The sequence below is a fragment of the Phaethon aethereus genome (genome assembly GCF_964289735.1).
Source record: "Phaethon aethereus genome assembly, chromosome: 11".
NCBI lineage: Eukaryota > Metazoa > Chordata > Aves > Phaethontiformes > Phaethontidae > Phaethon > Phaethon aethereus.
Genome location: NC_138587.1, coordinates 13,871,614 through 13,942,424, shown reverse-complemented (window position 1 = coordinate 13,942,424; position 70,811 = coordinate 13,871,614). Strand labels below are relative to the sequence as shown.

Here is a 70,811-nt window from a genome sequence, read left to right as displayed (position 1 = left end):
GTCTGGCTGGCAGGTTGCCCCTGCTTTTGCCATCGTGCCCCTCTCCCAAGTGATGTGCAAACCCCAAACCTGATGAGCCCGTTGGGCTTTTGCTCTGTGCTTGTTCAGTAGGCAAGTGATTGAGGGCTTTTGCTTTTGAGTTACTCCAGCAGCCAAGCTTGCTCACCAGCCTGGAAATGTAGGAATTCACATTTTTTAAATGTGTGTTTGTGTGTGTAGAAGTGGAAATTCAAGGTCATCTATCAGAATATATATTTTTTTGAAAAAACCTCTGCCACTCAGCTCTTGCCTGGGCTGTGCAGCTGGGCTATCCCACAGAAGCAGCTATCTGAGGAGCCAAGAGATGCAGTAGTTAAAAGATTTCTTCCCTTGTATCTCGCCTCGGAACGGCTGCCTCTGGCACCACCGGAGGAAGTCACCCAGCGTTTTGTTCTCATAAACTGCCCCTTTGATCAGCTGCGATTTTAGCGGATCAAACAGCTCTGAGGACGTAACTACAAATCCCGGGACACGCTATGACGGGCAGGGAAGCGGTGTCTCCAGCATGACTTGGCAAAGCCCTGGCCATCACAGACGGGAAACAGCCCCCCACCCTGACCCAGCCCCAAACCCCCAGTGCGCACCTCCAGATCACCGTAACAGCTGGAGCCAAGGGTTTGGCTGGAGCAAAACTCCTGGGGTATGGCTGGGTGGCGAGGGTCCTGCCCTGCCAGCGCACCAGACCGCAGGGCTGGGGCTGTGCCGCCAAACCCTGGGCACGCGGGTGTTTCCTGCACCATCCTAGCCGGTTGTTCCATGGCTGCTTCCTTTTGCCCAGCTCCTTCCCCTCATTTGGGACCTCACGGGGCTCCCCTGCCTGCTGTCTGGGGCAATCCCCATCCCCGAGCAGTGGAGCAGCCTGCTCAGAAGTGTCCAACCCCACCCTGGATGGGGACACTGGATGAAAGCCAGCCAGGAGCCTCAGCAAATCATCCATGTTCATCCTCCTGGGCACACAGAGACGGGCTTGGGTGGAAAATGAGATCCTCTAGAGATCAGGCTGTACCATAACACTGTGTGTTTGACATTTTGTCCACTTACAAAAAGCAAGGGACAGGACCTGAGCACACGGTTCCTCAGGAAGGGCATGAGGGGTCCCCTCTGTCTGGTCTCCCAGTAAAATGCTTAGATACACACCAGCCCACCATAGTCCTTATGTCTTAAAAGCACATTGGTCTGGGAGCAGCTGCCCTACAAAGCCAGCTTTCCAACTCTTTTGTGCCACAAAACTGCAGCCCCATGTAGAGTCTCTGCTGGTTAATACGAGGTTGAGCGCATGTTGTGCTCTTTCCCTCTGTGGTAGCACTAATGGGCCCTTTTCTCTACCAGCTCAGCTCTTTGCACACACCTTTTCAGGGGACTCAGAAAGGCCAGAAAATCTGTGGGACTGGCACAACCTGAGCTTTCATGACTGATGTGCATAAGAAAAACTTCTGTGAGACAGTCGGGGCTCCTGTGTCCCAAAAAAAGGGAGCAGAAGGGCTGCTGGTGGACTACATGAGACCAGCCATGGGGGGGCAGAGCACAGTCAACCTCCATTCAGCCACCATCCCTGCCATCAAAGGGACACTAGCCTCCATGATCTGCTTGGCCCACACATCCAATTCTCAGCTACCTTTTGCCAGCTCTCAGGCTGACCAATGCCCATGGCTGCCAGCTCACAGCTAGCATGCTAACCTGGCTGGATTTGGTGCTTTTCTTAAATCCCCAGCTGCTGGAGCCAGGGGACCTTTGGTTTGGTTGTGATCCCCCCAACCCCCCCAAAAGCAAGCATTTTTTGGCCCTTGGGATTACAGAAGAAAAACACTCTGCTGTACCAAAAAGTGCCAGGCAGATGAAAACAGCATCCAAAACATTAATTTTTGTCAAATTTCTTGACTGCTGGTCATTCACAACAAGCACATGGAGCAGGGACCGGTTGAACCCCCACTGGTGGATGCTTGGGTTGGGAAAGGAAGCGGGACGCTACCCTTGGATAAAACCCTACACAAGATAAAAGCATACAATGTACGAGCCAGGGATGGTGCTTGACCAGGCTGGGTGAGAGCTAGAGGACGAGACCACTCCATGGTAGAGCTCGCCATGGAGAAGGGTGACCAGAGATGCCGGGCAGGGAGGCTGCCTGCCCTGGGGCTGCTCGCCGCTATGGGCCAGGGATGAGCCCTCGCAGGCCCTTTGCCTCTCTGGCATGGACCAGCCTTAAGCGTATTTCCACACAGCTGGAGGGAAACCCCAGCTGCAGTCCTGAAAAATAACAAATAATAAAAGTGGCTGTGAGCAGCAGCAGGGCTGGCAGGAAACATTCCCAGTAGCAGCTGCTTCCTGAGTGCGACATTTATTTGATCCCCTGGCACCATCTGGGCCATGCCCTACTCTTTGTTTTCATTAAGAGTTTAGAAAAACAATTCAGCTTTGACTAATTGGTCTTTAAGGTCCCAGGCTCACCCCTTCTCCTCCCCCCACATTTCCTCTCCCAGCCCCTCACTCTCCATCTGTGCCCTCCATCCCCTCCGGCCAGCCCTAGGCTCTCCCCTTCCACCCATGCCACACAACCCCCTTTGTGCCCATGCTTCCAGAGCTACCCGGTGTCCCCCAGTGCCAGACGAGACACAACTTCACGTGCTGCCCACCATGAGCATCCTCCTTTGCCTGCACAGGCAGCACTGCCACAAACACAGCAACACGTGCCACAACGTGCCAGGTGAGCCCCAAAACGTCCCGCTGCAGCTATGTGCTGGCTTAGAGCCCTGGCCCCTTGGCAAGGAAGACAAGGCAGACCACGGACAGGTCAGCGGCACCATCCAGGACTGCCACGCTGTGCGTGGACACCTCCCAAATCCTGCGGGCTGGGAGCTGCCGGTGCCCTGCCCAGACCCCTCGCAGTCCTCTTTCCACCTCCAACACGAGCACGTTGACCTGGGGGAAGCAGCCCTACGACCCAGCCCAGAGAGGGAGCCTGTTTTGTTGAACACGTATTTTCCACCCTGGAATAATCAGAGAGAAAAATGTCAAGCCTTGATGTGAAATCCTTGCCATGCCAGGAGGGGGGTTGTCATTGCACAGGACTTGCATGTTCCCCACTCGCCCCCTCAACCTCTTTCCTCACCTGATGGCTTTAGCAGGATTCGCAGGGAGGACGAGGAACCAGAGGAATTCCGGCCCTCTAATTACACTTGCTGGGAGGAATTTGCTTCTGCAATATCCCTGCTGAGTTAACCTAACAAGCATGGAGACGAGCCTTTCTTATTTAATTAGCAGCTCCACCGTGAAGTCCCCTCCACAGCACGCACACGCCGGCTCCCCCCTCCCTGAGTGCCGTGCCGGTATTTGTTCCCTCTCCCCTCACCCTTTGCCCTTTGCAATCCTCTGCGAAAGCTCAAAGCACTTTTACGCCTTCCTACTCCCACTTTCCGGTCCTAAAAAGTGTGCTTGGGTTGAGGCAGCGGCTCCGTTTCCTTGCTCCTTCCTAACAAGCGCTTCCTGCTCCTTGCTGCCCGCGATTATGTGGGGCTCACGAAGCGCTGGGATTTCCTTCCCTGGAAACACGGCCGGCTCCGCTGGGCGCTCCTCTCCTCGGAGGGCTGGGTAACTCATTACTCCAGCCCTGCAATCGCGGCCGGGAAAGCAGCCGTGCGGGAAACCGCAGCCGCCAGCCGCGCTCCCGCTTCCTACGGCGGCAGGTTGGCAGCGGGCTGACCCCTCCGTAGTGGGTGATCGGCCGGAGGAAAGCTGGCAGTGGGGTGTTGGGGTTTGTTTTTTTTTTTTAAGCAAGTGGGGCTTGCTGCTGGACTGAGGCGGCAGGGACACGGGGACTGCGCTCCCGCAGGCGTGCTGCAAGCCCCTTCGGAGCCATTGAAGCCTGAGGGCTGGGCTGCGCTCGAGGGGCTTGGTGAAGCTCGCAGACAGAGCTTGGCTTTCAAACAGGGACCAGTCTGCTTCCAGGTGTGCTGTGAGAGGTAGCCAAGGCAGCAGAGAGATTGCTGGTGGGCCAGGCTTAAGCTGGCAGGCTCACGCTTCCCACACCTGCACTGCCAAGGAAAAAATACTGGGGAGTTGTGAGCTGAACCAGACTGATCCTCCCCATGGCAGAGCTGCACGGGAAGGACCCTGCAGCAAAGCGACTTGCTCTGTTCACCAGGGTAGACAGACGCGTCCCAGAATGAGAGACAACAGAAAAATAAGTTTCCTGGGCCTAGAAAATACGTGGCACTGGCCTCGAAATGTTGGTTAGGAATGTGAGACTTTCCCCGCCGTGAACCGCGGGGCTTCGGTTGCTCTGATTTACACCCCTAAGCCACACTGGCACGTCTTGGCTTCAAATGGGAACGCCGGGACCAAAAAGAAAGACTTTCTATCCAAAAAGTTGCTCAGCGGGGCTTTTCTCACCACCTGTACCCAACCGCTTTTCCCCTTTGCCAGCTATGCCAGCCCAGCTCGGAAGCGGGGGCTCCTGCGGCCATCCCACTGCTCACCTGCCACTGACAACGCTCAGCGCCATGGAGAACGGCTGGATGGATGGGGAGGAAGCCTCGCCCACACACTGCAAGCCAGGAGAGGGCACCAGGGCAGCAACGCCGCGACCACGGGCCGCGGTGGCGGAGCAGCGTTCCGTGCACGGCTGCGCGATGCCGGAGGAAATGCAGCCAGGACGCAAGCGCTGGATGGGCGCTCTGGTGCGAGCGTAAGCTCGGGCGTGAGTAACTGGCAGAGGACTGCACTGAGCTGGTGGGCTGCGGGAGGAGAACAAAGCTGAAAGCCCTCTTGGAGACGCACTGTTTTGCCTTTCTGGAGCCTGGGCTTCTTTAATCAGCACCTTGATCAATTGAACAGACTGTGGGCATAAGCGAGAGGGGATCGCAGAGATCGAGGAGGAAAGCAAAGGGAAGCACAATAATGATTAATCAGTTGAGGTCTTACAGGCTAAAACACAAGCACCTTAAAGGAAAGAACCCAAAGCATAGGTGTGGAAGAGGTTTTGGGAGAAGGGCCCAAGGTCTCGTCTCCCTGCCTGGATTGCAGTCAGCAGGATAGGCAGGAGGAAACCCCAGCCGGAGGGGGCATGGGAACAAGCCCCGCTCTCAGCTGTAGCCCTGCTGGTGGATGCAGGTAGAGGAGAGGAAGTCATGCCGTCCCTTAGGGACGGGTCCATTGCCAACTGCTCTTGGATTTCTCTAGGGCCAAACCCCAGGAGGTGCAGAGCAGAGGTGCACGGGGAGACAGGACCCCTGCGGGCAGCGTGGGTGCATGGCATGGAGGAGATGAGCTGGGACAAGCCTGCGGTGGGAGAGGAGCAATGGGGCACTGCCACGGGGAGATGGGGCTCCATCTGGAGCTCATTACCATGGGGCACTGCTCATTTCCATACTGAGGTCACCTAAAACACACGTGTGTTGCCTCCTGTTGCAATTAGCTGTTGTCTCATGTCGGCATAACCGTCTCCCTGGTGGGATGCGATCCCCACCAGAGGTACCGCAGCTCGGACCTGTGCCTGGAGCATCCTCAGCACAGCTGCGGGGCTGCATCCCGCCCCACGCTGAGGTCCGAAGCCACCGCGCACCGCTTTGCTCTCACACCCGGGAGCAGGGGCCCTGCAGCCCCGGGGCCGCATCCAGCCCAGCGGCAGGCGCTGCTCGGGGTGGAGACGCTCCCGGCACGCCGCAGGAAGCATGACTCTGGTTTCCAGCGCACAGGAATGCCGGGCGGTGCGGCAGCCAGCTTCCTGCTGCCTGCTGCACATTTCCTGCCCCATCCCTGCTCCCCGCCACGGCCCCGGCCTTACTGGAAACCCTGAGTGCTGCCCAACACCCCCAGCCCAGCAACCAGCACCGTCCAGGTGGCAAAGGACTGGTGTGAGCCGTGGCCTCGCTCTCCCCCTTGGCCCCTGTGCTGCTGCTGGAGCGTAGGGCTTGTTTTCTTTCCATAGGGATATGAAAGGGAATGGGACAGTGAAGGCAGAGGAGAGGAATGACACAAGCCCTGGCAGTGGGAGATGCAGTCGGCATTCGAGGCCATGAGGAGTGCAAGTCAACCCATCCTGCTTGGTGCCTGGTCTTTTGGGGCAGGCAGTCTCCATGGAGGTCATCTAGCACACTCCCACCCGATTTGCAGCAGCATCAGCCAAGCAGAGGGTTCATCCCTGCAGGGTTTGGGCTCCCAGAGACATGCCTGGTGGGAGCAAAGATCTTCGTTCCTCTTGCCTTCCAGCCCACCCTCCCTACCATCACCCAGGCCCCGAACCCAGATTTGCTCCCAGGGGACTGGCTTGGTCCCCTCCCTGCCCATCGTATGTCCATCCCAGCCTGGATCAGCAGTTTCTTGGTCTTCAACTTCCACCTCCTCTTGTGCAGGTTTCTCTCCCAACCCTGATCACCGTCCCTGGGAATGCTGTGACCTTCTCGGGACCCACGTTAGCCCCAAAGCTGCTTAGAAACATCACAGATCAAATCTCACCACTTCCAGCCCAGCTCGCCTCACACCACCTGGTCTCACCTTGACCCCATCTCTGCAGCAGAGACATCTCCCTGCAGCTTCCCCTCTTTGCAGCTCAAGCCTCATCCCCAATATCAGTCCTCTCCCAGCAGGGCAGCCCCAAACCTCCTTGCCCTTTTCTCCTTTCACCCCATCCTGAGGATGGGTAAGCTCATCCCAGCCACCTTCTGGGCATCCTCAGCCCTTCCTTGACGCCACAAGCAGGAGTCAACTGCATGCTTACACCCCACCGTGGACCTCACCTGACAGCTAATGGTCTTCCCCAGGCCCGACAGCAGCCACCCAGCTCTGCCACAGAACACCAGGGATGCTGGTCCCCAGCCAAACACCAAATCAGTGTCACTTAAAATGCACCTCAGCTGGCTGGGCAGGAGCGTCTCATGCTGTACTAGGCAACCACCTAATCTCCCCAGAGACAGTCCTTCAAGGTTGTTCCTGTTCAGGCACTGATAAAAATCTGACCAAGATGTTTTCAACAGTAAGCCAGGAGTGATTACAAAGCAACCGTCCCCTACCCTCCAGCTGGGAAAGCTCAGCCTGGAGTTTTCTTTAGATGTTTTTTGAAATTATTTTTTAAATTTTAGTCTTTGGTGCCAGCATGACCTGTTGATGAGGGAGTCACAAACCTGGCTCCCTGGGACTGGGAGGAGGGAGAGGGATGGACCGGAGGAGAGGCAGAGCTTTGCTCTCCTCCCACCAGCCACGTGCTGTGGTGGCACTCGGGCAGCAGTGGGACAGGAGCAGGGACTGGACTTGGACTCATCTCCAGCAAAGCCAGGCAACCTCTTTGCCTTTGGGAAGGTGGCAGAGCTCTGCCCACACTAATGCCCAGGGAGCAGGGTGGGGAAAGAGGGAACGGCAAACCAAAATGAAGTGGTGGCTCCTGAGGTGGGTTTTCACCTCCGGCTCCCTTTGGGTGCACGCGTGGGGCCGGTCCAGTTACACTCGCGTTTCAGGCAGTGAGTAACCCCAGTGTAGACACAGGTATCGGGCACCGCGGCAGCACCTGCAGCAGCTCTGCCGTGTAGAGGTGCCAGCACCTGCATCTGTCGTGGCCCATCTTTCTTCACCAGGCCCTCACATCAACGGTGTTGGCCACAGCCCCACGCCCGAGTGCTGTGCCCAAAGGACCTGCACGCGGCGTCGTGCTCATCCCTACCTGCTCCTTCTCGCCGCTGGCAGGACAAGAGTGCAGCAGTGGGCTGGCTCCCCAGAGGGGTGGGGAGTCCCATCCTTGGAGGTTTGCAGCGCTTGACTGAACAAAGCCAGAGCTGAGCTGATCCAATGCCAGCAGCAGTCCCACTCTGTCAGTCTGGAGCTCTCCAGGAGCTGCTTCCAGCCATCTCCAGGACTGACCCTCCTCTCCTGTGGCCACACCAGCTGAAGCGATGTCTGCCCTGGAGCTGCAGGCAGAGCTGCTTGTGTGATGGATCCCAGATTCACCTTGGTGAAAATCTCCAGGCTTGACAAGGACCTGCACTGCAATAAAATGAGTTAAGCAACCCCAGAGAGCCTCGGCGCCCTTGGCTGGGGAGGTATAACACAAACCCATCAGTACAGAGACGGGCACGGCCGTCAGGGCAGGCAGCACCCAGCAGTAGCCGCATGTCCACGCTGGACACCTCACGCTGTCCAGGGCCAGGGCGGCCACGCACCCACACAGCCCTTGCTGTGGCATCAGCCCGTGACAGCTCTGCGGTACCAACACCCAGCACTGCTTCTGCAGCTCAGGGGATTTATGTATGCAGTTACCTATTAATTAAAAAAAACACCACCAACAACAAAAAATCCTATCACAGATAAAGTATTTGGCGTGAGGGTGGAGGAAACAACATTTTTGGCTGGAGAACTCAAATACCTTCCCTTTATAGTGCTGTCAACCCACAGCACAAATGTGTCAGTGCATGAAAACCATTCCGTGAAATTCATCAGGTTCATTAGCCAAAGCCATTAAGAGTGAAAATTGACCAAAACACCCTGGAAAGTAAATCACATTTAAAAAAAAAAAAAGTCATGGATAAATGTGAGTGTGACAGCAAGATCCCAAGGAGAACAGAAACTAGCCCGGCACCAGGACACGAAGTCCTCCCCAAGCAGCTCTGTCACTGCTACTGTGAGTTTGGCTCAGCCTCAGGGTTGGACAGAGCAGATGCCATGACTGTGGTCTGGCTAAATAAAGGATTTAATTTGCACTTCAACTGGCAGAGAAGGTATCACTAGCTGATCTTGGGGAGCAACAGGTACTTTAAAAAACAGCCTTTTTTAAACCTTGGAGCCACAGGGAAATTACAAACCAGTCACTTGACGATCAGAGGAAAATTAAAAGTCCAACTTCAGTGACAACAAAAATAACACAAAGTCACGATGTGCAATAAACAGCACGGGGACCAGAAGGCTCTTTAAACAGGTTTTTTAATCTCCTCTCCCCTCTGCTCATAATATTGCCTTTATTATTTTCTGATGCAGAGCCTGATTCTCCCAAGAGCAGCGGATGCCGACAGCAGGGTAATGGAGCAGCAGCAATTTCTCCCGGGCGGACCTCAGGGATTTAATATGCCTGGAGGGAGAGAGATGGACAAGAGGTGGCTTGGGAGGAGAGGCTGTGCTGGGCCAGGAGGTGCCATGCAATAAGGTACAATAAAGCCACGGTGATAGAGAGCCTGCCACGCTGAGCAGGGTCATCAGTGATGGGTGAGCGATGGCTGCTCATCCATCAGTGATGGATGGCTCCCACATGGCTGTGTCCCTTCCCAGTGCTCTGCGGCATCTGCCACAGCCATTGGGGTTGCTGGGGAAGGTGCCCCAAGGAGAGAGATGAATAGAGGTCGTGAGACCCATGTCCTGTGGCCCTTTGCCCAAGTCTGCCCATGGTTGAAGATTGCCAGTCCATCCTCACAGCCCTTAAGGTTCTTGCCAATCCAGGAGACCCAGGTTGTTGCCCAGGTGTCTCCTTGCAACCAAGGCCCCACTTATTTAGGAGGGTGACTGGTGAGAGCCCCAGAGAAGAGAGATGAAGGATGGGAGGGGGATGCCACATCACCAGCCCAGCTGTTGCCTCCAGGAGCCTCTCTGCGCATGGGAAGGTAGAGTCCTGCTCCCAGTTTGGTGTTGCTCATCCAAAGCATTCCCTTTCCGTTCAGAAAAGCCAGCCAGCTGCATAGGAACAGCATGGATGCCCTTGTTCCCTCAAACACCTGCAATACCCTTCCCTCCTCTGGCTTCGAGTCTCTACAGCATCCTCTGACCTGCACAACATCCTCCTCCTGCAAGGGAGATACCTGGGGTCTCCAGCTGCCACAGCCCCTTCTCACACGTGCTTGCTGATGTCAGATGTCATGGCACAGGTTGTCCCACGCTAGGACAGTCTGAGCACACTGCAGTGGCTGCCACAGGGGACAGCCTCGGCCATGGAGCCTGCGGGAAGGTCTCTGCTGGGTTAAGAAAAAGGAAACGTGTTGAGATCTGAACAGCGGCTTTCACGCTCCCATCCCATGTCCGGCCTCTCAGAGCTACTATAACCATCGTCTCTGCCATGTTTCCCTGCTGAGCTTTGCATGGCCATTCACAATCACACAGATTTTGACCACTGGTGTGAAAACAGTAGCACTGACAGACACTGAAGAGGAATATTTAATGGTAGGACATACACGGCAATGCAACAGATCTGGTCTGAACAGCAAAGGGTGCCGGAAGAGAGGTCGTATCCCATCCGCACACGAGCACCCACTGCAAGGAAAGCTCTCCTGGTGCCTACAGCCCCTGTGCTGCCTGCCTGTGCCCTTCTGCCTGACAGCGGGACACGTGACTGCGGCTGGAGTGATGGATGGGGCCGGAGTCTCTCTTTAATAGTATCTCACAGTGGTTTCCGTAAGTTGATGGAGATTGCACAACACTACCAACTGCCATGCCGGATATATTTTGCAACAAGGGCTTCTATGCCACATCTGTAGGATGATATGCCAGAGCCTTCTGAGGAGGTCTGGGGAAGTTTGAGCACAGGAAGAAAAAAAAGAAAGAAAAAGAAAAGGAAAAAAGTCAACAAACCTCTTTCCATAGCAGCTATTTTGGTGAGGCTCCCTGGGGTGAGGGGAGCCGGCACCAGCCGGCTCTGGAGGCACAGCAGCCCAGCAGGCTTGCTCATAGCTCTGCCCACCCCCAGCAGCTGGGAGAAGGTCCCTCTCCCATGGGTGGGTGGCAGTGCACCATGAGACACCTGGATGGGAGCTGCAGACACAGCCTGTGCTCACCGAGGAGAACCTGCAAGACAGCACCTGAGGTGGCACCAAGCCTCTCCAGGGAAGGAGCACTGCTGGAGCACAGTGGAGGCACTGGCCAGCTGCCGAGGGTGGCTGGGCTGTCCCAGCTGATAGCCCTGGGAAGCACCATCCCTGTTGTCCAGGTTCAGTGGCTCATGCCGGAGGGTGAAAGCTCACATGGCCTGAGCTCACGCCATCTCCCATCTCCTTGGCCTCTTTCTAGAGGGGGACTTTGGGCTACATGGACTGGGCTGGAAGATGTTGTGGAAGATGTTCAAAGAGGCACCAGCACAGCTGGTACTTCACGCACCCTGGACACCAGCGCCAGCAGCTCCATGGCAGAAGCCCACAGCAGTGACCCAAAGAAACATTGACTCTCAACATCAACCCGCACATTGGCATTGCATCTCACAACCCTCAATAATCTTAAAGTGGACAGCACAATCCCAAATGCAAACTAGTACATCCCACAGCAGTACCCCCACAAAATTACCTTCTTTGGAAAAAATTTGGGCCCAGCAAAAGAGCCAGCACGTTGACTCCATCAGACTAAGGAGGCCAAGGAAAGAGGAGTCCAGGATAGCTGTGTTCCTGGACTCAGACATGCAACCATCAGCTCCCGGTTTAGGAGGAAAGAGATAATTGGTGACACAGAGAACCTAAAGGACTCTACGGACTAAATCAGGCCACGGGGAAAGGAACACCTTGCAGGGGTATGACACCAAAGCCACGGGCTGGCTTTCCTGTGCAACAGCCGCTCATCAGTGATGAGACATGGGTGCGGAGGGAAGCATGAAGCCAAGGCTTCAAAGATGCTCAGGGCTTAAGTGGCTGAAAATTGAAGTGCTAGGACACTTTTTCAGCCTGCATTTGACAGTGGGGATGAGATAACATCAGATGCGCTGAGCGGAGAGCATCTCTTGCAGAAGATTGATTATGCCAGCAAGGAACAAAGCCAAAAAAAAAAAAAAAAAAAAAATCACATCAGCCTCCATACTCCTGGAGATGAGCTCTGCCATGTGTGGGACCTCTGCATGCTGACCAGCATGGGTCCAGTCATGGGTTCCCCATCACCGATGGGCCAGACCCAGTGCAGTTCACATCACTCCTTTGCCCTGTGCTGGATCTCCCTGCCCCCACCCCAGGGCTGGCCCAGCCAGGGAACGAGCAGGTCTTTTGTCCCCAAATCTAATGGGTTGAAGACCCTTCATGTACCAGCTAGGCCTCTTGTTCTTCATGGGTGTTAAGGAAACCTTATAAAAACCCAGTGAGACACAACTCAGTGCTAGAGCTGCTAAGGACTCCCCAGGTCTTTTGCAACTCATCCATTTTCTCCAGCTCTGCCAACACATCTCAGTCCTACCTGGGCTCAGACCTCTGAATGACCATGGCCTGAACATAATCGAAGAGCAGAAAGTTTATAAAGCAGAGGTGCCTCAGTGCCACAGAATGGGGAAGGTCTCATTGAATTACCTCTTGTCCCAGCGTAAGTGCATCTGAGGAGCCACGTCCCGTTGGCATAAGGGAGAGGACGCACTACGCTTTTTTTTCAGGCTCTGGAACTGCTCTTTGGTAGCAGTTGGCACTCCAGCTGCAGGGCAGATGTTAGGACAGGAGAAAGTTTGGGGTCTCCCAAGGATGCCCATTGTGGGTGAGTGCACCAGCCAGCCTGGCTGCAGGACTGCCTGCCCTGCCACCAGCTAACCCGGCAATCGCCTGACCAGCCCCTCTCCTTGCAGGCTCTCCTCTCCTTGGAGGCAGCGATTCTCTTTTCCCTTTTTGAGATGGGGTCTGGACTCCCAGATGCTCACTCCAACCAGTAGCTTCACCCACCACCTTATTTCTGTCTCTTCCAGTGTCTCCTGCTGTTTTGCAAGGACCGTCGCTGTTGTAGCACTGCCTGCACTCACCCACGCAGCTCAGACCCAGCATCACCCCACGCTGGGTGCCATTGCCTGCGGATTTGCTCACCGGCTTAAATCGGATGCGCTGGAGTCTTTCCATGCTCCCGCAAGCCTCAGCCACCCCAGCGGTGCCTCGGTGGCCTGGCTAACGCTGACCACACCGCCTGTGCCTGCGTCCCTCTCATTTTAGGTGTCTTGGTGCCACCTTTGGACAAGCAGGTACCCAGCTCGTGGGCTGAAGCGAGGCTCCCCTCCCCCCCAAACTGCATGGGTGAAACAAAAACGGGGTCATCCTCATGCTTGCAGCTTTCCCTTCATTTTGAGGAACCACCTGGGAACATGCAGGCAGCAGAGATGGCTGCTTCGCCCAAGAGCAAGCACCAGCTTTCCTTTGATGCCTCGGCACAGCCTGATTTCATCCCATTCGGAGGTGCAGATAACCCAAACCTTGGTCACCAGCCGCTCGGGATGCGCTGCCCAGCCCCCTCACCCAAGGCCAGCACTTCTCAGCACCGCCGCACTAACACTCCCCATCCCACCCTCCTTACAGTGCCACCAGCCATACCCACCAAGTCAGTTGTTATTTGTTACCGCTGCTGCCTGGTGCCCTCTGAGCAGGTTAAACTGCCAAAATGCTCCCTGGAGGAACTGGGCTGAAAACAACAGGACTGCGTGTGTCCGGAGCACAAGCATCCAGATCCACTTGGGAACAGGGAACACAGACAGGACCCATGACACAGGGAGGGAGGACATTGGAAGAATAACGTGGAAAACACTACCTTCAAATTTCCATACACACCCTCACTCTTGGGGGGGGAAAGAAAGAAAAAAAGGGAAGGGAAAAAAGTATCTTTTTCAAAGCAAGGATGTGGTAAGGCCCAAACAGCTTCCCCTGACACACGAGCCAGGATGCAGAGATGCTGTTTTTTCCAGGAGGAAAGGAGGGATTTTGCTGTCTCCTCTGTTTAATGAAGGAATTCATCTTTCCTCTCTGCATGCAGGGCGGCTCAGCATTGACAGCACCACAGCTCCACATCCCCAGTGTCTGCCCTGTGCCTCAGTTTCCCCACCAGTAAATCAGGTTGATGCTCGTCTATGGCAGAGCCATGTGGCGAGGCTCAACCTGTAGCTGTAAAGCCCTCAGAGGCCTTCAGACCTTCCACCATCACCTAGCACACAAACACGGGTGTTTTGCAGTGCCAAGAGCTGGTCCCAGGCAGGGAGAAGCTCTGCCTTTCAAGGCTCGGACCCTCTCCCCACTCACCTCCCCTCCTCCAGCAACAGGCTCCTTTCCCTCATCTCCTTCCTGCACAGGCCAGAAACAGAGCCAAGCTAATAATTCAGCTGACAGAATTAAACTGATCCTGATTAGAAAAAGCCTTTACCCCGAAGAGAGCAAAACCTGGCTCTGTGCTGCCTGTAATCCAATAGTCTCCCACGGCCGCGCAGCAAACCCGAAACCTGCCTCCAGGCAAAGACACTTTGTCTTGAAACAAGTGAAGTTAAATGTGTCTTAATGGGAATTTTGACACGTTTTGCTTTGATTTCGCTAATGTTACAAAAGTAGCTGTTAGGAAATATTTCAGCCCCCCCAAGAGGGGCCAGGTCCTCGCGAGTATGGGCACGGTGCCCGGCCGGGCCCTTCGGGAAGGGATCATGGCTGTGCAGAGAAGAGGTGTCGGTGCCAAATCTCTCCACACTTCCCTGGGTGCAACTACTTCATTACAGGTCTATCAGGGAGCCAGAAACCCTCCAGCCCCCCCAGTTTACAATGACACCTGTGGGGCAGCCAGCATCATGGATGGGACCTGTTCTTGTCCCCTCAGCCAAAAAACCCTCCCCCAGGCTGAGGGTCCGGGGACTGCCAGGATGGAGGGGTCTGGCACAGCACTGGGGGGGCACTGAGGATACGGGGCTGCGTTGTGGGCATCCCACAGGCCCACAGAAGCACCATCACGATGCAGAAAAAAAGGATGTGAGGGAGTTGCTGCGAGGGGAGATGCTAAGCCAGCACCCACCTGCAAGAAGTTTCAGAAGGCAAAAAACAGGTTGTCCCCAACGTGCCCCAGGGCAAATGAGGATCCTTCTCTGCCCGTTTCCACTTCACTTGCACTGTTCGGTGTGATGGGGTGGTTGCTCCTTGCAGGAGCAACGCTGGCTTCAACCAAGCAGCAGAGCTGAGCCCCATTGCTCCCACGTGCACAGGCACTGCAGGAGAAACCCCGATGGGGACGTGGGGACATGCCACTGCCATGTTCCTGAGGGGGTGAGAGTGGAGACCCCCTTGCCCCCATGGAGCCTCTTGGCAGCCCCACCTGGTGTTTTCCCACCGCCGCTGTTTCCAGCCCCGGGCCGGTGCCTCTCATCCGCCACGGGCAGAGCAGGGTCGGATTCAGCGCAGGCAGGCTGGTGACACAAGCACATCAGTAACTTACTGAGGTTTCAGCTATTTCTTTCCATTTGGCACCAAAACAGCAGCTGATGCTTCCCTGGCCCTCAGTGACTCGGGCCCCTCCACTCCACACACGCAAACAGGAGCATCCCCGACGGATGGAGTTCGGATCTTAACTGCAATCCCAATGAAATATGCCACATAGCTCCTAATCCCAGGCACTTAGTGGGCAAGAAGCAGAATTTCCTTGGCTTTTCCAGCTCCAGTTCAGCCAGATGAACCAGGCTTGCAGCAAATCCCTGGCTGAGCTTTGGAGTGGAGCACTCGGGTACCCGCTGCAAGGCTGCTGCATGGGCTGAACTAGGACAAGGGGGAAGAAAACCCACTGATGCAGTCATGACAGCACTAAATTTAGCAAAGCTGAATGCAACTACCCCAACTGGTATGAATCAAACAAAGAGCCGGAGCCAGGGCTGTGGCGTTGCAGGAGGAATCTATGTGTCTCCTCAGAGATGGTGTTTACTTGCAGCAGCTTTTCCCGTCCCTGCTCCGGTGGCCCCATCTCCACCCGGCCTGCCGCAGCCCACATTTGTAAGCTATTTTTTGTTGTTTTAACGCAATGCTGCAATTCTAACCCAGAGCCTTGGATTGTCAAACAGTTTTTCTTTTCTTTTCTTTCCTTCAGAAAAAAAATACAGCTGAACTAATTTGATGAAAGGAGAAAATAAAATGTAAGCCAGACTAAACACACGCAGTTCCTACCTACAGCCAGGGCCCAGCTTGTCCCAGGCCAAAGTCAACACACGTCAATTTTTAACATGACAGGGCTTTAAAAGGGAGGTTTGAGCCCTGGATGAGAGGCGGCTGGAAAACATTAATAACAAGGTCTGTCAATTAAAGGCAGGCATGACAAGCCACCAAGACAAGGGCTGGGGGGTTTCCCTTTGTCCCCTTCTCTTCCCTCCTAATTTAGTGGGGGGAAAAGTAATTTCTGAAGAAAACCCTCCATTCGTCAAAAAAAATGCAGCCTTGTTACCAAATGAAGGATGGACTTTGTTTAGGAGCCTTGAGAACAGCCCAGCAGGCAAGGGTCAAGATCAGTGGGTTAAGGAAAACACTTCCTCGAGGGCTCTTCCCAGCAGCCCGGCTGATTCCAGTGCAGTGGCTCCCAGTTCACCTGTGTGCACTGGGGAAGAGCAGCAGCCCAGCCGCCTCCTCCGGAGCATCACCCTCCAGCAGGATTTACAGCTACTGTGCCGAGCTGAGTCGGTGGCGATGCGCCTGTTGTACTGGAGATGGCCATTTTGTGTTCTGGCAAAAAAAAGAACACACCTGTCTTTATCAGCCCCATAGGAAGCATTTCTATGGCTTCTGCGGGCTGGGCAGGTTTCTGTCCCAAGCCACCCACTGGGCTCCAAAACAGCCAGGAAAAACAAGGGAAAGGGGCAGAGCAGCAGCAGCCCGACCAGCCTTTGGAAATGAAGGCAAAAGCGAGTGGGAAGGTGGGTAAAGGGGAGAGAGTGTTTCATTAGGGGTGGAGGGGGAAAGGGCTTTTCTCCTGAAGTCTGGGAAATGTCTGCCCACCGTACCAGGAGGCGGCTACCGTGCTCCGGAGGAGCAGTGTTGGCTTTCATCTGAGGGAGCAGGTAAAGATTCAGCCCAGAGGGAAACAGCAGAGATTCATTTCACCTTCAACACCTAAATAAATACTGCATCCACAGACACACACTCTGCACAGTATATACCGTGCCGGTGTGCGTTACACATCCGCACAGCGCAGGAACTGGCCGGTGGACCGGCTCCAATACCCCCCACTGCAGTATCCTGGCAGTGGCTCGGCCAGATTCTCTAGTGGGTCTTAAGAGCCTGCAGTACTCAAAGACGGGCTCTTAGCCTCCCGGCACTGGCTGTCTGAGTCTCTGAAGGGGAGAGGACCTTCCTGGAGACCGTCCAGGTACGGGCATCACGTCCACCTGCTGACCCGACAGCTGCCTGTGCAGGGCTGGAGCGGCACGCTTTGAGGGGCTGCTCAGATGCACGGAGCCTCCAAGGGCCAGGAGTGCAGGACGCGGCTCTGCTGCTTCATGTGCCACTTGCCAGAGTGTGGCGGGTGAGCTGGGCTCCAGCCCTGCTCTGAGGTTGTGTTTTGCTTTCTCTGGCCCAGCAAACAAAACCTCTTTCCAACATCATGGGGTTCACTTCGCAAGGATGGGCAGAGCCAGCCCAGGCTGACTTTTTCGAACAAGCACCAAGCCTGGCCCTTGAGGGGGTGAAAGGCTCCTGGGCTCTACTAAATACCATCTCCCGCTCTGTTGGGTCCAAAACAAAGTTACTTGGTGCTCTTTTGCTCAGGGGTTTGTCACCATTATGGACTGTTTCTTAGCATAGACCAAGAGCAACATGCCAAGAGAAAGCAACAGGGAAGGTGAAGCGGGTGCCTTCAGCCCAGTGCAGACTAAATGTCCTGAGGATGCAGAAACCCTGCAGGAGAGCTCATCCCTGAGCTCCCGCACTGGGCACAGCCACACCAATCTTCCCCATTTGGGGCACACCAACCTCACTGCCCAGCTTTGGCCACCGCTGCAGCATCACAGGCCACTAGCCCAGGCACAGCCCACCCACACACGGCATCCCAGAGCCGGGGCGGGTGAGAGGAGATGATGTTCAACAAGCCAAGCCGAGTGCTTCAGTCCCAAGGAAGCAGCCACTTTCATAACCAAAAAGCATTTGAAGGCAGAGTTCAAAAAGCCTTTGGCTGTCCCTGCTCTGTGCCCACAGCTTCTGGGAAGTGCTTCATCAGCACATCCCACCACCACAGCCCCGGCAGGGCGGCCGGTGCCAGCACTGGTGGCATCTCCGCAGGCAGCAGCTGGAAAACACCGGCCTGAACAATGGGAGCACCTTGGCTGAAGTCAATAGCAGCCGCCTGTGCTCCTCGCGCTGATCATTTAGATCATTAGCTCTGGCGGCTGCTACCAAACCCCCTCCGCGACCCCCGCGGGGTGAACGCCGGCTGCCAGCTCGCTCCCGGCCCCACGCTTCCCGGGGCAAAGCGGGAGCCGCAGCGTGCGGCGCAGGAGCAGCGCTGGGGCACAGGTAGACGGCACCTGGGATGATTTATGCCTTTGCAGCAGACATATTGTTCCGGTTTTCCGAGATATGCCACCAGCCACAGCTCAGTGGACAACAGCCTGGAGGAGACCGAGCTGGGGGAGCCGATCGCTCTGTGGCCAAGCAGGGACTATCCGTACATCACGAGCCTGATGGCTGCCTGCTGTCACCGCGCTGCCACCGTGCCCGCACCGTCCTCAGGCACACAGGTCCACCCCCAGACACATTTCGCCTGTGCTGTTCTCATCATCCTCCAAATATCCAGCGCATTCTCCTATGCTGTCCTCCTCCTCCTCCCCTTCCCTTCCAGGCAGGCAAAGCAGCAGTATCACCTAGCAGGATCACACACCACAGGGGAAAAAAATTGTAGGAGAGCCCTTTTAAATCAAGTTCACGCCCTGCATCAAGAAAGGTTAGCCTTCCCACTCCCAGATAAAGGATACAGATGTTAAACTGATGCCACATTTGATCTCAGCCAAAAAGCCAAGAGGGTTTAAAACATTCATTCATCCTAAGCTGTAAGCAAAGCTTATTCTCACTAATCTCGGTAATTACTCTACCTCTCCCCATCATGAGGGGCAGCCATGCAATGGCAAGCTTTCCTTCCTCCACGGGATGCTGCTCAGAGCAGGGATCAGAGATTTGCAAGAAATTCCTGCTTGAAAGAGTTGCTGCTGGGAATGCTGGGCTGGATTCAAGGGGACTGCTTTGGACTCAGAGCAGGATCTGGCCCCAAGCTCTTCCCACTTGAGATGAACATCTTTGAACTGAGACCATTGGGGCTGTTGGTGTCACTATAAGACCAGGAATGTATGGAGTCATGAGGGATCAATAGGACTTAAATCCTTCTCAAACTCCACAAGGTCTTTTCAGATGCAGCAATGGGGAAAAAAAGATAAATTAAGCATCTCCAGTACAGTCCCATGTACTATTAGCAGAGAAAAGCTGCCCACGAGGGCCTGATGGAGCTCAGCAAGGAGATTTTCTTCCCAGAGATGTCTGCTAGAAACAGCCTGAAACGTTTCCATTTCTGTTGCCTTTTAATAGCAAGGTCAGCTCCTTTCTTCCTAGCCTGACATCCTCCATCAGGGCCTCTTTCTGGGAACTCGCAGCAATGCACCAGATGTCACTGAGAGACAGAAAAACAACCAGGGGCCAAACTGGGGCATTTCGCCACTGCCCTGAATCCCAAACCACACGGCGCCAGGCTCACCGGGGCGGGGGAGCAGAGAGCATCCCGCCGGTGGCGCCGCCAGCCCCCTGAGCCCCCAGGGTTGGAAGGAGCCCCCAGGGTTGGAAGGAGCCCCTTCCTCCCAAGCACAAGCAGCCACTCTGCTTCTGCAAAAAGCCACATGAAAGCAGCCCCACATGCCTCCAGCCTTCCCCCAGCAGTAACCGTCCACTAGAAATAATCTAAATATTTGCAGCCCAAAGGGGACATGGGTTTTTTCCCCATTTTTGCCCAGTGCTGGGTTTGAAGGGCGCTTCGCACGGCACCCAGTGTGGCTCCACGGAGTTCCTGGCAGCCCCAGTGGGCACAGGCACACAAACATTCCCACTTGCTGGAAGACAGGGAACCTGGCAGTGAGCTCCATCACAGCCCCCCGTAGCAGCCATGCTGCCAGCACCTCAGCCTCTACCTACCCCCAGCAGCAGACTTCACAAGAAAGCCAGAGCTATGAGAGAAAAGCAACACCACCACCCCAAGAAGAGGGTGCTAGCACCCTAGGCAGGGGAACACCCCTTTTTAGCTGGAGGACACAGCTACTCCCAGATTTCTAGAGGTTTTCTCAGGGCTGCAGACCTCAGACGTGCAAACAGCATGTCAGCTGCTGCCCAGAGTGGCAAGGATGAAGTAAGGAAGAAAAGAAACCACAAGACTTAAAAAACAAACCACCTACGTTTGGTGATGCTCTGAACTCCTCCTTCAAAGCTTCAGCTCAGGGCACACTTGCAGTCGTCTTCTCTTTAGTACAAACCCTGAAACTAGAAATAGAACCACCTTTTTAAAAAAAAAAAAAATAAAAAAAAAAAAAGAGCGAGACCTCCAAATCTCAGGATCCACAGCTTAAAAATAAACAGCTTTGCATTAGCCCTAAAAATGCAGCCATCTGCCCACCACCAAAAGGCACAGAAGGAAGCAAAGACCAAAAGGGGGGAAGGGTGCAGGTGTGGGCTTTTATGGGTGCACAGGTGCCCCAGGTGAGCGGGTCCTCAGGTGGGGAAGCTGCCCTGGCAGCCCCCCTCCCAGGTGTGCTGCCAAGAGCAGGGGCTGCTGCCTGTTTTCGGGAGGTGGGCATGGTTCTGGCCACTGCTGTGCAACACCTACCTGCAAATGGCTTGTTAAAAACACCTTCGGGTACACGCCAACCTCTGGCAACACCATGCGGGTGTGCGCCCTGTGCCACCCATGTCACCCAGCCTGGGGGAGACCAAGGCAGTGGGGGCACAGAGGGGCGGGGCTGGGATTTGGCTTTCCCACGCTGGCTCCTATCCCCAGCTCCACCTCCTTGCAGGAGGCACAGGTCATCTCCAGGGATAGCCCGGGATACACCATCGCTGCTAACCCCCTGCCTGGCCCACCCCGGGCTGCTCCAACAGCATGGCCGGAGCCACCGGGACGTCCCTGTGGGGCCCCCAGGGGATGGAGGGTTGGGGAAAAGATTAAAAAAAAAAGAATTTCTTCAGTCCTTCTTCCACCCACAAGCTTCCCTTTTGCACATATTTCCAGAGCCTCTGTTTTTCCACATTAAAAGGGGCTGGAATAAATGTCACGTTGCAGCGGGTACCTGTGAACAAAGCCACAAGTGTGGATGGCCACATGCACAAATTGTCTCTCCTGATTTTCCAGCTTTTCAGGAGTGACCTTGGAAAAAGAGTGAGCTATAGTTCTTCATGTCATGAGCGATAACATGTTTGTCACCATTCAAACTGTCTGAAGGCTGCCCAGATTTTATTTTATTGCATTTCGAGGTGTCACCAAGACCCAGCTGAATTACGCTGCCAACTCCTTCATAAAAAAAAAAAAAAAAGAAAAAGAAGTAACTTTGCTTTCCGTCTCCATGCCACACTGGAGATTGGGGCTCATGGGCACGTTCAACGTTCAACACATTTTTTTTGCAGGCGTGCGATAGATGAAACTTGCAGGTGAAAGGCTTTGAGCCCCTCATCAGGGCACACTAATGAATAAAAACGTTTAATCATGGCAGGAATAAGCAGGTACAGGCTCTTGAAATGTTTGCAAGCCCGTAGTGAGATTACCGTTGTTTTTACAAAGCAGCGCGGGAGTTGCGCGGTGCCGTCCCGCCGCTGCCTGCCCCGCGGGTACCTCCCGCGGGGAACCGCACGGCCCCGCACCGGCCCTGCCCGCTTCCCGGGGTGCCGGGGGGGCAGCTCCAGCCCCCCGCCCGACCCGGCCCGGCCCCGCCGCTGCCTCACCCGCCTCAGCCAGAAGGTGACGCCGTCCGCCTGCAAATTGCTCCCAGCCCAATTAGGCGGCCGGTATCGGCTGCAATCACGGCTGCTGATAGAGATAAATGGGGAAGGCACTATCTGCCCAACAATAGTGGTGGGATTTTTTTTTTTTAAAGGGAAAAAAAAAAAAAACCTGGGGAAGGGAAAAAAAAACAATTGAACTTTTCATCAGCTGCTAATCATGATTTTTTTATTGCTTTGCTTAGCATTTTCTGGGGAATAAAACCTCAGAGGAGCCCAGTCTTTTGTGGAAAATGAAAGGGCATATAAAAAAATGAATGTACATGGATTCTAAATATTTCAGGTTGTATGACTTTGTGTTTGACCTTAGCAGAAGATGAACTAATCCTGCAATATAATAGACTTTCATAGAGATATGGAAAATGGCTGCTTTTTTATCTCAGTTGCCATGGGAACCATCAGAGAGAAGGCCTAGCTGAGATGCAATAGAAGGTTATTAAATGTGTGCTTGTGTATATTGGAAAAATACAGCTTTTTGTCATCTTGTGTCACTCATAGGTCTTTAATACGTAATGTTTGGGTTATTAATAAACTAACACAGGTCCATTTTTTACAGGGAACAACTGTGAATACAGTCATAAAAAAATTATTGCAAGTTGAACATTTGCAAAACTTGAGCGTGGGTAGGGGTTGGCTGGGGCTGCTGCTTCCCTGCAACTTCCCACGGAAGTTTCTCTCCCTTTACAGGAGGGATGGACTTTGCTGGACAGGCAGAGGGGACGGTGACACTGTGGATATCCTATCCCCAACCCAGAGCCTGCAGGTCCCCTGGGCTGGAGGTCCAGGGTGGCGCTGAGGACACAGGGGTCTGCTGTGATGGTGCAAAATAAAATCTCACCTTGTCTGGTACCTGGGCACAGGTGGCCAGGGAAAGAAGGGGTGGATGAGAACTGAGGGGACACCTGTCCCCAGCTCTGGGGTGGGAGATCTCCTGCTCCGCAGTGAGGGGCCACACAGATGGGCTGGGAGGCATTTACTGTTATGCAAATGGTTTTTTGGGGAAAAAAAGTAATTAAAAAAATAGGGAATAAGAAACAAGAAAACCTAGTGGGAAAAAGAAAGAAAGGCAAGAAAGAAAAAAAAGAGAGAGAAAGAGAGAGAGAAGGAAGGAAAAAGGAAAGGAAAGGAAAGGAAAGGAAAGGAAAGGAAAGGAAAGGAAAGGAAAGGAAAGGAAAGGAAAGGAAAGGGGAAAGGAAAGGGGAAAGGAAAGGGGAAAGGAAAGGGGAAAGGAAAGGGGAAAGGAAAGAGGAAAGGAAAGAGGAAAGGAAAGAGGAAAGGAAAGAGGAAAGGAAAGAGGAAAGGAAAAAGGAAAGGAAAGGAAAGGAAAGGAAAGGAAAGGAAAGGAAAGGAAAGGAAAGGAAAGGAAAGGAAAGGAAAGGAAAGGAAAGGAAAGGAAAGGAAAGGAAAGGAAAGGAAAGGAAAGGAAAGGAAAGGAAAGGAAAGGAAAGGAAAGGAAAAAAGTGAAAAGCCTGATATTGCCCTGAGCTGGCAGGGACAGACTTCACACTAACTCCAGGAGTGAAGGTGGACTCCCTTTCTGTGGGGTTCATTTTTCTTCCCCAGTTGCTCCCCCAGTTCGGGCTGCCCCGGGTGCCCTGCCCTGCCTGTGGCTGGTGCGCAGGGGGATCACCCAGCACCGACGGTGAGGGCTAGAAGCTGGCCCCAGTGCCTGGGGGCCCAGGGGGCTGGCCGGGCTCCATGGCTGCTGGGATTTCGAGGGGACAAGCTGGGGGAAGCACCGGGAGGTTTTACTGGACTGGTCCAGGCCCTGAGACTGCCGAGGGCTGGGGCAGGACTAGGGCACAGCTGAGCCTAAAAGTGGCTTTCGGGGGGGCAGGGATGCTGCCACGCAGAAGGGGCTCAGCACCCCTGGAGCAGTGATTGCTCGTGGGTGCAGGCAGATGCGACTGTGGGTGCAGGAGTAAGCGTTGAGTGCCAGCGGGTGCTTGGGGTGCCCAGGATGATGCTCACACTTCTCCTCTCCCTGCAAATCTGCCAGCTCCCCAGCGGAGCAACCCCAAATTTCCAAGTGCATGGCATGGCAGCAGCTTGCGAGGTGGGTTGCTGTCCCACCAGGTTCCTCCAGGTTGGGGACAGGCAGGGGACACTCTCCTCACCCCACGGAGTCCACAGCAAAGCCCTGCATGTGCTAAGAGCCTCGGGGGTGTCCCAGGCCCGGCTGGGGGCACCCCGCATGCACAGCAGCCCCGCGTCCATGCATACTAAGTACAGCAAGGAATACATAGATTTTGCCTATCTGCCGATCAAACGCGGAGATCTGCTCTGGTAAATGATGCATTAGATGCGGTGGCTGTATTTGTTGTGTGAGTTTTGAAAGGGTTCCGATAATCTGGAAGCGAGAGATAAGGAACACCATTTATTCAGCAGCACTTTGGAACCAATTTTCAACCCTGTTCAACCCCATTCTCCAGCAGCCTCCAGGAGCCCAGGAGATAAGGATTGGGCTATTCATTATCTTCACAAGGAACAAAGATTAGCTAGCAGAGATGAAAAATTACCCCTGGATAGTAATAATAAGGAAGCGAACCTGGAGAGTTGCTGAGCCTATATTCTCCCTGCTGCTGGTGCTGCTTCTTCTCTTTTTAAATTCTCTCCCTCTCTTTTTTTGTTGAATCAATATTGAAAAGGTTGGGGGTTTCTTTTTTTTTTTTTTTTTTTTAAGGGGGGAAAAAAAAGCCTTCCTCACTGCCTATCATATTTTTCAATATGCGGAATATGGTTGTTACCGTGGAAGAGCGCGGACCACGGTGCCCCCCCTTCCTCCCAGACTTTCAGATGACATCTTTAGTAGGAAAGCTAAACAGCAGAGGAAAACATCCTTTTCTGCCAGTGGGCATGAGGGGAAAATCGCACACGCCACCCACCCTCTGGCCCCAAATGCTTCTGGTGGCACTTGAGGGGTTGCCCCGGCCCCGGGACCGCTCGGCCGGCGAGCGGGCAGCAGCGCTGCGAGCCTGGGGTGGGCAGCCCTGCGCCCCCAGCCCCCGGCCCGGGCACCCCCGTCAGCCCCCGCTCGGGGAAAAATCTGCAGGCTTCAAACCCCGCTTTTCCCGTAGATTTTCCGCCTGAGCGACGGTCCCTCGTTTTAGAGTCGCTCGGCAAGGGGCGATCCCAGGGCGCGGCTGGCGACAGCGTCTGCCTCTGCCTGGGAGCGAGGGAAAAGAAGAGGGGCAGATATATATATGTATATATTTTAATACCGCATTCTTTTGTATCCCCCCCGCATAAATCTGGCGATGTATCTCCTCTCAGAGGATGAAGGGTAATACAGGAGGAGTAATTAAAACACTTAGTTTGGAAATGGGCTGCGTGGGGCTGATAAGAATTATCTGCCGCATATCAAGGACCCTTTTTCCCCCGAACCATATCACAAAGACAGACAGAAAATGCCAGCAGAATAGGATTCCACCCCCTTTCCCCTGCTCACATTTTTACCTCCATTATGATGATAATTTCTCTCCCGCGAAACTTTTCTCCTTCCCTTCCCGAACCGTATTTCGTTCCCCTGCTCCCGCAGGGCCCCCGCCGGACGGTCCGGCCTTTGTCTCTCCGTTAAGACGGTTTTCCCGCAGCCCCGGGCGGGGGTCTCGCCTGCCCACCCCCGGAGAATCGCGCCGTGCCCCACGGCGCCTCGGGGCGGCCCCTGTGGCCCCCCACGGCGCGTCCCCCAGCGGCTGGCCCCGGCCCCCGCCGCACCATCCGGCCACGGGGCGCCCGGAGAGGGGATCCCCACCAGCCCCGGGGATCCCCCCCAGCCCCGCACGCGCACCGGTAGGAGAATACCCAGCGGGTGAGAAGCCGGGGCTGGGGCGCGCGAACATTTCCAAAAACATTCGTTCGGGCTGAATTGCCTGGTTGGGCTACGAGATAACATGTTTTACCGTTTCTTTCCTAGCTAAAACAACGGCCCGTCGCGTAATATCTGCTTGCGCCTCTTCCAGCTTCTCCGCTGCCTCTCTTATGTGCAGGTGCACAGCCCGAAAGGCTGGGTTTGGGAAAGGAGAGGGGGGAGAAACATGAGGTTATACAAAAGCAAGACTAGCCAGTCCACAAAAAAAAAAAAAAAAAAAAAAGATAAAAAAATCAAAAAACCCCAAAGTATTCCCTTCACTAGGGAGTGGAAACAAAATTAATAGGAATAGGAATAATTTATACGAATAATTGATCCTGCAAAGCGGGTGTCCCCCGCCCCTTCCCCGGGGTCCGGTGGCAGGAGTGAGCGGCTCGGGGAGGCTGCGGCGCCCAGCGCCTGGGGTGGGAGCGCGTGGTGGTGGTGTAATATCAATTCCTGTAAAATATGAAAGTCAAGTCGCGTAGACTGTGACAGCAACCGTAACAAAAGGTGCAAGCAACAGACAATGTGATGTGCTTGTACAGATATTGTAATGATGCAAATGAAGTGGAGGGGACGAGCTGCCTTATTATGTACATAAATACACAGCAGCTCGCTGTGCCATCCTTGAATGCAGGAGAGCGAGGGAGAGAAGGGGAGGGAAAGAAGGGAGAGAGGAAAAGAGAGGGAGGGAGGGAGGAAGGGAAGGGGGGAAGGAGCGAAGGGAAAAAAAAAAAAAAAAAGCCTCAGCTCGAAAACTGCTGCCAGTTCCAAGCAGCGCGCACCTCGGGCAGCCCCTCCGCCGCGCTGCGCGCACCCGCCGCCCGCGGCAGAACCACCGCTGCCGGCGCAGACAGGCGGGGGGTCCCTGTGGCCGGCGCCCCCTCCCCAGCCCGCCGGGCGGTCCCGCGGCGGCCGCGAACCGGGAGGCGAACCGAAAGAAAAACCTGGGACGGGCGAGAGGCAAGGTAAGGGGATGCGGCTGCGCGGCTCTGCGCGTCCCGGGGCTGCCGTACCGGCCTCGCGGTCCGCCGCTGAGCCCGGAGTAACGCCTGCCGGCTCGGAGGCACCGGGGGCTCAGCCGGCTCTGCCCGGCGCCCCCCGCACCGGCACCCTGCGGGGAGCGGGGCCGCCGGGCCGCGTGTGAGTCTGAGGTTTTGTTTGGTTTTTTTTTGTTTCCCCCCCCCATTGTCATCGGGGTAATTATTTAAATCTCCATCTTGGAAAGTTGCATTTCACCCGGGCAGCCACTTCCCGGAGCCAGGGTGTGCAGGACCCCGCGCCCCCTCCCCGCAGCCCCATCCTATCTCCTCGCTCCCATTGTTGGCAGATTTGGGCATTATTAAAAAAAAGAAAAAAGGCAAAGATGCGAGGGTTTTTTCTGCCCCGGGAAGGCGGCAGGGCCCGGCCCCGCTCCTCCTGCACCTGCCTGCCGGGGAGTCCTCCCCGTCCCAGTCCCGTGCGGCAGCTTTACGGGGCTTTGCATGATTTAAAACTACCCAGCCACATCGGGGACCGGGCCGCTCCTCTCCGCGGGCTCTTTCACCGCCCGTCCCTTTTTTTTTTTTTTTTTTTTGTTGTTTTTATACGTGCAAAGTTGCCCTCTTTATCCTCCTTTTGCTTTGGGGTGCAGAGGCTGGAAGGCAAGGGAAAAAAAAATAAATAGAAGCAACAAGGAGCGGAGCCTGCCTGGATTTGAGGCGATTTCAATAAGAAAAGCAGTTTCACTAAGGGGGGGTGCGGATTTCGGTTGCGGGGATTGTTCTCCCCCAGAGCACGGAGCGTCTTTATTAAAGGCAATGATTTATAATTTTTTTTCTTTCTCGGAAGTCTAACCCCCGGCCTGGTCCAAGCCCCGCGACTCGCGGCGGCCGGTGCCGTGAGACAAGCTCCGCTCCCCGCTCCGGGCTCGGTCCCTTCCCAGTGAAGTTTTGCCCCGCGGAGAAACAAATCAAACCTGCGGGTTCGGCCTCTTTCCTCCCTCCTGCAACAGCTACGCCCGAAATAACCTTGCAAGAAAAAAAAAATATAAAATTAAAGCGAGTTCCTGCAAACGAAATCTTTCCTGGCAGCGCCTGAAAAAAAATGTTCATACCTTTTTCTGGAGAAAGGTGTGCGTGTGCAACCCCTCCCGCATGTGTTTTTTTGTTTGGTTGTTTTTTTCCTTTGGGAACATACGGACAAGGCTTGGGGCCGGGGGCGGCTCCGGGCGCTTCCTCCCCTGTGTTTGCAGCCGCGGGGGCTGCGGCACCGGGCACAGCGCAGGTGAAGGGGTGCGGGACCGAGGGTCCCCACGGTGGGGGACATACCCCGCGGAAATCGTCTGCGGGATGGAGGGGTAGCCAGGAGGTTCCTACAGTATAAAAAAAAAAAAATTTAAGTATTCCGTGATTTATTCCCCGAGCCGTCTCTTTTTTCTTTCTTTTTTTTTTTTCTTTAATGCAGCTTAAATAGGGCCTTGTGGTTAAGAGGTAGCTGTGTCATTTTATAACCCTATTAGCAGCCATTCATACGTGCCGGTAATGCAGGACCGGGGCGGGGGGGCCGGGGAGAAGAAAAGCAAAGCGAAGCCCAGACCGGAGGGAGAAAAACACCGAAAAGAGAGGGGAAAAAAAAAAGGCAGAAAGTGAGAACTTCCCCTCCCCAAAAAGTCACACCCAAGGAAAGAAACCTGGTGTGGGGGGGTGTCGCAGCTCCCACCGGCGGGTCCCCTACCTGCCGCGGCCCCGGGGGCGTGGGCCGGCGGTACGCCCACGGCCCTCCCAGCCCCCTCCCCGCCTTCCCCGCCCGCCCGGGGCTCGCACCGCTCCCGCCGGCACCGGCGGCCCCGAGTGCCGGGGCTGAGCGCTCCTCTCCCTCTTGTTCCTTCTTTTCGGGGAGCTCCGGGGCCGCGGCGGGTTGTAGGTCGAGGGGAAGAGGCGGCGGGAGGGAGCGCGGCCCCGGGGGGGGGGCACCGGGAAGGGGCGGGTGTCCGGAGGAAAGGGCTCGGGGTCTGCGAGTCCCACCCAGGCAAGCCCCTTTGCCCAGGCACTCCTTTTTGCCCTGAGTCCCAAGCACCCAGGATCAAGAAAAAAAAAAAAAAAAGAAAGAAAAAAAAAAAGCGGGCGGGCGGACGGGCCGGTGGGTTTTGTTCTCTGCTCGGGTGTGTGGTGTCAACTCCGTCGCTACGAACTGTTGCTAAAACATGTTGTCGTCTCCCCCCTCCCTTAACGATATGACATCACTTGTCAATCAAATCAAAATAACCAGTTGTGCTTCCAGAGCTGGGAAAGCTCCCTTATTAAAAAAAAATAATTAAAAATTGCAACAGCAAAACCAAAATAAAGTTAAAAACCGGAGCGCATTGTGCCGGGGGTGGGATATAAAAAAGGGGGACAACAGAAGGGCCGTGGGCTCGCAGGGCGCGCCCCGGGCCCACCTAATCCTCTCCCCGGTGCCCTGGCACTGAGGGCGAGCTGCCCTGCGCAGCGCCCGCGGAGTGCCGCGGAGCCGCTCGCCTCCGCTGATGCTCCCGATGGGTGAATAAATTCGATTATAAACCCCAGCCCTGCCGCCGGGGCATTTAGCGGCCGAGACCGGAGCCAGTTCACCAAACGCGGGCAGCGGGGAACAGGACTCGGCGGGGAAAAAAATAAAATAAAGTAAAATCCTGCGGACCGGCTGGCTCGGAGACCTCCCAGCGCAGCCGGGGGAATGAAACCGCTCCCTCAGCAGAAATCGTTCATCCCTGCCGGAGGGGTCATTTATTTTACAAAGGGTTTTAATGGGAGGCGTGCAGGACGCGGGAGTCGGGTGCGGGGAGGGCGCCGGCCGCAAGTGTCCGCAGCCCGGCGGCGGGGAGGGGGCAACCGGACCCCCGGCCCGGGGCCGCGGCCGCTGCAAACCCGCCCCTTTTGTTTTGCTTCGCCCGCCGACCCCCGGGTAACCCGAGACGGGGGCTTCAGGGAGCCCTCGCCGGGGTCTGCCTCGCCATAAATCAAGCCGCCTGATTAATCTTTACAATTTGTCTTTTAAAACAAACACGAACGAATTATCAGCTCGTTAACTGCGATTTTATCACCTGCCTAAAACAAACAGCCCACCCCACTCCCCCCCCAAATAAAAATAAAATAAATAAAAAAAATCACGGCCCCGTGCTGATGGCAGCCAGGCAATAATTAAAACATCCATATTAATTAATAAGGGGCGTAGCGAGGCGCTGGTTTTGCCGCCGACCGGAGCTGGAGCGGCGGTGCCGGGGCGATGCCGCTGCAGCGGGATGGACCCCGAGCAGGGTGGGCTCCGGCAGCCCCCGGGCTGTGGGGAGAGCGGGGCGCGGTGGAACCTACCTGCCATCACCCGCGTTTATTTTATACACTCACCTCTCTTAAAAAAAAAAAAAATCCGTTTTGGGAGGATATTTGGGTGGTTTTGTTTTTTTTTTTTTTTTTGTGCATGTAGAAAGAAAATCTCTTCGGCGGCGGAGGGAGAAGCCGGATTTTTAGAAAGCTCGCTCGGTTCTCTCCCTGCCTTTTAACTTTCCTTTTTTTTTTTTTTTTTTTTTTTTGCTTTGTTTCCCTTTCCTCCCTGGCACCTCCGGCCTAGGGCAGGCTCCGCCGCGGGCGGGCAGCTCCGCAGCGCGGGGGCACTTGCCTTCCCCAGACCCGGGCCCGCTCCCACCGAGCCCGGCCCGGCGCCTGTCTCCGGCCTCCCGAGAGAAGCCGGTCCCGCCGCCCTCTGCGCGCCCGGCAGTCGGTCGAGGAGCTGCCGCCGCCTGCGGCCCCCCCATGGGCGGCAAGAGGGGGCGAGGGGCACCCCGGCACCCGAGGAGGGAGCGGGGCGACCCGGCTTCGGGTGTGGGAGGCGGCAGAGGGGAGGGTGCGGGAGGGGGAGAGATGCCGGCCGGCTGCGCTCTGGGTCTCGCCGGGGGGCTGCGCTGGGGGTCAGGTTTGGGCGCGGGGGGACACACAACGGGTAGTGGCGGGGCACGGCTGGGGAGGGAGCCCCGCGTCTTTCCGGCCAAGCGGGCTCCGCAGCGAGGAAAGGGAGTTTTATTATTATTACCGTCATCATTATTATTATTATTGTTATTATTAAAAAAAAAAAGAAAGTTCATTTCCTGGCGAATTTGGCAGCGGCGGGTGACGTCAGAGCCCCGGCGTCGCGGTGACTGGGGCGGCCGGGCCGGGGGAGGCCGGCTCCGGCTCCCGGCCCCCCGGGGGGCGGCCCGGGGCAGCGGCGGCAGCGGCGGCAGCGCCCTCGGGGCCGCCCCGCTCCCCCCGCCGCCCCCCCGGCGGGGTCCTCACAGACCGACCGGCTCCCGCCGCCCGGGCCCCGGCCGCGCCGTCGGGCTGGAGCCGCGGCCGCTGCCAGCCGTGCAGAGCGGTCGCCCCCCGCGGCCCGGGCCAGGGCCGGTTTCCTCGCCCCGTGTCCCAGTCGGAGGTTTGAGGGCTTGCGAGGGGCCTTCCCCCTTTTCCCCCGAAAGCAGCGGGTGAAGAACGGGAGGGGAGCGCCTGGGAAACGGGACCTGCGGCAGCGACCCGCCGCCCTCCAGGGGAGTTGGTTGTGACTTTCCCGTTATTATTATGAATTATTTTCCGCCTCAAAAGCGGACGGGTTTATCCGCACCTCCGGGGCTGGCACAGCCCGACCCGCGCCCCGGCTACAGCCGCCCGCGCCGCAGAAACTGCATGTTGGTGCGGGATGCGCCTCTGCCTCCCGGCCCAAAGCACGCGGGTCACCGCAAATATTAAAACTGTTTAAAATTTTAAAAAAAGGGGAGAAGGGAAAGACCCCTGTCCGGGCCCGGCGGGGCTCCCCGGGCCTCGCCGCTGGCAGCTGCGCTGCCAGCCAAACCCGGGCCGGGCCGGTGCTGCCGGGCAGGGGCCCCGCACGGCTCCTGCCCACCCCGCAGCCTGCCCGGTGTGGCGGGCAGGCAACTCCGGCCGGAGCTGCCCCGCTGTCCGTGCCCTCCCGGCCGTGCCGGCTCCCCGGAGTCTCGCCTTTACTTGTTTTTATTTCCCTCCCCCGATTCCGACAGTTAGTTAGTTCAAACTAAAGTGGTGGGAACGGCCGCGCTGGGGTTTGTCCCACTCCCGGCTCGCGCTGCTGTGCCCGATTTCGGGGATTTTAGCGTATTTATCTCCCCGGTGCCGATTTCCATCCCTCCCTCCCAGCCCCGGCCATCTCGCCGGCGGCGTTGGGAGCTGGGCAGCACCCGGCGGAGCCGGCCCCACCGCCGAGCCCTTCCCGCACTTCGTCCTCGCCCCCCCCCCCCCCCCCCCCCGCATCCCCGCACACCCCGGCGGGACACCCCCCGCCCGCGCTACTTTGCCGTCCCCGCCCCGCAGGGGCGTGCAGCGTCCGGGCGGGGAAAGCCCCCACAGCGCGGCCGGCCGAGCACGCCGCGGGCGGGGGAAGGGGGCGGCGGGGGGGGTGTCTGCGCCGCGCCCCCCCCCCGGGCCGGCTTGGGGCCGGGGTGCGGCTGGGGGCGGTGTGGGGCGGCGGGATTGGCTGGCCGGCCCCGCGCGCCCCGGCCCGTCTGCGGCGCCGCGGCCAGCTGGCGCCAGCGCTCATATAGGGCGCGCGGGGATGGGGCCGCGCCGGCCAGAGCCGCGGCGCTGCCCTGCCCGTGGCGCCCGCCGCCCCGCGCGCCCCCCGCGCCCCGCCGAGCCGCCCTGCCTGCCGCGCCGGGTAAGCGCGGGGGGGGCCGCGGCCGGGGCGCGCTCGGTGCTTTCGCGGGACACCCCTCTCCCTCTTCTCTGCCCCCCTCCCTCCTTCTCCCCTCCTGTTCCTTTTGTGTCAGGCGGAGCTCTTGCGAGAGCCACGCTCTGCTCGATCTGCCGTCCTTCCTTTTTTTCTTTTTTTTTTACCCCGCTTTTGAAGCCAGCTGGAAAAACTCCTGTTGACGTCTGTACCCGGAGCGGGGAGGGGGGGCGGAAAAAAAAGAAAAGGAAGCTTTTTGCCTTTTTTTGGGGGGGTAAAGAGTTTGAAATGGGATCTCTGTTTATTTTGTGGGGCGATGTGCAGGGAGGGCGCGAGGCGACGACTTTGGGGGAGAGGGAGAGTTTTGGAAGGGGGGAGGGGCTCCGCTGCCCCCTCCCCATCCATCCACCGACGGGAAAACGGCGCTGCCGGGAGCCGGCGCGGCGGGCAGCGCTGCCGAAGCCGCTCACCCGCCCGTCTCTCCCCGCAGGTGCCGCCCGGAGCCGCCCCCGCCCGCCGGCAGCGGGACACGCCGCCTCCGGGGGTCCGCCCCCGCCCTTCCCCCGGCGCACCCCGCTCTCCCGGCGGTTTTGTCCTTGAGGAAAGCCACCCCGTCCCCTGACACCCACCAGCAGCGCCGCTCGCTCCTGGCCCGGGGGTGGGCGGGGGGGGGAGGCCCGAGGCCATGGAGGTGGCCACGGACCAGCCTCGCTGGATGGCCCACCACGCCGTGCTCAACGGGCAGCACCCCGAGAGCCACCACCCCGGGCTGGCTCACAACTACATGGAACCGGCGCAGCTCCTACCTCCGGACGAAGTCGACGTCTTCTTCAACCACCTGGACTCCCAGGGCAACCCCTACTACGCCAATCCCGCCCACGCCCGCGCCAGGGTCTCCTACAGCCAGGCACACGGTAAACCGACACCCCCGGCCCCTTCCCCACCCGCCCGCGCTCCTCCGTGCTGGTGTCCCGCGTGGAGGCGCGGAGTTTTCACTCGGGGGCCGCGTCGGTGTGTCGGAGCCGGGGGCGGGAAGGAGATTTGAGAAAACGGGATAGAAAGGGAGGCCCGGGTGGATTTTAACCCTCGAGGTAACCGAGGATCGGCGGAGGGGAGGGAGAGAAGGGGGGAGGTGAGAGAGGAAGGGGAAACTGTGCGCACGGGCTAGAACTTCTCAGACGCGGCTACTTCCCGGATGCAAAAACCAAACCGGTTCGGATCGGCGATGGATTTTAGCTGGGGGTGTTTTTAGGAGCCGAGGGGAGCGCGTTGCGGCAGCTCGGAAGACGCAGCAGAAGGGGGTTTGCTACTTAATTCCCAGGGATGGGAGGAGAGGGGGGTGCTTCTGCTCCTGCCCCGGGTGCCTGTGTCCCCGCTCCTGCTGCCCGTCGCTCATTGCCGCTGGGCTGGCCGCTCTCGGAGGGGACGGGGGGAAGGGGCCGTTGCGCCAGCCTGGCTGCTCCTCTCCGGGCTGCGAAACCTCTCCCCGCGGCCGGCTGCCCCTCGGCTGCCTGGGCCGGGGGCCGGGGGACTTCCCGGAGCCGGCCCGGGCTGATCCCAAACGCTCTTGTGTCCCTACAGCCCGCCTGACCGGGAGTCAAATGTGCCGGCCTCATCTTATCCACAGCCCCGGGATCCCTTGGCTGGACAGCAGCAAGGCGGCACTCTCCGCCCATCACCACAACCCCTGGACCGTCAACCCTTTCACCAAGACCCCCCTGCACCCCTCGGCGGCCGGAGCGCCCGGGGCCATCTCGGTGTACCCGGGCAGCAGCACCTCCAGCACCGCCTCCGTCTCTTCGCTCACCCCGGCCTCGCACTCCGGCTCCCACCTCTTCGGCTTCCCCCCGACCCCTCCCAAGGAGGTGTCCCCGGACCCCAACTCCACCAGCGCTGCCTCCCCTTCGTCCTCCGCCGGCGCCCGGCAGGAGGACAAAGACGGCATCAAGTACCAAGTGTCGCTGTCAGAGGGGATGAAGATGGAGAGCGCCAGCCCGCTCAGAAGCAGCCTCACCAGCATGGGGGCCCAGCCCTCCACCCACCACCCCATCCCCACCTACCCCTCCTACGTCCCGGCCGCCCACGACTACAGCAGCAGCCTCTTCCACCCCGGCAGCTTCCTGGGGGGCCCCGCGTCCAGCTTCACCCCCAAGCCGCGAAGCAAGGCCAGATCCTGCTCGGGTAGGTGTCGCGGGCGGGGGGTGCGTGTGCCGCTTGGCTTCGCGGGGCGCTCGGGGTGAGGCTGGGGGCTTGTGTCGGCCCCTCTTCGGGACAGGGGGGCAGGCGACTGGCCTGATCCCATTTTCCGGGGTTTTTAAACTAGGAGATGGAGCTTGTGCCAGGCTTCTGCGGGTGCCAGCGCATCCGCGGCGCACCCCGGGGGGCACCGGGAGCGGCGCCGCGCCAGCCGGCAGGTCAGGTTGTGCAAAGAGGGATTTATAGGAAGAAAAATAAAATTTAAAAAGAAAAAAAAAAGAAAGTTTCCCTCGGAGAAAAGCTGGCCTTGGCCGCCCGAGAGGCTGAGGCCCGACCCTGCTCCCCCAAGTCAGTAAAACTCCCCCACGGATTATGCGTGGGGACTTTCTAGCGATAGGCGTTTCCCCCTCCATCATTTCCACGTCCCCTCGCTAACACGAGCCGAGGCCGCAGTGCAGGATGAAAGCGAAACTTCCCGGCCGGCCCGCTCACATCGCGGAGGGCCCGGTTTCCTCAGCGTTCTGCGGCAACGAAAGTTCACATACAGTTTACATACCAGTGCGAAGGACCAAGGTGTCCCGTCGTCGCTAACTTACTCCAGCCTAACTTCAACTAGAAAATACGCCGCCTTTTTTTTTATTTCCCCCCCTGAACCAGACATATCTCTGCTTCCAAACGACTGCCTGCAGACCTTTACCGTGTTCACAACCCTTCCTTGCATTTCTTCCTAAAAGTGCAGTCCTAAATCGGCAAATTAGGTGAGGGACCAAGTTTTTGATCCCACTTTGAAATCAGAGCAGTTGTGCAACTAGGCAGACGAATGAAAGAGTATTTGTGTAGTTCTACTAACCTTCCTGCTTTAACATCCTCAGCCGTGGAAGGAAATGAAACGCGGTACATCGTTACCGAATTTAGACAGCCCTTTAAGAATACATGGCTGTATATGCTTTCTGTGTGCATTCTTATAGATCATTGCACATCTATGCTCATGAATACACCACATGCATTTATTTTTAAAGTGGACAATAATTTAGAAACGTGATCTCTTAAGAGTTTTGCAACAAAAATATCAGCTTTTACAATCTCATCAACTCTTGGTTCAAACGGCTCCTCGGAGGGGAAAAACACACTCTCCCTCTGCCGTTGTTTAAATGCTGTTGCTACTATGTATATGTTTGTTTTTTTTTTTTTTTAGTAGTGCAGAGAGAAGTAAAGGCAATTAGCAGACCGAGGCTCCCGAGTTTGGAAACAGATTCAGAACCCAGGTCCCTGAAGATAGAGGGATCTCGAGTAGCTTTTTTTGTTTTTATCCTGTAGTTGCTGATGATTCTATTTAGATGGGGCAAGTAAGGAGCTTTTTCTGGTTTGTTTTACGTTTTGTTTTTTTTTTTCTTGCTGTGAGTGAGCCCCCTGTGCAAGGAACTGGGGAAAGTTCGTGACCACTCGGTGTTTTTGTAGGAAAACTAAGACTCACGACACGACGACTCCTGCAGCTTCCTGCCCTAGGAGGGACAAAAGCTCCAAACGCAGCGCCGCAGAGCTCCCCTCATTTTTCACCGTAGACTGTGTTGTTTAAAAGCCACCCACTCCCTAGATTAAAGGAGACACAAGCCCCGCTGAACTCAACATGGCCTGCTTCAGTTATTGGCAAAAAGAATTTCCTCTCCAGTTAAATACTGTAGGATTTGCATAAACTATATTAAGAGAGATTTCTATATTAAGCAGACCTGCCCTCGAACCATCAGAGGCAAATGAACTTCTAGCAGAGAGCTTTCTGAGGCAGGAACAGATATCTAAGAGTTACATATTGGGTTTTAATAGAGCCAGTCTGCAACATTGTTTCCCACATTCTGCTACTAAAACTAATAACGAAGCGGTAATAAGGTAAACTGCTCCCTACCAAATCCAAACTGTATTGTTGAAAAATCACAGAAACGGAAAAGAACTGAAAGCCTGTTTTTTTTTTAAAGTAATTTCCAGAGTGCTTGCTGAAACTGAACTTTCTCAAAGATCAGCATTAACAGCGTTTTTCTGCCTTGAGAACAAAAATCGTAACTGAGCCTTTGGCATTCTGTATCCATTCCCAGTCTGCTCAGCTTTACTTTCTCGTCCTGTAGCATTTGCAACAAAAAGGGAAGCACAGAATGGGACGTCTTTTTGCTTAGATTTCATTCAGAAAACTGCTTTCTTTGACTCCCTCTCTAACATTCTGTGTGTTTGCAGGTGTGTGTTTGTGTACATGCGTACGAGTGTATTTGTGGCAGGAGAACACAGGAGCTCACCATCCGAGGGCAATAGATACGGGAGGGGAGCGGTGCCCAGTGCAGATTAAGGGAGTTCTCGTTACTGAAACGATAACTTCCATCTGACACAATAAGAGTGTCACTCTTTCTCACCTTGCAGAGAGAGCTGCCTGTTTCTGATCATGACATAAAATACTCACCGGAGTCTGGGCGTTCTCGAAACACTGAGCCTCCTTGCTGTGTGTGCTGTAGATGTCACTGCTGTCTGATTGTGCTTGAATTAACACACTGTTTTGACTTCTGGAAAATGCCTAACGGACAATGCAAAAAGCTTTTGTGAATTTGTTTTTAAAGAAAGAAATCCGGTTTCTTCGTGTTTCCATTTAGAAGGCAGAGAGTGTGTGAACTGTGGAGCAACTGCCACCCCTCTCTGGAGAAGAGACGGCACCGGGCATTACCTGTGTAACGCCTGCGGGCTCTACCACAAAATGAATGGTCAAAACCGACCTCTCATTAAACCTAAACGAAGGCTGGTAGGTGTCTCTCTTTCTCCTGGGTTTGGGGATAAATTAGGCAAAGGGACCACACGCAGGCACCAGTCAAACGTGTCTCATCTCTGCTCAGCCCCTGCGCGGAGCTGAGCTGCGCTGTACGTGGGGCTCAGTCACGTCGAGGTCACTGCCGTGCCTCGGGGCAGATCTCCCAGCCCCAGCAGCCCCGGCACAGACCACCACAGACCACCGTGCCGCCGAGCGCGCCTCTGTCCCGAGCCTCCCTGCTGCTCGGAGTACATGCGGGATATCGAGTATCCGTCTCCCCGTTTATCCTCGGATGACAGCTTTTAATTTAATTCCTCATTTATTTGGCCTCTTGGGACGTTTTGGGCACATACCAGGAGCGAAAGGGTTATGAGCGTGAATGTCTTCCACCGTGTACTAAAAAAAAAAGTTCCAGCTCCAAAAAAGCAAAACAAATCAGATGAGTCAAAGCTACTGCTCCCTACTTAATAATTATTTGTATAAAAGCCATGAAGTAATTTTCACTCTTATATTCTCTGGCAATATTAATATTGGTTCCCTCCCCAGACAATCCCCTACTGTTTGAAAAAAAAAAAAAAAAAATCCTCTTATTTTTCCATGGAGTCACCTATACTTTGTATTTTCATTTGAGTGATTTTAAAAAAAAAAAAAAATGTCCTTTCTAAGCTCCTGGTAGTAGTTTCCTATCCGGATATCTGTACGTTAAAGATAAGGAAACTTTGTGTATCTGTTTCCTGACTCTAAAAGCCTTAGAGAGTTTCTATAGGCAAGCCTTGCCAGTCATGCTTGCTGTTTTGAAATTTCTAATACACTCCGCTCCACAAATAATGCGTAAAACGCTAAGAATAATAAATATATTTTTTTTTTGAGCTTTGTGATTTATGGTGCCTAAGTCTTTTAGCTATTCGTGGGCACGTTTCAAGAAGGCTTGGAGAGGAGAAAATTGGCATTACTGCTCTAACACTGGGATGGGATACAGAAGATTTCTGTCGTGAGTCAGAATTTCAACTATGCAAGCTTCTTAATGACTTGCCTTCTAAAGTGACTGACATATAGAAAAATGTTAAGACAACAGTGTAACATTATCGTCTCTCGGGCTCAAGTGCTTTCCAGTCTGAATGGGACAGGCCACAGAGTTAAGCAGCATAGTTGAATATCAGTAAGCCATTTCAAATATGCAAACATAGGTCTCCACCTTCCAGTGTGTTGGGAGACTGTTACACTTAACTCACTGTGAGGGGTTTGGGGGGCACTAGAGGGGTTTTCTTTTAGTTTAGTTGTTTTAATGTTTTGCTTTAATTGATTTACAGCTTTGTTTATTGCCCCTTTTTCCACTGTAGTTTGCTTGTTTGCGGGGGAGAGGAGATGGCCATCTTTGGGAATTTGTTCATCTGACATGCAATAGCAAAGCGATCATATTAATAATGTCAGCGTTTGGAAGTCTGGCATTAATTGTGTTTGGGTTGCATGAGTGTACTTGCAGTAGGGGGTAGCCCCTCTTTCTGCCTTTGGCCTGTTCTCGCAGGCGAGTAAGGGACTGAAATATATGAGTCTCCGAGGGCCTGATTCTTGCCTTAAGCTGCGGAGCCGTCCGTCAGCTTTGGGAGAGTTACAGAGGGCCATGGCGTAAACCAGGAGCAAGTGAGAACAGAACCCAGTGCTCCTCTTTTGCGAGGCGAGTGGGTCTGTGCTTCCAGCAGCACCAGTTCCACAGCGGAGCCGGCCCACAGGGAAGCACACAGAGTTCTCCTCTGGGAAACACGCCGCTGCGGGACTCTGCTCACGGAGATGCCCCGCACACTAGCGCGAGCTTCCCTGCTGCCTCACCCCATGGCTCTTGTGGCTAATGGCAAAAATATCCAGGGAGCAAGGCCCTGGGGAAATTACCACGATTGATATGTATTAGAATATAAACTCTACTAATTTAACAAAAGAAAATGTAGAGTCCTCAGCATTAATCCAATTGCACAAAATGGACTGTATTTTGACCACTTCCAGAGGCAGGGCTGAAGCTTTCTAATACAAAATTATTTCCCCAAATATGGGGTGCGATTAGTCCCTCCGTAACACTTTATACGATACCCAGCTTGCACAAAGAACGTATTATTGTGGGGTCTGCTAGACAAGGGCCCATCCAGAAATTACTGGCTGCCCGCTGTTCTACTTTTCCTGTTCTTGTTTTGGGAGGTGGGTGAATGTTGGGGCATTTTTCTTTCCCCCCACCTTGGTTTCAGCAGAACAATAGTTTTAGGAAAGGGTGGTGGATTTTTTTTTTCTCTTTCTTTTTAAGACAGTTGTTTGAGGGCTTGTCAGCCAAGGAACTGAGTAGGGACAGAGGCGGCAGACGGGTCGGGTCAGCGGAATCGTTGCTGCAAGGCATGAAATTTGGTTTGCTAAATATTTAAAGAAAGTTGGAGCCGGGTTTTGTTTTCTCCCTTTCACTTGTAAATGGAAACTGAATTTTCAGTGATGGCTCTGATAAATACTGCACCCAGTTAAGTAATGCGGTTGGTTTTCTTTTGTGTCCATCTTTAAAGGGCCAGAGTAGGGGTAAAAATCACATTCTTTAAGATCATTCCCTCTTTTCAAACCCAGTCCCAACATTGGCATAAACTAAATCGGTCATTTAAAAAAAAAAAAAGGCAAATGCATTTTCATGATGCATTCTAGAATCCTGAAAAGGGAAAACCTGGACAAATCAGATGATTCCCCCTCTGAAATTTTTGTCTGTGGAGTTCGAGATGCGTTCGTTCTTTCCTTACTTCCCCTGCTCACACGGTGCCATGGAGCTTGAAGCTGCAGTCACACAGGAGAATACTTGAATTTAAACAAAAACCTAACAGCACCAAATGTAAAACCGACAGGAACTTTCCTTCAGCCCTGATGCTCTGCAAAATCTAGTAACTAGTTCTACCCAACCTAAATATTGAGTACAAGTTGACCTTTCTCATGATCTCCCTCCTCCTGCCGATACGTTTTTAATTTTCTTTTTCTTTTGGTTAGTCAGCGGCTAGGAGAGCAGGGACTTGTTGTGCCAACTGTCAGACAACCACCACGACCTTATGGCGACGTAATGCAAACGGGGACCCGGTTTGTAATGCCTGCGGACTCTACTATAAATTGCACAATGTGAGTATTTACTCATCTCATGTGTCGCTGCTTGCCTAGCTGGGATTGATGTCTTAACTGCATGGTGTACACTAGGCTTTTATTAGTTTCAGGGTTTTGGTTGTTGTTTTATTCCTTCCCCCCGTCTCTAAGGTTCCCCTGGGAAGTGACAGCCATTCTTTGTCAGCATAGTGATGCTAAGTTCAGTGACATTACAATGTATTAGCTTGGCTTCTAACGCTTGGGCAAATCAGGCAAAATAGAGCTACCACACTTGGTTTTAACTAAGCGTGTTTTGTGTGCCATTTCCCTCCAGAAACACAGAGGCCATTTGGAATGGGCTCTGTGTAAAAAATTAATCCTGATGGGGCATCTTCATTCTGATTTTTTTTTTTTAATAATTATATCTAAGGCTTTATTTTGTTGTTGTGTGGTTTGGGGTTTTTTTTAAATTAATCCTAAGCAGGAATCGCTTGACATGTTGGAACATTATTTAAACTGTAAGTAACAGAGGTTACTGGTACAAGATTGCTCATGTCTTAGGACTGAATTTGGGTCAATGTGTGCCTCCTAGTTTGATCTCTTCTATTAGGAAATGAATGAGGACTGAGGGTAAGCCTACGGGAAAGAGTCATCAGCTGCCAAATTCAGTTCAATTTGTTTTTCATGTCTAGGGGTTTTTTGTGTGTGTGGTTTTATTAAACAAATCAATATAAACAAGTTCTGCAGAGAGAAACACCATTTTCTTTGGCTAGAAAAAGGTCTTCATCCAGGAAAAACACATGGGGGCTGTCCAAATATTTTCATTTTTGCACAATAAGGTCATTTTGTCTGCATGAGCCTGATTTTCTCATTTCTTGCAGGTGAACAGGCCTCTGACCATGAAAAAGGAAGGAATTCAGACCAGGAATAGGAAAATGTCCAACAAATCAAAGAAAAGCAAGAAAGGCTCTGAGTGTTTTGAGGAACTGTCCAAGTGCATGCAGGAGAAATCGTCTCCCTTCAGCGCTGCTGCCCTTGCTAGTCACATGGCGCCCATGGGGCATTTGCCACCTTTCAGCCACTCTGGACACATCCTGCCAACACCTACCCCCATCCACCCATCTTCCAGCATCTCATTTGGACATCCACACCCATCCAGCATGGTTACAGCCATGGGATAAAACCTGATGACCAAGAGACCACCCAGAGATTAAGAACGTGGGGCTTTGCCTAAGGTGACACCACATAAGAAAACGTTCTGCCAAGAGGAGAATGTAGGGATGGCAAAAGGGGATCTTTGCTCCCATGTGGTTTAACTCTTAATGCTGGACTAAAACCGTGCAAATGATGGGTCTTCGGCAGAAACAGTGTGGTGGTGCCTGTAATGCACTTTGCCCCCTCAGGTATAAGGAAAAAATAACTCACCTGTTCAATACTCAATGGTCCAGCAAGAAGCAAAAGGTGGCAGAAGCTGAAGAAAAAGGCTTGGAACTGGCTTTCCTTTCTCTCTTTGTTATTACTGTGAATATTGTAAAGAGATATAAGCAGCCTCCCAGGATGGAATCGGCTCACTGGAAGCCAGACATGCTGGATTTCTATCGCGGATTTTGTTTGGGATGGGGGAAAAAAAGAGAAAAAGGGAAAAAAAAAAAAAAAAGAAAGAAAAAAAGAAAAGGACATCTTTATAAAAACGTAATTTTTAAAATGGAATCAGACACAAAGTCATATTTATTTTGCTCTCGTTTTCCACAAAAAGCCTCAACCCCTCTGATTGCATGTTTTTGTGCTGTTGTTTGCAATGGCTACCCTGTAAGAGAACCTGCCTTCAAAACAAGGAGGAGGAGGGGGAAACATTCAGCGATCCCCTTGGATTAGCTCTATCTATCTTCCATACCAAAACATCTACTAGGAAGGGGGAAAAGACTTGGCGGGGGGGGACACGACACAGACACACATGACAAAGCAAAAATGTAGTTGTAATACAGGATTTTAATGTGCCCAAGATGGTGATTATTTTGACACAACTTCTTCATTCTTTTCTCTAACATGAAAGATTTATTTTAAAAAACCAGCCCCCCTCCCAACTACCCTATTATTCCTCAAAACAGAAAGCTTGATCTGACAAACTGTTGGGAAAAAAACTCTCGGGAAGGCAATCCTGCACTGGCCAGGGGTGAGATGATACAGGCATTTACCAAAATGTCGCAGCTAACTTCTAGCACAGCAAAAAAATATCACAGGGCATAAAAACATCTAACTCGCAGACTTTAGAGGTTGAAGCATTTTGTTCTGTTGTGTTGGCAGCTGTCGCTTAAAAATGCAGATTAGCTGCTTGGGTAAACTTACGGCAGTGTGGCCACCACGTCCACATGCAGCCAGCCAGCGCGTGTGCTGTCTCAGGCATCCAGGCCCCAGTGGACTTCACAGGGAGGAAGGGCAGAATGAGGTTTGAGATCACTGGAGAGGGAAAAGAGAGAGACAATCAGTTTGAGCTTCACACATCCGTCAAATCCCAGACACAGCGACAGCTGATGAGATGAGGGAAAGCATCGTTCTAAGGGGAACGTCTGTTTTCCGTAGCGTATTTTATATGGAAACAAAAAAAAAAGAAAAAAAAAAGAAAAAAAATTAAATCTCCCATTATTAAACCATATTGTACGTAAATGACCGAAAACAAAGCTATTACCAATGTGAAGTGTATTCTATTGATTGTTATGATCTGATGCCTCTCATGAACACAAGCTCCAGTATAACATACAATGTACATATTTAGCTATACTTCTGATGAAAATGCCCCAATGAACAGAGGGGTTTGATAATGTAAACCACATAAGCTTAACTCTGTGACAAGCTTTTTAATTTTTTTTTTTTTTAATTTTTAATTTTTTGTTGTTGGGGTTTTTCTTTTTTTTTTTTTTTGATCAAGCCAATTGTATCTTTACTGCAAAAGTCCTGCTTTAAAGAAAAAAACCGAAACAAAAAAATGGATGTACATTAATTTTTTTTCTAAAGATGTAATTCAAATATTTGATAATGAATTAAGAACCAAGCAGCCATGAAAATCCTGCCTTCCTCCTTTTTCTGGTCTGCGTAGGCATATAGGTGCACTTTGTAAAGAAGTGGAAATAAATGGGAAACTAAATTGGTTGGGAGAAATCATAAGAATTTTTAATCTACTGAGGTAAAAAATGGGGTCCTTTTTACTTTTTACCTTTTACAATGGTACAGTTGTACATTATTTGTACCCAACTCAATTTTCTGTAGGATTTGGGCAGAGGGGCCAGGAAGGGATGTGGGTGGAAGACAGGGATTACTGATACAGTTGACAAAGTGCAATATATTGTCAGTCACTGCAGCGTAGACAACGGCAGTTGAGATTTAAATTATTTTGTACTTGTATCAGCATAAAAAAAATCTGCAGTATTTTCTGTTTTTATTTTAATTTTTTTATTTTGCTTATTTTTGGATTAGTGAACTAAGTTATTGTTAATTATGTACAACATGTTTATATATTGTCTGTAAAAAGTGTACGCTTTCCTCATATTCCTTCAAGGTGAATATTGCTAAGAATAATAAAATACCTTTTTTGTGAAAGTACCTGTGCCCAGCTTCATGTCGTAAAGGCTGCTTTGCTTTAAATAGGGAGAGGAAAAATTATTGTCGGCATTGTTGCCGGTAGAATTATTATCTTAAACTTTATGCAGAGCAGTCTATTGATATTTCAAAACCCTACCAAGGTAGGACAAAAAAAGAGGTTGGTGAATGATTTAGTATAAAAAGCACAGGTACAAAAGCTTATTCTCCCAGTGTCATTTTGGGGTGACGAGGTCACGCAGTTAAGTGCACTAAAGTTTCTAAACCAGTTTGAAATCTAAGGCAGCAGCCACATTGCAGATGATGAACTGTGGTTTCTCTAGGCTTTTTTGTTGGTTTTTGGGTTGTTTTTTTTTTTTAAAGTGTTTGGAGAAATGGTTTTCAATTAAAAACAAGTTTTGAAAGCACCGTAAACCTGGAAAAGCAGCCATCTGCCTAATGGTTTTCAAGGCAGGGCCTGTATTAGACCGGGCAAAGTTCTCTGTAGATTCTTGCACTGCTGTAAACACGCAGCACCGTCAACCTGGAAACCAGTTTCTTACCATTTGGCATCATCCGTGGGGTGAAGGGAACAAGGGGGGATGGCCAGCCCAGAGCTCCTCACTGCTGTCCTGGAGCCGCTGACAAAGGGTGCAGCCATGGGTGCGGGGGGATGCGCACGCGGGCTGGCACGTGAGGATGGAGAAGAGTGCTTACCAGGCAGCTCTCCCATGGCCAAAACTTTGCGCTGCTTTCATCCCATGGTTGAGTCTGACCCGTGCAAAGAACTCCTTGGGGCCTTACAAAGTCTTGCAAAGTCCCTCTGCCATGTGTCGGGGTGAGTGAGTGCTGCTGCTATTAAAACAGTATTTTCAAGAAAACTGCTAGTGAACTTTGGATTTCCTCCTTTGATCCCCCAGGAGTTGCATCTCACTTCTGTGGAAACCAACTTGGGGTAACTACTTTTTCATTAAGAAAAAAAATAACCTGAGTTCCTTTTTCAGCGTGTGTGTGTGCAAATTCCAGCCCTTTCTGTCACTGCTTCTCTTTAACCGTGCAGCCTCCTCCCCAGCCCTGTTTGCAAGCCCTGCTCACGAATGACAAGGAGTCACAGCAGCTCTGGATGTGCTGAAGAAAGCACACGCAACCAGGATGAGGCCTTCCCGCATCATTTCAGACGAGTTAATCATCTCTCTAACTTGTTTAGCGAGGCTTAGTGCAAACATCCATTAAATATTAAAAAAAAAAAAAAGGCAGTTTATAGCATACCGTGCAAGCTTCATTTAAAAAGAAACATGTTTGTTTTCAGACAGGTTTAAAACGGGATTATAACTAAACTCAGAGGCTCTCCATATTTGAACAGCTAAAACGAGGAGAGAACGGGAGAACTAACATCATCACTTTCAAATAATTCAGAATAATCAAATTATTTGCTTTGGTTGCACATTACACACCCACTCAGACTTTGCTGAGGGCTTCCCTTGGTGCTGTCTCTCTGCAGGCATTTCGCCGAGTCGGTCCGATCCGCTCGCAGAATCAGAGCTGTAATCCATCAGCTTGTCAGGAGGGGTGCTGCAGCCTCCCAGTGCCCGGAGGAGCGTGCCTCTTCTGAGCGGGGTCTTCAGTGGTTCCTGCAACACAGATAACAAATAATCCCGTCTTTGTCAGGTGACACTAATCTGTGAAAGATCAAACCATCTCTCTGCAACGTGTGTATCGTGTTTGTCTCCAGACATTTTGCATAGCGGAAGAAAAACAAACAGCAGGGAATGGAAATGGAGCAAGTATGTAAAGTTCAACGTAAAGTGTAAGCACAGAGCAGATATTGAGGCAACAAATTGGGATTTACGGTCCTTTCACTACCACCAAAGACTGGGGGACAGACTTTTTGTGAGGGGGGAACCCTGACATTACTTGCCTTTGTTTCCTGTTGTTGGGATTATTGTTTTAAGCCGTGCTTAATTGTCATGTCTCCACGGCCACATCAAAAGCCAAGAAGATTAGGTTACAGGGAGTGTTTGATGTCAAAATACAAAATAAATAAAAGGAAAGCTGAAAAGGCACTGTATTTTCCATGATGTCTAGTGAGGTTTTTGCCTCAAACATCTCTTCTATTTTTTTTTTAATTTTGCAAAGGTTGCACTTTTAGTGACAAGATTTCATTTACTTACTTCCAAATGACTCCACTGCTTTCCTGCAACAGCTCGAAAGGGTTAATATCCCCTCTTTGATGGCAAACATGGTATAATTAACGCAAACTTCTTAAGTATCCTGGTGACCTGTAGATGGCCACATGAGAATTTTGTTATTTACTGACTTGCCAAACGTTTATTGCTTATAGCAGGACAAGTGGGAAGCAGGCATTAATTTTGATGCTGTTATCTGTGATTGCGTGTAAAGTTCATAGCAGAGACTGCCTATATGTCAACTGCAATTAAACATTTCCCTATTTTTTTTAATTAATTTTACGCTGGTGGAGGGGGTTGGACTGGCAGCTTTGCAAACTGAAATCCTGCCCATCCGCAGAGCAGGCATGACAAAGCCAGACACAGGACAACTTCCCCTTACCTGCAGGCTGCGAAAGAAAACAGTCTGGCGCCATGGAGCATTTGATCCTTGGCTTCTCCACAGAGACAGTCAAATCAGTACCAACTGTGGCAGGGCACAGAGGGAGATTTTCTGGTGTGACATCTCCCCTTGGAAACAAGCCTGAAAAACACCAAAAATGAAGCCAAAAGTGGCTATCAGGTGAATATGTTCATTTATCACCAACCTGGACTGGATTAGAATGTGTGACCATGAAGTAAAATGCTTTGTTTAGCCCAACTCCCTGGGCCATCTGGTCCTCACAAGTAAACATTTCTAAGTGAGATTAAGTGACTGTTCTTTAAGCATGGTGATATAAGTGCAAACCAGGCTGCTTTGGATCTAACAGATCAAACCTCAGCATCAGGGCAGCCAGCGGGTGCCGATTCAGAGACACCATTTGCTTGAGCAGCTTTGGGTGCAATTCTCTGCGGTGTTGGCTTTGCAGTCAATCCTGATTCAGTCTGAGGTGTCCCTGTCAGATCCAGAGCTCGCCCTGACAAGGTGCTGTTGGGAGGTCGAGGGCCTCGTCAGAGGAAACTTATGGGAGAGACTGCAGTAAGAACTACGCTGCATTTGCAGTAAGAACTAAGTGACATTTCTGAGCACCAAAAGCTTGGCTGAGCAAAAGGCAATCACAGGGTAGGAGATACAGCAGAAAAAACATCTAGCAGGTAGTAACACAATAGAGAACTAACCCCTCCTTCAGGGAAAGGCTTTGACATACCACCGAGGGAGGGAACAGCTACTGTTTGGTCTATAAAAACTGAATCGGGGAAGTATAATGTTAACCCAGCCTATGTAGCAATGCCAGGGAGAAAACAGCTACCAGCCTGTACCCTGCTCCCCTGCCTCTCTCTATGGTACTGCACTCTGGGCTGCAGGGAGTTATTTGGAGGAAAGCTGACTCTGGCTCAGGAGGGTCAAGAGCACCTGTAAATCATTTGGAGTTGGGCCTATCAATGCCAGAGCATGAACATGGACCCTTGTTTCTCCTGAACACTTCAATGCTTCACCAAAGTCTTCCCCAGTGCTTTTATTTTCCTCTGGGGCTTGATTCAGCTCCTTCCTGCTCTCCATCAGGCAGAGAGGACATGGCAGATTTCTTTACCTGGGACAGAAGAGCATTATGTTGGCTGTTTTGGTTATGATTTTTTTTATCTCTGGTTCTTTCATTCACTCTCACCTGCCCACATAGGCGTTCTGGTAGCATGTTAGCCTGCTAGATTTCAGGGCATCCCTGGAAATCCCTATTGGATTTTGCTTTAAACTTCAGATTAATTTACCATCTCCCACTGCATTTCAGTCCATACGCTTTTTTTTTTTTCCCTTTTCTTTTCTTTTTTGTAGACCCTTGTAAAATTTGGAAGTAAAAGCACCCCATTTTGAGAGTTAATCTCTTAGAAGAGAACTAGATGAACAAAAAGGAACAGACCAAAACCATTCACATAACCTTTGTGCCCACAGGCACCCTGGGCTGCGCACTGTTTTCCTCTACCCAGGCATAACTCCCACCAGCACAGGGAAGACGTTCTTCATGATGAAGCACATCTCTGGAGACAGACCACTGCCTGACTGGTGCCAGGACTCAGCCCAATCCCTCACACACTCACTTTCTGATACCGAGCAAAGTTACAGCACTCCATGCCTCAGTTTCCCCTTGCAAAACAGGCATAAAAAAGACATGACCTGCCCTATCAGCTATGTACAAGTGTTGACTCGCTCCAGTCTAGCAGACTTTTGGGCAAGTTCTAACAAATGTCAGTGTGTGGCGCGTACTGATAGGCACCCGGAAAGGGCACAGCACTCTCCTCTCTAGGTTAGAGGCTCCTCCCTGCCTTCGCTGCAGAGCTGTTGCACTGCCGTTAGCCTCTCCGTACAGCTGTCTGTCTGTGGCAAAAGTGACACATTGGAGAAATTAGTCATTGGAGTGTATCACTCGGCTGCTCCCAACTGCTGTAGATGCGCACACACAGAGAGCCCCACGCACACGCAGGCACGCACTGCCTCCAGCCCCAGCCCATTGTGAAGCAGCCCTTTCTCCATCTCCCATGCTGTCAGCCCCTGACCTTCCTTTCACAGGCTCTAATGGTCACTAGAAAACTGCGAGAGAACACAGTCACGGTATTAAATAGCCCTAATTTGTCTCCAGGCCTTTCCCCTCCTCCCCCCGCCTCAGTCTCCCGCGACTTAACGTTTAAACCAGCTGAAGTTTACAACAAATCAAAGCCTCCCTATAGGCCCAGATTGTCTAAATACGGAAAACAGGAAGTGAGTAACCTTCAACGGGAAATTGTTCATCCGATGGAGGCCAGGACCCAAGGCCCAGCGCTTTGCAGTCCTGCCCCAGCACAGGCAGACACAGCATGTACCGAACGGACGCTCGGCGTTTCGCAGGAGGGAGCGATTTAGGGAAACTTTTGCTTCTCCTGCAGCCACGTTGTGGCTGCCCCAAGAAAGGAGGTGATGTTTGCGCCTGCGCAGAGCAGCAGACGGGCAGTTTGCGAGGGTTGTTTTTAAGCATATTGGGGATGGGATGGAGAAACAGACAAGGGTTGGAGAGGAAAACAGAGACAACACACGAATCCAAACTAAAATTGCCTCTTGCTTCCTATGAAGGTAAAGGCGGTGAGAGAGTACCGCAAACAGCATTGGGCTGTTTCCAGCACACAAGGGCGGGAAGAGGTTTTGTGCGACAGCCCATTTGGTGATGAAAAGGAGAACACTTCATTTCCTAGGCAGAGAGAATAATAATTTATTTTTGTAGAGTAACTCGCCTGCTTCCCCCCGCCAGGAAAGATCCCAAATTATTTTACCGGCTGTTTATCTAAGGCTTATATTATTCACTACTGAATTGCAACCATTACTCGGGTGGAACACAGCAGCTGTTTAACAATTCAAAACAATGCCCCTTTTTTACGGAAGGTCATATTAAGATCCTCTCTAACTGAAGGTGAACTTCTTGTTACGTGCCGCATCCACTGGAATAAAGCTTTGCTCACAATTACACTTCTGCCAGAATCACAAAACTGCCAAAGAAACTAGGATGTACAAACACATCCAAGCATGCCTGAGTCCTTCCACTCCAACTCTGGACAGGGCTAATGAACCATGTACCACTAAGTGGCCCCTGGGTCATAGAGAACTTTCTTCTGAGCCCCTTGGAGCCTACACCTATGCTCGTGTCAGTTTTGCTCTGGGCAACTCATGGGACAAGCACCAGCAACCAAGCCTATGGTTTCTGATTTGAAGAAAGAACAGAGAAAAAGAAGGCATGGTCTGATTTGGAGTTTGGCATCACTGTTGAGGAGATGTGGGTTGGTTGGCCCTGTCCTGGTTCCTTGCTCCAGGGCTGGGAGTGCTACAGATGAAGAGAACTCCTGGGGCAGATGTGCACACTTGGGACAGTCAGTCTCCAGAGGGGACATTCATGCAGAAGGCACAGCTGGAATTAGACCTGCCTGACTGGGATGCTGCACCTCTGCAAAGACTGGGGCTTGAGAGAGATGTACAGCAATGGGTAACTGCTGGGTCTTTTGAGGAGGACAAGTTAGAGATGAAGCTTCTAGTTAGGTCATTGCAGCAGCATTTCAAATATTGCTCTGAAATTACCTTTTAAAAATATATTTTAAATACTGTTTTTAGGCAGAAATATTTTCCCTCTTGCTCCTACAGTCGTCTTCTGCAATGATTTCCCCAGATTTCTCATGGTTTATGTAGGTGAGTAAAACTGGACTTGTGGCATTTGCTTCAGAGAGATTTTCTCTCTTGCATAAAGATGAAGTTTAGTTGGTTGTTTTGCTAGCAAACCAGCTGGCTGGGAGAAAGATGCTCTTAATCAAATGGCCTCACTGCCTCTCTGGGGAGAAGTCCGTCTTTTTTCCCATCACAACAGGTTTCCTCTTTGTTCTCTGGTGGGCAGGTGTTGTCCCACTGGGATGTGGAAAAGGGCAGACTCTGATCCCATTAAAGATAGCCCCATTGGTAATAGATCAGAGGGGCATCCCTAGGTTGTGGGAGAGTATGCCCGTCTTGCTTCACTGGCTGGTGAATAATAGAGCAGGCTCTCAGTGATACTTGCAGGGTTTTTAACAGGAGTCCTGTTCTCTAGAGGGACAATGAAAGGGAAAGGAACCCAGAGGGTGATGGCTGTGTCTGCCATTGCCAGAAACCACAGCTGGTCCTGCAAGTGATGGGAACGGAGACAACACTTCTATCCAGGAAAGACGCAAAGAAATGTTCCCCCGCTGCATTATCTGCTTGCTTTACTCTCTTTCTCCACCACTGCCACAGCAGGCTGACTTTGAGGGACGTGGAAGTGAATTTTGCTCCAGTGGAAGGCAAGACACAGGTAATAATTCCAGAGATTGAACCTCCCTACTGTAACCCCTGGTCTCATCCACCCTTTGGTCCTTCCATCTTGAGAGTTACAGCAGCTCTGTTCTGAATTCCTGGGAAGAAAGACTGGGTGTGTGGGCTAAAGGAGGTCAGGGAGCTCAAATCACATCCCTGGCCTGGATGAGATGAATTGGGGAAGAAGGGTTGTGGCTTGCCCAGTGGAGCCTGTCTGCCTGCAGTCCAGACATAGCATGGAATATCTTTTCTTCTGCTGACCTTGTACTCACAAGAACTGAGATAGTGGCAGGGATCTCCAGCATATTTCCTTCTTCTGTGCTTTCTAAAGTGATCCGGGAAGCGAGTCCACTGTGCCCAGGAGCTACAGACTCCTGAGATCTAGAATAAATAGGCTCTACACCTGCTTAACTCAGAGGCTTAGTGTCTCTGCCCACTCAGTCAAGGAAGAATTTATCTACCTTGCATAGGGTTGTAGCAATCCATAAGTCTGTGTTAGTGCAGGCCTTGGACATGGTCATGTCCCAAGAATGGAAACTTGAAGCTAGATACATGCAGCAGCCAAAATATGCAGCTCTGACTGCAAACTGTACCATAGGCACGTTCACAAAGCATGCACCAGCACTGTGGGCCAGAGTCTTGTCCAAACGAAGCAACAGCTCTTACAGACACGATGTCCAGCCACAGGCTCCTTGACTTCCTTTCTTCGGCGAGATCTCTTTGTCAGTGTCATTCCAGCTCCAGCAAAGCTGTGCATGAGGGACTCACCCCTGCTCAGCAAAGGCCCTGCATCCTTGAAAGAGTTAACTCTGAGCTCCTGACTCAATGCACAGGAATGCAGCCACCTCAGGTAGAGTCTCACTGGGGCCAGCCTTGAACACCGCCTTCATGGGAGCCTGCACAACTCCAAACTCAACAGTGGCTGCACTCCATTGTGTCAGAACTGACAAGAACAGAGATGGTACCAGCATGTTAGACAGCTGGCTATATTTTAACCTGCTCTTTTTACTTTCTTTTCCTAAGTTCTTCCTTAGTGCCACATGGAAATTATGCTCCTTCTGGCCTACGCACCCTCCACCTGTTGGACATTTTTTTATCTGCACTCTCTTTCTCGGTGCTCTCTTTCCAATGTTTCACTCTCCTATTTACATCCTTGCTGAATTTACCTCTGTGGCCCACAAACCAGCCAGTCTCCTTTACTTCTGCTGCATTAGGGCTTGGAAAGACTGGTCATTCTCCTTGCAAAGCCACCACTGCGGGCCTCTCCTCCACTCAATCCTGCCCTGCCACTGCTAGCCCTGTCTGAAATCACCGCCCCTGCTCAGCGTTCCTGCAGGCTGCTTTCACTTTCAGCTCTGATGCTGAACAAACCCATCTCTCTCTTCATGTACACGTATGTATATATTTATACACATACCCCCTGCCACAGAAAGAGACCTATTTTGCAAGGCTTAATATGCTCCGAGTTCTGCTGTGGACTCTTCCTCTTTTGTTGCATCTGTGGTTTTAGGGCAGGCTTTGTGGGTTTGAGAGAGTCCTTGGATGCCTTGGGAAACGTTCTGCAAAAGCGGACTTTCTCTCCATGCATTCTGCACTCCAGCCACCAGGTCCTGAAATCTCTGTGTACAGGATTTCCCCTGTTTAGATGAACACAAAACCTACTTGCCTTTCAGGCACAGTTTCTGACTGATACCACTCATTTACGCCTGCACTGTGAGGCAAAGAAACAGGAGAGCCAGCTGGGCTCCCTCCTACGCCAGCAGCAGCTCTACCTGAGCCACAGCACAGCATCAGGATGCTCTGAATGGGCTAAGAAACACCACCTTACAGTTTTGCCACAGATCTGGAAAGAATAAGATCTCACCCACCACCCTTAAGATCTCTGTCCATGACACAGAAGTGATACTAGCCAGCTTGCAGAAAGTGAGGGAGAGCCTGCAAGCACCAAATAACTGTGAAATAGAAACGCTCTCTGCCTCTCCTATGCTTGTCCTAGTTACTCATGAGGGAAGGTAATTTTGGTTTAGGAGAGCTGAGGATTAACCTAACACACCTGGATACCACCTGCTGCTTTAGTGGCTCCAGCTCACAGTTTTGTGACACGCTGGGTGCTTGACAGCAATATCCCTTTGAAATGCCATGTATACTGCTCAGGGTTTGGAAAAGCCTTGCTCCAGCACAGGGCAATCGTCAATATGCATGAAGACTAGCTTCCTGGGGTTGGCTGGGGGCACGAAGGGGACAGTTTTGGCAAAAAAATGCTTCAACCACAGCACAAGGCCTGCCTGTGCTCCTAACCAGCTAAACAGCAACTTGGCCCTATAGAGTTAGAGCAGCCTTGAGGTAGCTCTGGCAGGCAAAGCACACAAGCGCTGTGAAAAAAACCCACAACCAAACAAACACAAAGCAAGAGAAATGTCTCACAAGGTTTAAAAGCACAGTTGTTCAGCTTTGCCTATTTGTATGGGAAGCAGGAGCTGCAGCTCCTGAGCGTGGAGCTGGCAGGCAGCATAAGGAAGGAGAAGGAGGCGAGATATGTGGCTGAGGAATTTGCAGCCTTCAAGTTGCCTCTCTCCCACCTCCTCCTCTCGCAGGAAATGAAAGAGACCTCTTTTGTGGAAGGAGGATGGTAGGTGTGCACGCGTGAGTGTGTGCTGGGGAGCAGCCCGGCCTCGTGGGCTCCTTCCTGGCGTGCAAGCCTGCGCGCAGGGCTGTGTGTTTGCACGCACGCGTGTGCACAGTTATGCTGAAGCGCTCCAGGATGGCCCAGGGCCGTTTCTCAGAAGTCTCCTCATGCGTGTCTGAAAAGGTGGATCAGGCAACGGAAGCGGCGAAACCACCAGCATGCCCAGGCCCCAAATGACTGCTTTTCACTTTTTTTTTTCTTTTTTCTGTAAAGCAGCACCCCCACTTCTTCCTCCTTCCCTCCCCCGCTCTGCCCTGCTGAAGCACAGCCCAGGAGTGGCAGAGCCTGAAACTGGAGGAGAGCAAAGGCCGCAAAAAATGTCTGTGGCCGCTGCAAAAAGCAATGCCAGAGGCCAAGGCCAGCAAAACTCGCCATGGGCACAGACACCTGCAGCCACTGCTGCCCTCACTCAGGGCACAGACTGGAGCGGGCAGCTGACTGCCAGCTCTGGTGGGACCAGCCTGATGCCAGAGGAACCTGAGGAGGGAAGGCATAAACCTCCTCATAAACCTCCCTCCTCCCTGCAGCCATCCTGCTGTCCAAGCGGTACAGCCCTTGCCTCCATGGAGGCCCAAGCCTGGGGGAACATGGTGGAAAGGGCAAAGGGAGCTGGCAGTAGGGTAATAATGCTCAATTTAATTGTCTTTCTCCACTCTTCAAACCACGATGAGTCAGTTGCCCTCCCCCAGGGTAAGCAGCACAGGCTGCGGGGCTCAGGCAGCCCTGTCCTCTCATGGAGAAGATGGCGTCTGGGCCAGGCCCTCATTGCCCACCTTGTCAGCCTCCTGGGCACTGACACCACACAGGACAAGTTTACCTGTGACTCTCCTCTGAGGTGGTCTTTTTAGCCTCAGTTTTCACAATAATGGGGACAAAAGAATGGGCTGTTTATCTCCATCCCCACACACCGAATTACGCAGCGTACCTGCACGGCCCCTTGGCCTCTCCTTGGTGTGCCCAGCTGCGGTTTGTGGGAGGGAGAGGAAAAGCATGGCTGGAGATCCCACTTCTGTTTACACCTTTTTGTTGGCAGTACAAGTTTCCTCTCGCCATGCTTGCTCTTGAGGTGGGTGTTAGCAGCGGGCTGAGGAGCGAGAGGGTGGTCCAAGCCCCCTCCTTCTGCAGCCTAAAATGGCAGGCAGGACAGGCTGCCTCAGCCCGCAATACCAGACGGGTCTCCACTGTCCTCCATGGGCTCTCACTGCCCCAGCCCACAGCGTCATCCCAGCCCCTGGCACCTTCCCTGCAGGTAAACACACTGGATCCCCATCACGTGCCACAGATGTGTTCCTCTGAGTGTGAGGAAACACCCCATTCCCCAGCCGAGCCCCAGCAGCAGGAGCATGGCCTCCTTGGAGATACTGTTGTCTGCATGAGAGGCAAAACGCATCAGGGGAAAATAAAACCTGATCAAAGTCATCGAGGTAAAGGCAAACCCAGCTGAGAGGCAGGGAGGATGAGCTGGGGACTGAGAGGCTAGAGGAAAGGGCTGTCCGCAGAGTCCTGTTGGGAAGAGACGCCAAGATGTTATAAAGACTCAAACTCTAGAGCCACCTTTGGCATCAAGAGCCAAGATCCACCTTTCTGAATACTGCAGAGCCCACGTTCGGCCCTTCTAGTTTTCCGGGTCGAAAATAAACCCTACACAAATAACACTTTTTAGAAGAAGACATAATTTTTACTTTGCATGTTTTCTATACCATGTAGAACAAAAGGTACTGGGTGAAAGAAAGGAATGGCCTTAGAAGGTCAGAATCTCCCAAGTGGGAAGAACAAATTCAGCATAGACAAAAAAAATCGCATAGTGCCAAAGGGAAAAATCAAATGCATTGAAGAGAATTAAGAAATTGAGCAAGTAAGCTGCCATGTGAGGCAGTCCTGGAATCTCCCCGTGTGTAAGGCAGGTAGGGGTCCTTACACGCACAGAAAGTAAGGTGAGAGAGAAAACCAAGAGTAAATAAAGAAGAAGAATGCAAGAAATAAGACTGTGCAAAGCTTGCTCAGAGATCTAAGGATTAAAAAGAAAACCTTTAGTAGAAATGGAAAACAGGGAGGCAACCAAACAAGAATATTCAGTCAGTTAAGGCTTGCAGGGAAAAGATAAGGGCAGCAAAAATGCAGAATGAGTTAATTATAGCCAAAGGGATTAAGGAGAATAAGAGGCCTTTTACAAATATATCAGGGGAAACAGAAGCACTAGGTAGAAGGTGGGTCTGTTAATAATAGGTCAGAGTAGGGAACGAAAATAATGAAACAAGGGGACAAATCATGCCAACAGCAGTGTGGACATCTTCCTGTTACCAGCTGGTCAGAGACCTCCAAGCCAGCACGACAAGTGAGACTGGTTTCAACCCAGAGACTCCCCATCCACAAGGACAAATCTGAGCTGCCACCACAGTAGAGCTGGGTGTGGAAATGTGCCACGAGTCTCCCCATGCGGTGCCTGACACCTTCCCTGAAGAAATCAATATATTTTCAGTGATTTAATTGCCTAAGCCCAGCTTTTTGTGGTGTAGAAGGCTGAAGAAAGCACATACCACGTATGTGATGCAATGGCCTTGGAAGAAGACCTGGTTAAAACACGCCAGTGGGTGATAGACTAACTGACCAATTAACTATGGGCTTCTCATCAACTCTTGTGCCTTGGCTTGGCTATTTCCTCTCTGTCTGTCTCGCTCACCCTCCCTGAAAACAACAAGAATAAACCCCAGTAAATCCCTTGAGGCTGGAAACAGGGATTTGCAAGTAGTAGGACTTCTTCACAAAACTTGCATCTCACTGATTTGTGGGCCAAATCCTCACCTCCTAAGAAATTTTGTGCGAGAATTTTAAATATTTAAGATATGCACACATTCCTGCCATCAGTGTTTTGGCTTTCTCCCTCTCCAGAATAACGTATGGCTCTAAATCCCAGGTTTCCCTCTCAGTTCCTACAAAAACAAGAGGCTCAGTTAGGAAAACTACAGCCTATTTATGTTTTCTCAAAGTCAAAAAAGAACTGTCAGGAGATAGAAACTGTTTCACCCAGCTCTTTCACAGGAGGAAACCCATCGCTCTGCTGCCTGCCTGTGGGCGCGTTTTGCATACTGGAGGCTTTCCTTGAACAAGACCCCTCAGGCACCCTCCAGCCCCCATCTGCCAGGGAGTCACACAGTGAAACAAAGGGCCATCTCCTTTGTCTGAGGAGACAAGGTGCCAACCTGCCTGTCTCTGTTTACCAAAGGGAGGGATGTTAGCAGGGTGAGAATGGGTGGGTTGGGACCATTGCTGGGGCGGGGGCCATTTGTCCTCTGTTCCCGGCTCTCAGGCGCTTTCCCCTCCTTGTTGTCTCCCTCTGATTTTCATGTCTTGCCAGCTTGGCTTTTTGAAATGCTTTAGATACTTATTTAAGAGGCTGCTGATGAAAAAGGAATAAATAAATAGGTAAATAGGCTCTATTTCTGGCAGGCAAACTGGGGAACAGCCTCATAGCCCAAACTCCTGTAAGGTAATTCCCTACAACTCCATCCACCAGAGATACAGGGTGCTTTGACCCACAGATAATCCCATGGTAAGGTGGATGCACACACGCAACCCATACCGTTTCCTTTACTCCATGCTTGCCTTTTTCTGCATCCCTACCTCGTCTCCTACAAAGAGCAGAGAGTGAGGAGATGCGTGAGGCTGAGTCCTAGGACAGACCTGGCAGTTAAATCAGCAACTGAGCCATGCCAATAGACACTGCTTTGGGGATCTTAGAATAGTTTGGCTTGGAAGGGACCTTTTAAGGTCATCTAATCCACTGCCCCTGCAGTAAGCAGGGACATCTTCAACGAGATCAGGTTGTCAGAGCCCCGTCCAACCTGACCTTGAACATTTCCAGGGATGGGGCATTTACCACCTCTCTGGACAACATCATGATGACAGATGACGACTCACAGACAGTTTTCACTAGCATGATTTTCTACCAATATGTGTCCCTGCATGGGGCTGAATCAGAATAGTTTTGATCAGCCAGGAAGGTGGGTGAAAGTCCTCCGCTCACAAAGGTTTCACCTAGAGTGCATCCCTGTGTATACCTGCTGCACATCCATGACAGCAGCATGCTCCCCGCAACCACACATCCGCACACTTAACCATGTCAGAAATGGACAAACCCAGCCAGCAAAATGCACAGAACACCGACACTGGAGACTTTCCTTCCATGCTCATCCTACTTACCTTGGAGACCACACAAATGACAAACCTTCCTCGCTTTTTACCTATGTCACACATTACAGGGTGAAGTCAACGCTCTGTATCTCCCTGCTGCCTCTCTGCACTTTCAACCCAAGTATGTAAAACTGCACAAGGAAGGAGAGGTTAAAATAACAGCACTCCATAATCAAAGACAGGTAATACACTGCCCTTTGTAGGTCTCCGCCTTACACCACTGGTTCTTCTACCAGCATGATCTCTGTTGGGTGTTATATTAGAAAGAGCCTCCAGGAAGATGCTGAGCAGGAGATTAGAGGAGCTATATCAAGCTAAGGAATAACACACAAGTGTTGCTGTCTATAAGCATATGGCTATAAATGTTTCCCCATCTCTTGCTATATCTACCCAGCAGTATTACAACAGGAGCCCTCATGCTTCCTCTCTCCACTCTGGCACTCAGGGGCTCAAAGAGGAGCAGCAGGATTGCAGGAGCATTGCTGCTTCCCTGGCTCAGCCCTTCCTGGAGCAGGGACAGAGTTCACCGTCTCTCCCGACTCACCCAGCCTGTTCCTCCCCTGCAAGGAGGCTTGCTGCAGTAGACCTAACGTGCCCTTTATTTTTCTTTTCCTTCTGAGCACCCTTCCTGTGTCTCTCAGCTGCCCAGGAGATGGTTTGTAAAATCCAGCCAGAAGGAGAGGTGGTGTTGTGGGGAGGGAAAAGGAGGTAGAGCTCAAGCCAAGAAGCATCAGCACCGAAAGCATCAGCCGCAGCGGAAGGCAGCACTTTGAATGATCTCATGAATCAGCCACGACATTATCTACAGTGAAATGCCTGGGAAGGGGTTTCCCATGTCCTACCCTGACCTGGAAGGTTGAATCCACAGGGGCCTGAAGGGCATTTTGATTGCCAAAGACAAAGGCTAAATCAGAAGGAAATGATATTTTATTTAACCTCTGCATCGGGGTGGGGGCCTGAGGGGAGGGTAGAGGCAGGGGGGCGGTGACAGAGGCGTGGGGATAATACAGGGGATTCAGAACAGATAACTCAGTAACATATGGGCTTTCACTAAAGCAGCGTGTCCCACCAAAAAGCCAATTTCCCTCGACAGCATGTCAGTCGCTGCCGGGGGAAGGCAGAGCCCTGCACACAGCCCAGCTTGCTCTGTCAGGGCTGTGCGCTGCCATACTATCATGCTGTTTGGTGCCAATATGGAATTTCCTTTAGGGAGAGGGCTGTGATAATTGTCTCTCCTATTTACACAATGCTTTCCAGACAACGTGCCAGAGGCTGGAGCCCTTATACAGGCAAAGCTCCCAGGGACACCGTGACTTGGCTTGAAAGTCAGCTAGGGCTCTGAGTACTCAGCATTATGTGGGATCAGGCTGCAGGACTGCAAACCTGTTGGTGCAGGGACCAGCTCTCCCATAGATGCCCCATTCCCAAAGTGTGGCTGGTGGCTATAAAAGAAATCAACATCAAAAGGGCTTTGGAGTGGTGGTGTGGGGTGGGCTTACCTCCTTGTTTACATGGTGTTAGAGCTACAAAAGCTTTAAATGCTTTCCTGACGTGACATTCCCGTAGGAAGTTGCTGTAGATGTCCTGAGGACCTGGGTGTTCTGGTGGGCGGGTGGGGAAGGGCTATCTGGCAGGGAGGGACTGGGAGGGAAGGCAGGGGAATGTAACAGTGCCTCTGAGGGAAGGTGGGGCCCATACCACCCTGGGTGGTGGGCTTTATGCAATAATGCCCTGGAGGAGGGGTGGGGGCCATAGCTGTGCAGTACAACCTGTGGTGCCAGCAAGGTGAAGCCTGGGTGGTGGAGTCCACTCTGGTCTTCCTCTGATGAGTCTGAGGGCCTGGTTCTCAATGCAGGGAAGATAACATGCATATCTGAACATCTCCAGCTCTTCTGTGAAGCTCAGCCTTTCCAGGACTGTTTTCTCACAGTTTTTAGCCAACCCAGAAGTGTGAGAGATGGCAAAGACCCCTTCACTCCAGATCATTTCCTCTGGTATTTCATCAGACCAAGTAGGCGTACAATGGCACTTCACCACTTCCCTTGGGAGGTAGTTTCCATACCTCTTATGCATCCAGGAACAGGTTGTATTTTGCCAAATTTCTGTTTCACTGTAAGTAGAAAATAGTCATGGATGTCAATATGAATTTTTACAAGTGCAAAGGACTTGAAAGTGACACCCCCTCTCGTCTTCCCACAGTACCAAAATATCACACGTCAAAGATCCTCCTGCTGAGAGCTGAATTCCCCCTTCACGCAAAGTTCAAGGACTGAGGCTTGTTCCAAGCGTTTCTATTTCAGACTCTTGGTCTTTGACCAAATCATCGCATTTCAGGCTTGTGCTGAAGACCTGAGGACCATATTTGTTTGTACTCCCTTTGCACTTAGGGGGCCCAGCCACAGCCCCCTGTGATGTAGGAGATGTACAAAGGCAACAGAAAACCTCAGCCTGTCCTAAGCATGTTCCCCCAGATATGTGTTCCCTTAGAGGTCCTGGATACTTTGGGGGCAGGTCAGGCACACACCAGTTCTCCAGCTGAGCCTACAGCACAAATTGATCTGTGGGGAGCATGACCCAAAGTGTCAAAACAGGGCCTTTAACATTTTCCACTGCCACCAAACCTGTTTGACTGAATTGCAGGTTAAAAAGGCATTGTGTCTATAATTGTCGGGCTTTAGAGAGCATGTCTTTTCCTTTAATGAAATACCTTGCTCATTCCATTCGAAAAGGAACCAAAGACTTCTCAGGTTTATGATAAAGTTGTAAAAATTTTATTTACCCCATATTTCCTGCTGGGTTATTTACGAGGCATTTTGTCAGCTCTCATAAAACTGCCTAGTAAAATATATTTTCTTACAAAAAAAATAAAATCATTTGTGCAGAACATTTTGAGAGCAGCGAGGACAGAGTTAATGGGATACACACACGTTCCGACCCTGGGAGAAAACAAAACAGAACGAAAGCCAGGCATTGTTGTGCTGCATTAGTTAATAATAGCTTTAGAGCTAAAATCCTGCTCCCACTGATGTTACTGGAAGTTGGTCCTTAATATAAAATAATCAGGGAACCAGCTGCCATGAATTGCAGAGCCCCAAAAGAACCTGAAATGCAACAAAGCACCCAGAAAACACACTTTCCCCATTGGGATTTCACAAGAAACACCATCTCAAGAACTTTTTCTTTAAAATACGGTGGCTTAGATTTATGTAACTTGGGGATGGATGCAAGTCGTCACTCAGAGCTGAAACCCAAGGTTGGTTGATTGCTAATGCAATAACTTTAACCTAGTTAAGGGTCAAAGGGTCAAGACACAAGAAATGAAGCTCCTTGACGTAAACCTGGAGGAAATCCCATCTTGGTAGTTGCTGTCGAATAAACAGCCTGGGCACAGGAAAAGCACGACCCACCCACTCCAGGCGCAGCTGGGGTACATTTGCCTCTCTTGGAGCACAGCTTTTCAGTTTTGCGTCACATGTTTGCATCTGCTCAGTTCTCCGTGGTCTAAACTTTTGCTTTTTTTTCCAGCAGTGCTTATGTTCCCTAATCCCAGTGGGAACCTTGAAGCACTAAGTTTCTTGTGCAGCATTACCCCTAACACCCTTCATTTCAACCCTTGCAGCTCCACTCCAGTCACACGGCTTGCAGATAAGTGGAACACAGGTAAAAAGTCCTTTCCATGTGGCTGGCTTGGCCTGGCTTACTCAGGAGCTCAGCAAAGGTATTCTAGCTTGGAGGCACCAGGAATATAAAGGAAACAAGAAAACAATGAATAAAAGACAAAAAAAGAAGAGAACCAGGGAGGGTTGTTTTTAAAACAACAAGAGCTAGGTGCTGGGAAGCGGTCAGAGGTCTTTTGTTCTGTGCCTGTACAGCACTTAGCACAACACAACCCCAAATTACAGCTCAGTTCCTTGCTCTGGCTGCTGTGAAAGTAAAGAAGCAGCAGCTGAGTATGGGAAACAGGCAAGGAGCCAGGTTTGCAAAGGTATTTAAGTGTGTAAAGACACATGGGGATATTTATTTACGGATGCTGGTAGAGGTCCTATTTTCTAGGCTCACAGCTCCAGCGCTTTATCAGTGCCACCAGGTGTTATCTGTGTCATTAGGTACAGGTAGAGCTGTGTTTACCACTCCTTTCAAGAAGACTTGTTTTTTAAAAGCCAATCTTATCACGGGGTTGCTCTCCTATGTGTCTGCAAAACGCCTTTTGCCTTGCAGGGTCCTGTCTCCATCGCAGAACACATGACAGCATTTAGCAATATGACAGGTCCGTGCTGCTTTGGGCATACACAGGTCTTGGGATGTGCTTTCCTTTTGCACAGCTACGTTCCTGAAGGCAGGTCAGGAGGTGTCTGGGTGACCCTGGGGCCCGGAGCTGGCCATAAAGCCCATCTCAGCCTGCTGTTGGGGAAGAGAAGGAGGGGGAACTGCCAGCTCAACTGAGCAGGGGGGGCTCCCAGAAAAACGGAGAGCATGTACATCAAGTGGGATGTACCACACCTGAGTTTTAACAAGCAGTTCAGGAACCGGTTGTGATTTTAACAGACAGTTTAACCAAACGACCAAAATTATTCCAGATCAGCCCTGCCAGAAACGTATGACACAACAGAAAATGTGCTCTACAACTGCTATACTCTCCCTAGGCTGAACTTAGTCCATTACACTGACCCAGCAAGCAAATTCAAGTTGGGCTCACCTGGAACATTCGTCAGCTGGCTAGAAATAAAAGCAGAGGAACACCAGTGCAGGGAGTCTGGAGAGGAGAAATGTGTCTAAAGGCTCTCTGGATGTGACTCTAAGTGTTGAGTAGGTGGAGATGGAGAAGGAAAGCCATTTCTACTCCAGATATCAAGCAAGCTCTCAGGGAAATTCCTTCTACAGCTTAATTCATTTAAAAAGAAAACACCTTTGCCTCCCAGCTTCCAAGAGGTTTTGGCATCCTTTACAACCAGCACAGTCAGTTGTTCCAGAATCAACAGTTTTGGTCAATGACTGACAAGGAAGGGCTGCTTTGCCTCAGTGCACCAGGGAGAAACCAGCAGACATGTGGCAGACACCTTATTTGCACTGGTGGGACTAATGCTTTCGACTCAGCTTGCGAAAGGTGAGCTGGCAGGATGTTAGCATACTGCACGCTTTGACAAACCCCTGGTGATGAGAGAGCTGCTGGCGTCCAGAGCAATCTGGCCCAGGGGGAAAGTTTCTCCCCGTTTGACAAGACCGTTGCTATTAATGGGGCAAATTCCAAAACTAAAACTACAAAAAGCATCTCCCTGTGCTCCAGGCAGGCATCAGAACATACGGTGCTTAAGCTCAAAAGCTGGCATGGGTGTTGTCCTTAGGAGGAGAAACATAAAAGGGGGCAGATAGTGGAGATGTGCAATAGCCCATGCTGAGACCTCTGAAAAGGTGCCATTGATGGGAGTCCTTGTCAAATGATTCCAATCATACGAGCAGACATGAGGCTCATAGCTGCCTTTTTTTTTTCCCCCTTCTTTGCAACAGGCTGTGTTATTTCTCTTCCCCACTGCCAACTGGCATCAGTGACCAATTTATCCACATCGAACACAAAGATATGGGTTGTCTGAAGCCAAGCAAGACCCTCATCTAGGGAACACTCTGGAGCTATTTAATAAAGTTTAGAGACTGGAGAAGCATCCAGGCTTTCCCACCATAGTAGGAGAAGATGAAATTCTTTAATTGTTTGTGTTTGAGTGAAACTCATATAAAAAGAGGATTTGGGATTCTGGGGAAGCTTTAGAGCTGAGTCTGACCTTAAGCTGTGTTTCTGCACAGCATTGCACGCTCTCACACTGTGCTCCCAGCACCCACTCTGGGAACTCAGCCCTCACTCACATCCCTCCTACATAGGCACATGGAGGGATTCAGGGAAGCAACAGTTATTTTATCCTATAGTTAGTCCAAGATCTTTTGGGGCCTGTGGTCCAGGCAACTTAAAAGAAGCTGTGCCTCTCATGGGCAGACAAACACGCAGACACTCTGCATCCCATTACAGCTCAATTTTCCAGTTATGCAGAAGTCACAAAGTGGTTTGGATCCCAGACTACTTCTCCCATTGGGTTCTCTCCCTAACCCCTGTTTGAGAACATCTACAATGTTTAACCTATTCTTCTCTCATTGTACTCCACACAGTCCTTATCACAGTGCTCAGACTTTTCCAAAGAGCAGTAAAAGGAATAGACAAATCAAGTTTAGCATGTGGATTTGGCTTTGAATTACGGAAATCTCATAGGACAAGCAATTTTCATAATTTTGTCCTCATTCAGGATTCAAGTTCTGTGAGCATAGGGAGTTGGCTGCTATTTGGACCTGAACGAGGTCCTGCCTGCTTGAGGGTCAACCCAAATTTGGATCTAGCAGTGACAACATGAGATCTAGGAACACATTCAGAGCAGCCAACAACACAGATGCATACTAGAGATAACAGGTGAAGGATCTGAATCTGAATTTCCTACACCACAGACAAGCTCATTAATGCTGTAGTCAGCCTGTGTAGCGTCTTCCAATCTTGATAAAAACAAACTGGTTTTGGGTAGTGGTGTTGGTTTGGTGGTTTTTTTTTTTTGTTGGTTTTTTTTTTTTAATTGATAGCTAAGGGGAGCACTGGGGGCTGTTTTAATTTTTTAAATCTCGAAAATCCTTACAGGGTGGGAATTCTGCCTTCCAGATGCCTTCGCCTCACATTCACAAGTCACTCGTAGAGATGATGAGATGCCTTTCCCTTATAGGCTCCATGAATTTTGGTGTCATTCTAGATATTTTAGCTTTGGGTAGAGAATATCATCAAAGCTGTGGCACAAGCACAGGCTTGAAGGTGAAACGCGGAATGATTCCTTTGTCTCGAAAGATGCCAAGATGCTTGGCCTCATATGCCATCTGGCACAGAGTAAGTCCACTGACAAGGAGACCATGTAACCAAACCGACAATAGAGGGAAAAAAAATAATGACAGGACTGACTTGTTACCTCTTTTCCTAAAATTATCCTATTTTTACCTACTATGAGGAATAACTAAAGAGACTGGGGTGTTTCCATCTGGGAAGTAAACAAGTGAGAGAATATAACAGAGGTCTATAAACTGCGGAGTGGCACTGGCAAAGGTGAATCAGGCATAACCATTTACCACCTTTTCTGGCAGAGGTAAGGAGCAACTAGGAAACGAGGAGGAGGCAGAGTCAGAACAAACAGAAGGCAGCATCTGGGCAGCGTACGTTACAGCCTGGCCCCACCAAGTCTCTGTTTTGAAAAATAATCCTAACGATGGCTACCAGCCCTGACGAGGCTCGGTTGAACAAGCACCAAATCTCTGCACGCTTAACTGAAGTGCAGGTCTGGTTAATGACAGGTAACCTTTGTGAGAGTTTGCCTCAACTGTAGGCAAGGCAGATGCTTTCAGTCAACCCTAAAAAAATAATTTTAGCCTTTTTGTTTCCTGGAAGTGACATACTTATGAGCCTTCCACCTATCCTGGATGGCAGCAATATTTAACAGTCAGAGCATGGCATGGGTTGGTTCAAATTCTCATGCTGCAGTCCTGGTTTCACCACTAGTGTATTATATGGCATTACAAAAAACGTCAAAGGTATCGACATACAAAGGGCATCAAACCAGCAACAGCCAGGGGCCTGTAGTCTAAGATTTGGCTCACCTTGTCAACTTCTAGATGAGAATGATCGCCTTTGCTTGCTGGTATCTCAGGAGGACAGGACTTCACCGGGTTTAGGGGTACCTAAGTATTAATTGTGCATATTTGAGTCAGACTGAGTAGATTAACCCCCAGCTTCTCAGGGTAAGTTGGCAGAAGGCAGAACCATCTGCAAACTGAGAAATGCAAGCAAGGAGGGAAAAAGTTCAGTTTTGCATTCTGAAAGAAAATGCAAATTGTGGCTTGTCTTTTTTTCACTTGAGCGTTAGTGCCAGTCTTCTCTGATTCTACACCTTCTGGCATAGGAATGAAACCAGTCTAATCTCAGTAACTGGCCAAGGAATGCTTAGGCTTTCTGAAGTCCCAGCCCACTTGGTTAGCTGTATTTCTGAGACAGAGAAACAGCAATCTTTCTACTTTTAACATCAATAACACCAGTTATTCTCCCAAAGAATTATTATCAACAATTCCTTTGCTATATTTACAAAGAAGCAGGGCTATTCTTAGAGAAAACACTAAAAAAGCCATTTTATTTAGCTTTCTTGGCAGTTATACAAAAATGTAAGGAATGTAGTCAGTTAAAAACATCAAATCCCCAGCACGAGCCTATAAGAGCTTTCTAATGCATATTTACAGTATAGAAAGCAACCACTTTCCTGTTTTGTAGAACAAAAAGGGAATCTCTTTTCCTGCTAGCTGTTCCTGAAGACCAAACATAAAGTTTGACACAGAATGCTCCTTTTAATGGTGTGGGTTGTAAACTTTTAATGCCTAGAAAATGAGACTTTATACTACAGCCTTCTTTTCCTAAAAAGGAATCGGAGGCAAATTTTACTGCTGGTTTTAAGAAAGTTCAGAATTGGCAGCCCAGGGTATCCGAATACTCCTTTAGCCACAGCTTGGTTTGCCATAGGGAAGAGCAGTGCTATCTTCTTCCACGCTGCTCCTCGCCGAGGCAAGGACACACGCCCCGGAGAGAGGGCGACTGCTCGGGTCCCACAGTGCGGCTAATGGGACTGGGGAAAAACAGTATTCCCATAGGGACCCAGCTCAGTGTGGGGCCACTGGGGTTGGGAACACAAGCAGAGGACCACACCACTCTTCCCATACATGCAAGACCATCTCAGTACTTTGCTCCAACCACTGAATATTATCAGGAAAAATCACTGTCTTAGGGGCATTACTTACTACTAAGGAAGAAGACTGTGTGGTGTATCCAGGTCACAGCTTTCCTGATGATGCTGAAAACAAATTAAAAAAAAAAAAAAAAAGACATGGGGCATTGCTCCAAGTTTAAGAGGTGTTAATGGGTTCAGCTCTTACCTGGTGAAAATGGACAAGTGCTACCAATGCTACCTGTATTGGACAAAGCCCCACAGATTTCCAAATGGACGTGACAATACCTCCTTTAAAGAACAGTCTATTCCATGGGGAAATGAAGAAACTCAGTCTCTTGGGCTTTTGTAAATTAACAGGTACAGACAACATACTGCAAGGAATAATCCTCCACAGGTAGGGACACAGGTATTCAACTTTTCCCTCCTTTTCAGCTATAACTCAAACCCCCCTCTATTTCTCCCTTTCGTTTGCCTGTGTTGGAGGCCTCCTGGTCTCCTGAGCCAGCTTGAAATTAAAGATCTGGAAAGGCGCCAGATCCCATTCCCCATACTTCAGATTACCTCGGGTCTCCCAGGTTAAAGGGAAACTGGAATCATGCTCCTCTACCCCCATCTTCTGAACTGTATCGCCATTCGTTGCCATTCTGTTGCTAGCAAGCCTGTTGTTTAAGGTATGTTTTCCGTGTGCTCCTCCCGAACCTTCCTCAGGGAGGTGATAAAATTGCCTTTGAAGCACTCTGCAAGTTTTTGTTTTCATAACCAATATTCACTGCATTCATTGAATTTCTGCAGATTACTGAGTATTTCCCAATTTTTTTTTCCCTATCCTTATACAAGATAATGACCAAAAAGGACAAGGTCCTTCCTTGTCCTACACTGAATCAGTGCTCCGAAACTGGAAATGAGTTTGGCTTCCCTTGCCCAAATAGCGTTGGCCACAGCCCTGAGAATTTCATCCTCCTCCCAACCAAGAGGGCCTCCCTCTCGTCAGGCCATTCAGACGTGCCGCAGCCCTGACGCCGCGGTGGGAAACAAATACGGCACGCAATCGTTCGGCCGCGCAACACGCCAGGGTCTGACAAATCAGCCCATCGCGACGCCCCGCCGCCCTGTCGGCACGTGCCACGAAGCACCAGGAGAGCGGCTTGGCTCCTGCTACCCTGCCGTGGCAGAAGGCAATGCCAGGTCGGAAGGAATCCTAAAATGGCCCATAATCGCACCGCGGCGAAGGGACAGGGCCATGGGGAGTAATCGCTCCTTGTAGCAAACGATGCAACCCCAGCCAGGATTTCTATGGCCTTTTGTGATGCGTACCGTGACCATATGCTTCTCTTTCTATTTCAGAGCCATCAGAACTGAGCAAGCCCTCATCCGGAGAAAACCGGGCAAGAAAACAACCGCATTTGAAGCGAGGGAGAGGAAATGAGAGACTGGTTCAGGCCTTTGGCTCCCATGCGCTGTCATGTAACAGTTTCATCATTGTAGGAAGTGTCAATAAGATACCAACAGGGTAAACAATTGTCAGACAGATTTTCACAGAGCCAGTTGACTGGACCATGGCTGCTTTGTACACAATGCCAACGCGGTGTCATTTCTAATGGGGGAATTTATACAGTGTAATTATGTCAGAATTTGCTCCAGGCTACACAGTGTTGCATTATAAACCTGGCCATTGCCATGTGATTAGTCAGAGCTTTAAATAACACTGAAAGTAATTATATCAAGCAAGACGAAGAAAAGTGGTGCATTCCAGCGCTTGCCACATACCAGCCCCTGATGAAGGGAGTTACCTAATGATGATGTCCCCTTCATTGCTGGAAGTTTTGATACCTTAGGCCACATCCTGATCACCTGACTCACAAACAGTTTAAGGACCCTCTTAGTTTGGCCCCTGTAATTACGGAGCAGAGGGGACTTCATGCGATTTACGATAAGATTCCCAGATGGTTGAACGTGGATGCGTGTGATTGAAATGCAAAGAGCACGGAGGCTGCCACGCATAGGAGCCACACGGCCAAAGGGGCTTTGCATCAGAGAGATCTCTGCTGCATGCTTGGAGGCATGGGTGGACGGCAGGCAGCCTGTCACCATTGGCCTGAGGGTTAAGGACTCCTCCAGAGTGGATCTGGCTGCAGAGATTTTCCTCCTGACGGTGGCACTGGAATGAGCAAGTCTCCTCCAGGCCTGCATGAGCATGGTAGCGCATCGCCAGTGCTCTGCAGAAGCGAGGGCTCCATCCAGGAGGGACAGAAGAAGGAGCTAAAAAGGAAAGTGATCACTGGATTAAGGGTGAGCAGATCGCAGGGTTATGGGATGCTCCGAGTTTCTGCTTTCCATCAGAAGAGCCCTAATCAGCTGGCACCCTTAGATCCCCATTTCCCAGAGAGAAAAAAAGATCCTTTGCTTTCCAAGTCATGCTGAGCTTCAGTCCTGTGAGGGGGACAAAGCTGGCTGTTACCTCGCTTGCTCTGGCCCTGGTCCCTCAGGGCTGTTGCAAACTATTCCAGTTTGTAGCAGCTCTCCCGAGGGCTGTTACGATGGTTGGGAATTGCGGTCACCTAGCCTCGCTCAGTCCTGCCTTCATTCCTTGCTCTGTGTCACATAGGGTGCTCCCCGTCGTTTTACCTTCTCTTTCCAATAAATGCTCAGTTGGACCTGAAGCAATTCTTGGAGGTTATTCCTCTCAAGAGCTCATGGGATCTGAGGCATGTGAGATGTGGCAGCTGAACCATGGTCAGAAAGGCTGCTACTGCTGTACCTTACAGTGTCTGCTGTAGAGGAGGCTGAGACGCTGAAGCGACTGTACAGACACACTTTTAGAATCTGTGTGAACAATTCATCAGAAATCCCCACTAATCCTGCTTCTACCTGGCCTGAAGAGCTACAGAGACCAACAACTACTTGTGGTATCGCGGCATTTCTGCTTTTGTCTGGGATGGGAATTAACCAGGCACTAGATAGACAATAGAAATAACAGAATGGTGGAGGACTAGCCAAACCTTTTCAAATCTCAACAAAAAAGTTCCCTTTGGTTTTATGAGCAGACATTCAGAATAGCTTTCATTTGCTCTGGACTGATTCACCCTGCCCCTTCCTTTGACCTGATGAAGCGGTGACTGAAGCCCCAGGTTGTGCATCCTGTTTCAGCTGCATCTGAGCTCCATGCAGAGGTGTCTGTCCACAGCTGCTTTTCGTGGCTCCCATCCAGAGGTTGCCATCTCTTCTGATCTGCCAGCATAACTATTTGTGTTGTCAACTACTTGTGTCATCGCTTTTCCAGCTCTATCAAAACAGCCCTGCTTACAGGAGACCTAAATTAAATGGGCTTTAAAACACAGAAGCTACATTGGTCTTCACTGGGATGGGACTAAGTGGAGGACTGCTGTTAAACAGTATGTTCAGGTCAATGCCTTGAGCAAGAAGGAGGACAAACATCCATACAAGATACATATGTACCAGCATTAAAAAAATGGGGTTGGAGGCAGCGGCTCTTCAGCATCCCTAAGCCAACCTCTCTGCTGAGCACTCTGTCCTACATGGTCTCCTTCTTTTCCACTCCCTTTGTCACTTGGCCCTGTCTGTAAAGAATTGCCTCAACATGCTGAGCTGGCATAAAACTAACCCAACCAAAAATGACTTTCTTTTTGCTGCTCAGCATCCCAAGCAGGCTCAGAGCAGGATCCAGTGAGCCCCAGAGCCAGAGAGTGGGTGGAAGCTGCTGTGCAGTCACAGCCCAGGGACATTACTGTAGCAAGGTGTGTCTCTCTGGGTCTTAGTCTCAAAATCTGCATTGCCAAACTGCCGTGAAAATAAAAGATGCTGTGGGCAACCGAGCAGGAGTTGAACAGAGGTAAAATTTTGTTTCAAATGAGAGAAAGGAAGGGATGAAGAATGAAGGGCGGTGACAAGAGAGATGAATTTTTTGCAGCATTTTATAGGACAGGATTTCCCCTGAGTTTCTTGAAGTCTGATAATTTTACATCCACTTCTGGATGGTAATTCCTAGTCACTTTATCTCATGTCATTGACTGTTTTAATGGAGTCAACCTTGTAAAACTGCTGCTGTATTTATCAAACACGCAGTTGCGTATGTGCACACATTGTGTGTATCAACTGTGAAAAAGGAAGTAAAAACCAATTCTCTGATCAAGTTTTCCATCGGAGGTGCTTCACCTCGGTGTAAGTAGTTCAAAAATAGAAAAACCCCAAATCTTAGGTGATAAGTAAACTGGTACGTGGTTGGTTGGCTTGCTGTGATTTATCTTCAGCACCATCCTGGTCTGGGATAGCTGGATGTTCACCTGGACTTGGTTTTCATTTTGAACTGGAGGAGGGTTTTGCTAAGGGC

General features: G+C 51.5%; 1 protein-coding gene across 4 annotated transcripts; it reads left to right on the top strand.

The window, feature by feature from the left end:
- Positions 1-32,721: 32,721 nt before the first annotated feature.
- Positions 32,722-41,472, top strand: GATA2 (GATA binding protein 2; the record flags this gene model as incomplete). 4 transcript variants are annotated; one of them, XM_082004759.1, is made up of 5 exons in its annotated part: positions 32,722-33,137; positions 33,805-34,404; positions 37,050-37,195; positions 40,247-40,330; positions 41,173-41,472. In XM_082004759.1, exons 1-5 carry the CDS (start codon positions 32,909-32,911, stop codon positions 41,470-41,472), a joined length of 1,359 nt encoding a protein of 452 aa, XP_081860885.1. In that variant the 5' UTR covers positions 32,722-32,908. The 4 variants fall into 4 exon arrangements, with proteins under 4 accessions (XP_081860885.1, XP_081860883.1, XP_081860882.1 ...); XM_082004757.1 differs by having other exon boundaries at positions 40,205-40,330; XM_082004756.1 differs by having other exon boundaries at positions 37,017-37,195; positions 40,205-40,330.
- Positions 41,473-70,811: the final 29,339 nt, after the last annotated feature.